Source organism: Bos javanicus, chromosome 13 (assembly GCF_032452875.1).
Source record: "Bos javanicus breed banteng chromosome 13, ARS-OSU_banteng_1.0, whole genome shotgun sequence".
In the NCBI taxonomy this organism is placed as follows: domain Eukaryota; kingdom Metazoa; phylum Chordata; class Mammalia; order Artiodactyla; family Bovidae; genus Bos; species Bos javanicus.
The window spans coordinates 81,266,271-81,338,140 of NC_083880.1; the positions used below are offsets into that span (position 1 = coordinate 81,266,271).

A 71,870-nucleotide genomic window follows, 5' to 3' on the forward strand; every position below is an offset into this window, starting at 1 on the left:
CTTTGTTTCTTCCCTGTTCAGCTGAAGGAAAACATACATTGGTGATTTTGGTTATTCCTTACTTTCAGTATAGATCAGACTTCCCTGGTGATCCAGTGGTTAAGACTGTGCTCCCATTGCAGGGGCCAGGGTCTGATCCCTGGTCAGGAAACTAGGAGCTTCCCGGTGGCTCAGTGGTAGAGAACTCTGCCTGCCAGTGCAGGCAACTTGTGTTCGATCTCTGGGTTGGGAAGATCCCCTGGATAAGGAAATGGCACTCCACTCCGGTGTTCTTGCTTGGAGAATCCCACGGACCAAGGAGCCTGGTGGGCTGTGGTCCATGGGGTCACAGAGTTGGACACGGCTGAGCACGGAGCACAGGGAAGTCCATCCCACACGCCGCAACTAAAGAGTTTGCGTGCTGCAGTGGCGATCGGCAGTCCTGTGTGCAGCAGCTAAGGCCTGGTGCGGCCACATAAATAAATAAAAATAAATGTTGTAGTAATAAATCTACTTGAAAGAGGCTTTGTTTTTAACCAGTGGACCGCAGTGCTATTTGTTAGTAGTAGGGATTTCCATGGTGGCTCAGTGGTAAAGAATCTGTCTGCAATGCAGGAGACCCGGGTTTGATGCCTGGGTCAGGAAGATCCCTTGGAGGAGGGTATGGCTACCCACTCCAGTGTTCTTGCCTGGAGAATCCCATGGACAGAGGGGCCTGGCGGGCCACAGTCTATGGGGTCACAAAGAGTTGGACATGGCTGAAGCGACTGAACACAAATAGTTAAAGTACTGGCATTGGTAGATGACATAGTCTTAAAAATATTGGTTAGAAAGTATTTAAGGTATTCTTATATCAGTCTCACTCACTTCTGCAGAAGCCAAGACTCTTGTTTGCAAATTATGGAAACGTCAAACTAGCATAAGCAAAAGTCCGAAAAGAAATCCCCTTACAAAACTGAAACTTAGAGGCTCATACAGCTCCAGAGCTTAAGAGCTGAAGAGGCAGGGCCTGATTCCAGCCAGGTCTTCAGGTGTCTCTCCCTCTTAGTTCTGCTTGCCTCTCCCCGTCTTCATTCTCAGTCTGCCGGGACCAAGTTTCTGTTGGCCTTCAGGTTTTGATCTCAGAGGGAAACAGAGAACATGTCCCCCAACACGACCCTGCTTGGTGTGGGGTCAGGAGGAGGTCAGGGCCCCAGGGCGATGGGACCAGAGCGGGATTTCTCGTCCCTGGCAGCACTGGAACCCTGGGCCCTACAGCTCTTTGCTGGGGGCTGTCCTGTGCATCGTCGGACCTCTAACAGTGCCCCTGGCCTCTATCTACTAGATGCCAGTGCTCAGGATCACCAAAAATAACTCCAGGTATTGCCAGACATCCCTCAGTGGGCAAAGTCACCCCTGTGACTTAGAACTGAGAACCAGTTCTATGGAGCGAGAGTAGTTTTCTACGGGAGGAGATGCCGGGCTGGGAGAATAGGCCTGTGACCCATCCCTGTGTGCTTTCTGAGCAGAATAGAAGGAGGTGGACCAGTTGTTGGGATCTACTAATGTACTGTGAGGCTTCTCTGGTGGCTCAGACAGTCAAGTGGCTGTCTACAATGCGGGTGACCTGGGTTCGATCCCTGGGTCAGGAAGATCCGCTGGAGAAGGAAATGGCAATCCACTCCAGTACTATTGCCTGGAAAATCCCATGGACAGAGGAGCCTGGTTGGCTACAGTCCATGGGGTCGCAAAGAGTTGGACACGACTGAGTGACTTCACAATTCAATTCAATCAGTACTGTGAACCACTGATAGGTGTGATTTAGTGCAGTGCTTTAACTTGGAAAATCATCTTGTGACAGGGTTTATAAAAACTCGGGACTATCTGTGAACATGTTTGAGATATATGAAAGCTACGGCAGGATCAGAAAAAAAACAGAAACTAAGGCTGAGACATGGAGCAAGGTCTAGTTTCTTTTATTGTATTTGTTTTTTGGCCCGTAGCTTATGGGATTTTAATTCTTCCACCAGTGATCAAACCCAGGCCCCAGGAAGTGGAAGTGCAGAGTCCTAACCACTGGACCACCAGAGGATTCCCATACCCAGGTCTGTTTTGACTCAGTCTTGTACTAGAGGCATGATCTTTCTTATTTATGTGAGCTCCCTTAATCCTGGACTTTCTCCAGTATAAAAGATAATTAATGATACCAGACGACAAAACAATTAATGATATTATATGAAGGGCCTGGATAAACTCTAAGCCGCATGCAAATTGGAGGTATTATTTAAATGTACTCTTCAACTAATTGAACACGGGAGCTACTTGGGTGACGAGTTTGCAGAACAGCGCGTCAGGTGTGTTTTCGTGGTTTGTCCTGTGACTGTGGAGCACTGTACTCTCTTTCTTATTCACTCTCACTTTTCCCTCCCGCTTGCCTTCTCTCCCTCCTCTCTCTCCTTTTTGGCTTCTTGGTTAATCTAGAGATGTCAATGTTATAAGGAAGGGGACAGTTATTTTTTTACTTTGTAGTATGTTCCAAGAGGCAAAGAATTGCTCACCTCAGAATTATGTCTATTCTGTACTTGCTGCTTAAAAAAAAGAAGAAGGAATAACATTTCCAGTTCACTGAGCTAACATTGAGCCCTTGGAATGATCCTAACCTTGTGAAGGCTGACTTTTATGTCCCCACCGTACACGGTGTGTGTGTTTTCAGCTTTCTGGCTCTGTTCCACCTTGGTAATAACCCAGCTGGTTAATTCAGTGGGATTTAAGCTTCTGGTCCTTGTCTGAAAAAATCAGAAATTGCCAGAAAACATTTGAACAAGTCACGGAACCCAGTTGTAGTCAAGGGCAGACTGTATCCCAGAGACAGACAAACGCCCTAACCCACGTCAGAGGCAGGGGCTCGATGATTCCTCTCTGAAAGGGCCCTCACAGTCACTATGTACTCCCCAAGTGAAAGAGAGAAAATTCACCTCGTGATCTAAACCAGTTGTAGGAAAATTTCAGAGTGTCATCTCTTGGAGCAAATATTGTCTGACTTCTGGATTAGATTCGTGATTTATTACACAAGACCGTCTTTTGAGTTTGGGTGAAGAATGTCGTGTTCGTTCCTCTTCTGTTTGTAGAGACAGGCTTTCGTGGATGGCGTCTCTTGTGATCACTATCAGTGGGTCATTTTTCATATTCTTGTTTCAAATCTAACAATTGCTGAAATGAACGCATACCTTTCTCAACCAGTAAAATATCTCCTGAAAGATGGCTTTCTTCTCAGAAGAAAGCTTTGGAATCTTGCAGAGAAAGTCACCATTCTTTAAGTCAGAGGCTACACTAATAATCACGATTTACATGTGAATAGTATAAACTACAGGAAATCAGAGAGAGAGGGAGGGAGGGAGGCAGAAGAAAATTTTATTATGTACTTGGCTAGGAGTCTTCGAGTGTTTATAGTCTGGGAACGGATACTGTGAAAGCCTTTCTGTCGTTAGGGAGAGCCCACGCTCCCACCGCACCCCCCATCCTCAGTCCTTGCTTTGGAGTCAATGCCCTTCCTATACTCAGTAGGGTTAGGGCAGATGCTGGTGTTGTTTTTCCCCTCCTCGGCATATTTCTACAGCTGGAAACTACGGAAGCAAAGAGGCTGATTAATTGCCTTCTACCTAAGTACATTAATACTATTCTCTTTGCATCTTCCAACAGTTTCTGTTTTAAGGACCTATTTCCTTTCTAATGAAATTTCAGTATGACCCTCTTGTGTGAATGCATCTTTCCGGGCCTTTTGGGGTTTCCTTTACCAGCGTTGTTACTTCGACCAGAGAGCTTATATCTGTGGACTGCTGCAGGCACGTGAACTGCGAGTAAGATAGAGATGAGATGTATGTGAAAAATACAAACACATGTCATCAAACACACTTAGTTTTCCATTCATGGGGTATAGACTTGGTCTTTCCAACTGCTTTTAAGTTTTGAAGGGCCAGTCAACAGAATAATAACCCAAATCATTCTTCTTATTTTAGGGATTCTGAGAATTCTGGCCACAACCTAATTTTTAAAAGCATAACGTATTAGTGATTAGAACAGATTTTTTCCCAGGACTTTTCGAGGTAACTCCTCCCTAAATGATGGCTCAGAAGTGTCAGTCAGTCTCAGGAGCTGACCATTAAGCCACTGGCCACGCTTCTGTTTTTAAGAATCACTAGGAAAAACTGGAAGCAATTTTACAAAATAAAGGAAATACTCTGTTCTTTTTTTTTCTTGTGGGGAATGAGAAGAGACAGAAACTTTGATTCATGTATAGCCAAGATCTGGGCATAAAACAAATACAGTAGAACTCTTTCCTAAGTGGTGGTCACAGTCTTAATTCCCAGAGTCTGGTCTCCATCAGGGTTTCAGTGTGTGGGGCTTGCTGTCAACCGCACGGCGTGGTCTGTGACGTATCCAGGGCTCCCTGAGTGTGAAAGCAGAAACCCTGAAACTGTTTCATTGATTGGAATCCACTAAACAGCTCCTGAGTCATGTATACAATTCCATTGTTCCAATAGCAAACATTGAGTCCTTTGTCAAGTTTAATCAAAATGCAGTGACCTGTGGCCACTGTGGATGATGGGACCCACCAACAAACCGCTCTGTGACTGTGCGCACCTGACATTCTAAGGGCTTCCTGATGATCAAAGTTCAGCTACTCTTTATAGCTTCAAGACTTGCACTGCTTCACGTGGTGTTTATTTTCATTTCCCCTGGGCAGAACTCTCTAGTCTGGGCTTAAGTTTTTATACCATACTTTTGAGAGGGCCTCAGATTACCGTATCACAGTGATAGCAGTACTCTTAACACGGAAGACTTTATAAGTCTCTCTGCCCCGTTGAACCACTACTGTGCATTTATTTTGTAGATGCAGAAAACACAATTATTGTTTGGAATAGAACTAGGCCTTGGGGACCCGAGGCTCTAATTGTCCTCACCCCCATCATCACCATCCATGGGTTTTATCAGAATTAAATAAAAATGAATGATGTGGTTGTCAGTAGGCACAGGGAAAGGAAACTCTCTCTGTAAGCTCTTTGCTACTTGTGCCTACACAAGAGTGTTCTCTGATTTGTGACTGTTTATAAGAGAAAATCATTATTCTTGGCTGCTAAGTCTCTGGAAGTCATTCGTTTGAGGAGGCACAAAATATTTCACCTGTTTTTATTCCCTCAGTTTTCCTATGAATATTCATTCAGTATTTTGGCTGATAACACAGTGAAAGAGCAGGTTCTATGCAGTTCTTTTTGGAATCAAGCTTTATCTACTTCTTTGGATAATTAAATATTCCTTCCTCAGAAAGGCCTACCACAAGCAGCCTAAAATACTGCCAGCGCCTCCCATCTCTCTCCATTTTCTTGCCCCGATTCACTTTTTCTTCAAAGCACTCATCAGTACAGGGTATTGTGCTAACACCTGTATTTATCTGTTAGCTTATAAATCCCTAGAACAGGGCCACCCAACGGAAGCCAATGCAAAGCACATAGGACATTGAAAATGTACCAGGAAACACACTCTGAAGCTAAAAAGAAACAGGTGAAATTAATTATAACAATGTTACAGACACAGGCCCCTGGACTCTTTAATTAAGAGAAACTGGGGGACTTCCCTGTGGCCTGGTGGCTGAGACGTGGCACTCCCAGTGCAGGGAGCCTGGGCTCGATTCCTGGTCAGGAACTAGATTGCACACGCCACGGAGAAGATCGAAGATCTGGTGGGTGCGACTGAGACCAGGTGCAGCCAGACACAATAAATAAATATTAAAAAGATAGAAAAGAAATCGAGAATTCCAGGCAAGGCTGTATCAGGGCTTGCGCCGCAGCACGAGGGAGTAAGAACAAAAAATAGGTGCCTCTGGAGAGGAGCTGCTTGGGCCCTTCCATGGGGGTAAGTGGGATAATGATGCGGTGGGCCCATCTGGAGAGGAGCTGCCTGGCCCCTTCCGTGGAGGTAAGTGGGGTAACGATGCGGTGGGCCCATCTGGAGAGGAGCTGCCTGGCCCCTTCCGTGGAGGTAAGTGGGGTAACGATGCGGTGGGCCCATCTGGAGAGGAGCTGCCTGGCCCCTTCCGTGGAGGTAAGTGGGGTAACGATGCGGTGGGCCCATCTGGAGAGGAGCTGCCTGGCCCCTTCTGTGGAGGTAAGTGGGGTGATGATGGGGTGGGCCCATGGGTGGGGCCGGAGGCGGAGTGCAGGTGATCTGCACACGCACGGTGGTGCCAGTGTGCCAGGGCCATGGGCAGCCCCTGCCTCTGCTGCTGGCGCCTCCGGAAGGCAGTGGGCTGTGGTCTTCTATATCCGGTTCTTCAGATTTGCTCCAGCAGCCCATGCACGCAGTTGTTTTCCATCCCTTTGTATTCTGTTGCCCAAGGAGATGTGAGCCCAAGACCCTACACTAGATGGTCCCAGTCTAGCTCAACAATATGTTTTATTAAATGCAATACATCTATAATATATGACATAATACATGATATAACATACGACAGAGGTCCCTATAGTTAAAGCTGTGGTTTTTCCAGTAGTCGTATACAGATGTGAGACTTGGATCATAAAGGATGGGCACTGAAGAATCGACGCTTTTGAACTGTGGTGTTGGAGAAGACTCTTGAGAGTCCCTTGGACTGCAGAGAGATCCATCCAGTCCATCCTAAAGGAAATCAACCCCAAATATTCATTGGAAGGACTGATTCTAAAGCTGAAGCTCCAAAACTTTGGCCACATGATGCAAAGAGCCAACTCACTGGAAAAGACCCTGATGCTGGGAAAGATTGAAGGCAGGAGGAGAAGGGGATGACAGAGGATGAGATGGTTAGATGGCATCACTGACCCAAAGGATATGAATTTGAGCAATCTCTGGGAGATAGTAAAGGACAGGGGAGCCCGGAGTGCTGCAGTCCATGGTGTCACAAAGAGTCAGACACAACTTAACAATAAACAAAGTCCATAGTATTACCGCCTCAATATTATATTGAACATCCAGTCACTTCAAATCAATATAAAGTGATTGCTAATGCTTCTGCTGCTAAGTCGCTTCAGTCGTGTCCAACTCTGTGTGACCCCACAGATGGCAGCCCACCAGGCTCCTATGTCCACGGGATTCTCCAGGCAAGAACACTGGAGTGGACTGCCATTTCCTTCTCCAGATTGCTAATGAGATACTTTAAATTCATTTTTTGGACCAAGTCTTCAGAATCTGGTGTCTGTCTTTTTGTTTTAACTGTTCATTTATTTTTAATGGATTGATGATTGCAGCATCTGTTTTATACTCTCAGGCCCTCTCAGTCCCAACTGCCACCTTTCACGTGCTCAAGGGCCGCGTGTGACTTGTGGCTGCCCTGCTGAACTGCCTGGGTCTGGGGTATAACCTCCAGATGGTTAGTGACTTTGCTTTGTTCACTAGAGAAAATAATTACTAAGCACACCCTAAGTGCATGGTAGATAGTCAGTGAGATGGCAAGTGAACACTAAATGCGTAAGGACCACGACTGCTCAGCCAAAGGTCTGAGTGTTAGAATGTCATCGGCATGCTGCAACACCCCTGGTTTTCTCTTTTTCCTCTCATTTCCCTCTTGCCTGCCTCTCCAAGAATATCAGAATGCAAGAAAAGTCACTGTGATCATTTATTCCACCCCTGACCTACTTTTGCTGGGAAAAGCCAAAGGCTCTATCCCATGACTCTTCCACCCGCCCACTCCTCAGAATGGGTCCATTCAAGTCCCTTTTCTGCCTGTTTCCTCTCCTCTTAGTTCTGTGTCCCCTCCCTTTAATTAGTTCTCAAGCTGCCTCATAAGCAGTGGTTCATAGCATTTTTAAAAAGAGCTGACTCATTGGAAAAGACCCTGATGCTGGGGAAGATTGAAGGTGAAAGTAGAAAGGGGCAGGAGAAGGTGAGATGGTTGGATGGCATCACTGACTCAGTGGACATGAATCTGAGCAAACTCTGGGAGAATGTGGAGGGCAGAGGAGCCCGGCGTGCTACAGTCCATGGGGTCGCAAAGAGTCAGACACAACTTAGAGTCGGAACAAAACAACCAATCCCTTGATATTTGGGCAACACCTCCTTCTTTCTGTTCCTCCTGTCAAGTCCAGTAAATAAAACACCCCTTGGGCGCCTTCTTTGGGCCAGATGCCCCAGAAGTAGGCCGCGCACGTTCACCTCAGGGCCGAGTGGACACTGGTCCTGCCGGAGTTCCTTTTGGTCCGGGGTGGGGGACGTCACACAGTCCCTACAGTGATGACACAGAGTGTCATTCGGGAGGCTGTGGAAAAAGACAGGGTTCAAATCCCGGTGCTGACACTACCAGGCATCTGGGCTTGAGCCGGTCACAGTACAGCTCTGTGCCTTAGTTTTCTCATCTGTAAAATGGCGCTGATAGAAGTATGTACCACAGAGTGTTGTTGGGGGGATTCAGTTATGTACAGGCAGGTGGGATTGAGAGAAAAAAATTATCCACAGGCCTGCCTGAACATGCGCTCAGTCATGTCCAGCTCTTTGCGACCCTGTGGACTGTAGCTCACCAGGCTCCTCTGTCCGTGGGGTTTCCCAGGTAAGAATACTAGAGTGGGTTGCCATTCCCTACTCCAGGGGATCTTCCCGGCCCAGGGATTGAACCTGGGTCGCCCGAGACTCCGTGCATGGGAAGGTGGATTCTTTACCAGAGCCGCCTGGGAAGCCCTGTGTACAGGCGTGCCGCGTTTTACTGTGCTTTGCTGTCTGTACTTTACAGATTTGCATGCTGTACAGATTGAGGCTTGAGGAAGGCCTGCGTCAGAGTGTGTTGCTGTTGCTTTTCCAGCAGCATCTGCTCACTTCACGTCTGTGTGTCATGTTTGGTAATCCTCACGCTATGTCAAACTTTCTCATCACCATATCTGACACAGTAACCAGTCATCTTTGACATTCCTACTATGATTTGCCGATGGCTCAGATAATGGTTAGATTTCATAGCAATCAAATATTTTTTAAGTATTTCAAAATTAGGGTATATACATTGTTTTTTAGACATATGGTATTGCACACTTGTGTAAACATAACTTCTACATGCGCTCGGAAACCAAAGGATTCACGTGACTCACTTATTGCCATGTTTGCCTTGTTCCAGTGATCTGGAGCTGAATTCGCAGCATTTCTGAGGCCCTGTGTGTGTCTTCGTTGCATGATTATACTCTTGTAAAGAGAGGACCTAGGATCATTGCCAACTGCGGTTAAGAGACAGGCAGAGCTGATTTACTAGACTTAATAGAAGGGTATCTGGCATTAGCACATTTCTAAGTGTTGGATAGTATTGTCGTTGCCAGCGCTGGAAGATGTCCCTTCGGGGCGGTGCAGGGAGCACAGCAGCACAGACGGCAGAGGGTCAGGGGTCGTTCCCGGGAGGATACGGCATCGAAGTGCGGCCTGGTGACGGATTAAGGGGGCGGGAGGGACCGCACTCGTGAAGACCTGGAAGTAAGCATTCTTACGGCAGTTTGAGGAACTGAAAAAGTTTGAAATGCCTACGCCGAAAGCCCAAAGGCCTCTGAGGGCCAGGTGGAACACGTTAGGGTGAGCCGTGAAACTGCTGGTGTCGGCTCTTGCCAAACTGAAAATGGCAGTTACTTACGGTTTAGCAGAACAGTACGGCTGCGGTGAAAAACGAGTCACTCAGTCGTGTCCAGCTCTTTGTGACCCCATGGACTCGACAGTCCGTGGAATTATCCAGGCCGGGGCAAGGTAGTCCGTCCCTTCTCCAGGGGACCTCCCCAACCCAGGGGTCGAACCCAGGTCTCCCACACTGCAGGGGGATTCTTTACCAGCTGAGCCACCAGGGAAGCCCAAGAATACTGGTGTGGGTAGCCTATCCCTTCTCCAGAGGATCTTCCCAACCCCGGAATTGAACCAGGGTCTCCTGTGTTGCAGGCAGATTCTTTACCAACTGAGCTGTGAGGGAAGCTGTGTATAAACAGCAGAAACAAACCAGGACTTGAGCGAGCTCCTGACACACGGCATGTCTTGGGACCCTGGGTCTCACCGGCACATGGTGCCCCTGGGCTGGGGGGCTCGTGGCGGGGCACCGGGGCCCGGGGCTGGGGCGTGGCTGCTGCAGCTGCCCTGCAGGGTGACCTGTGCTCCTCGGCCGCGCTAGAGTCCAAAGACGCAATTTTGACAGGTTGCCTTTCGACTTTGAAAATGGTAGCTCAGATTTTTTCTAAAGATTTTTTTGATGTGGACCAATTAAAAGTCTTTGTTGAATTTGTTACAGTCTTGCGTCTGTTTTATGGTTTGGTTTTTTTGGCTGAAAGGCATATGCGATCTTGGCTCCCAGACCAGGAATTGAACCTGCGCCCCCTGCATTTAAAGGAGGTCATAACCATTGGCCCACCAGGGAAGCCCCATTAGCTCCAACTCTGGGGAGGGACACAAGGTAGGGACCAAAGCATTTGTTGACTGAATGTGGCTCTGTAACTACTGCTGCTGATCTGTTGCCTGAGTTTAGACAGGGTGGGGGTGGGGCAGGAACGAGGCAGGACTTTTGAGCCCAAGATTTTCTTTTCAGTTTAGTCGCTCAGTCGAGTCCCACTCTTTGTAGCCCATGGACTGCAGCACGCCAGGCTTCCCTGTCCATCACCAGCTCCCAGAGTCTGCTCAAACCCATGTCCGTCGAGTCGGTGACACCATCCAACCATCTCATCCTCTGTCGTCCCTTCTCCTCCCACCTTCAATCTTTCCCAGCATCAGGGTCTTTTCAAATGCGTCAGTTCTTCGCATCAGGTGGCCAAAGTATTGGAGCTTCAGCTTCGACATCAGTCCTTGCAACAAATATTCAGGACTGATCTTTAGGACAGACTGGTTGGATCTCCTTGCAGTCCAAGGGACTCTCAAGAGTCTTCTCCAACACCACAGTTCAAAAGCACCAGTTCTTTGGCGCTCTGCCTTCTTTCTGGTCCAACTCTGACATCTATACATGACCACTGGAAAAACCATAGCTTTGACTAGAAGGACTTTGTTGGCAAAGTGATGTCTCTGCTTTTCTTTTAAGAAGTGAATTATTGAATGTTTCCCCCACTTTCTCTGGCCCTGCCTGCTGCCATCTCTATTCAAAATCGTTTCCTCTGAAGCCGTCCAGTGGCTTCCCCACTCTGTACTGAAAGTAAGGTCAGGGGTGCCAGGGCCAGCCACCTGAGGAACTAAAAGTAACACCTTTTTCCAGCTAAGAAACTTTGGCGAGCACAGCCGCGTCCCGCCGCGCTCAGCCAGCCTGAGTCCGGAGCTCAGTTTCTCTGCTGAGGGTGGTGCTCCCCAGGCTGTGTGCTGACCAGCTGTGCGGCTCTGTCCTGTGCCTCCTGCTTCCTTCAGGGGCTGCTCTAGAATTTGCGGTGCACACCTGTACACACATATTTTTACACACACGTTTATATTGATCCAAGTCCACTTGCCTTTCCTTTTTTTTGTGGACCATTTTAACAGTCTACATTGAACTTACTACAGTATTGCTTCTATTGTTTCTGTTCTGGATGTTTTTGGCCATGAGGCCCATGGGATCTTAGCCCCCTGACCAGGGGTCGAGCCAGCACCCCCTGCACTGGAAATCAAAGTCTTTCCTGGGAAGTCCCCAAGTCCACTTTCAAATAACAGTACGCCACTTCACAGGGAGTGCGGTACCTTTGCAGACGTAATCCAGATTCCTCCCTCATCTCTTGCGTCATCACTGGCATCCTGTTCGCTTATCCATAAGTATGCATACACACACACACACACGCAGGCGTATATAACTGAATACACGGCTGCTGTATATGACTGAATACATGGCTGCTGTTATTAGTTTAAATAAGCAGTTATCAGATCAGTAAAGAGTAAGAACAATAACATTCTTCTACCTTCACTTACCCCTCCTCTTTTGCGCTTCCTTCTTTATGTAGATCTGAGTTTCTGACCTGTTCTCCTTCTCCCCAGAGAAGCCGATTTTAACAGGTCTCGCAAGTCTGGTCTGCTGGCGACAAATCTCAATTTTTGTTTGTCTGAGAAAGTCTTCATTTTTCCTTCACTTTTGAAGGATCATTTTGCCCAGAACAGAATTCTCAGTTGGTCTTTTTTTCCTCTCTCTCTCAAGCTTTTAAGTATTTCCCTCCACTCTTTTTGAGTGTTGGTTTCTGAGAAGTCAGAGATCATTACAGTCTCTGCCCATCAGTAAAGTGATTTTCCTTCTAACCTCTTTCAGTATTTTTTCCTTTATTTTTGATATTCTACCATTTAAGTATGACATGCCTAGGGCTTCCCAGGTGGCTTAGTGGTGAAAGAATCTGCCTGCCAGTGCAAGAAGATTTAGGAGACCGGGGTTCGATCCCTGGGTCGGGAAGATCCTCAGGAGAAGGAAGTGGCCACCCACCCCAGTATTCTTGCCTGGAAAATCCCATGGACAGAGGAGCCTGGTGGGCTCCATGGGGTCGCAAAGAGTCGGGCATGATTGAGTACGTACATAAAGATGTAGTTATACTAAGTGAAGAAATAAGGTGTAGCCTGGACATAGGCATTTATCCTGCCCAATGTCTCTGAGCCTCCTGGATCTCTGCTTTAGTGTCTGACATTAATTTGGGGGAAATTCCCAGTTGTTTGTGCCTCAGGTATTTCTTCTGTCGCTTTCACTCTTTCTTCTCCTTCTGGGATTCCCCTTACACCTTGTCACACTTTTTCTAGTTCTCCCACAGCCGTTGGGCATTCCACTCTGGTTTTTAAATTATTTTTTGTTTTCAGTAACTGCTTTTTGGTTTATGAGTGTTCTGTTGATATATCCTCAAGGTTGGAGATGACTTTTCTCAGCCATGTCCAGTCTACTAGGATACCAATTAAAGACAGTCTTCCTTTCTGTTGCAGCATTTTCTGTCTCTAGCATTTCCTTTCATTCTTAGATTTTCTCTCTCTCTGCTCATATTTCCCATCTGTTCCTACATGCTGTCTCCCCAGGAGACTTCTCAGCGTCTTAATCCTTGTTGTTTTAAATTCCCGGTCTAAGAATTCCAACATCCCTGCCACATCTGAGTCTAGTTCTCATGCTTGCTCGCTCTCTCTCCAAACTGTGGGTTGTTTTTTTTTAATTTAGTATGCCTTGCGATTTTTTCTGATGGCCTGACGTGATGTACGCGGGAGAAGGAACTGCTGCAGGTTTGGCAGTGTGAAGGGAGGGGAGAGGAGCGCTGTATTCAGCTCCGAGCCTCTGGTGCCCCTGTGCGGTGAACCCCACAGTGCTTCTCACCTCATCATCCTTAGCTGCAGCAGGTGGCTCGAGTGGGCAGGAGCTGGGTATTTCCCTTCCTCCACGTGGAGAGCCACGGGGGCCTGGAGTTAGGTATTCTCCTTCTCCTAAGTCAGTGCAGTTCTCATAAAACCGCAGCGATGAAGTCCTGGTTGAGCAATCTCTCCTGAGGGTGGAGCGTGCTCTGAGGGACGGACGCTGTAGCCTGTTGCAGACTGCCTCTTCTTCCCCTCCCCTGCTTGGAGCACGAGGGGACTTTTCCCTGATACTCACTGTGAGAACCTGGTCAGGAAATCTCACAAGGTGGGGGCCCCCTCCCTGCGACTGGGTGTCCCTGGAGCTTTTCAATCTCAGATCTGCCCACAGGAGCCTCCAGCCATCATTCAGTTTCAGTCCTGGTTTCTCTAGCCCATCTCTGACTCCCACCAAGGCTGATGGTCCCCTAAGCACGGATTGTCTGTAAATGCTTGTCTCCCCAGTTTGGGGGCAGTGGTTTGCCCTGTGACCTCACTTTTCCTGTTGTTGCTCTTACTCAGTCACTCAATTGTGTCTGATTCTTTGTGACCCCATGGACTGCAGCAGGTCAGGCTTCCCTGTCTTCACTGTCTTCCGGCGCTTGCTCAAACTCATGTCCATTGAGTCAGTGATGTGATCCAACCATCTCGTCCTCTGTCATCCCCTTCTCCTGTCTTCAGTCTTTCCCAACATCAGGGTCTTTTCCAATAAGTTGGCTCTCTGAATCAGGTGGCTGAAGTATTGGAGCTTCAGCTTCAGTGTCAGTCCTTCCAAATGAATATTCGGGGTTAATTTCCTTTAGGATAGACTGGTTTGATCTCTCTTCACTTCTCTTACTGATCTAAGAAGAGCTGTTCATTTTTTCAGTTTGTTCAGCTTTTCGCCTGTTGCTGAGATGGAGTGGTGACTTCTAAGCTTCTTACATGATGGACCAGAAACCGGGAGTCTGTCCATGTTTTAAGAACCAAAAAGTGACTGAAAATATCAAGAACTGGGTGAAGGGGATTTGTCGGGTTAGAAGTGGAAATTTTAGGCTTCGACTACCTGCAAGGGAGAGTTTTGACACATGTGACGGCCACACGGGAAGCGGTAGCGCTGCACCAGTGCTGGGACCAGCGAAGGCGGAGCTTGAAATCTGCTGCTGTCAGAGCTCCACTGTGTGTCCCAGGCCAGCCACTTCCCTTTTCTGAGACTCCTTTTTTAAAACTGGGTGTTGGAACATTTACTGGAAGTTGTGGAAGGGATTAGAGCTAATTTGTATAAAGTGCATATCAGATGGTATATTCCAGTTCTTTTATACCTGATAGAATACACATTACAGATCATTATAGACATGATGTTTTTTCTTCCTTTTACTCTGGGGGAAAAAAAAAGGAATGAATATTGACTTAGTTCTCCAAGAACACAGGAAACGGTTCAAAGTTAACACAGTTCAAACCATGCTAAAGAATGATAGTTGGAAAAGCAAATTTGAGCAACGTAAAAAACACAGTTCATTATTCAGATCTGTCTGAAGATTCTGGAACATCTGGCAAAGTGTACGAGGGTGAGCTTTCCCCTCAGAGCCCTGTCTTCATTGTGAAGTCTCTCCCTTGAGGAAGTTTATAATACAGTAATTGAGTAGGAAGAGAGAAATCTCTTGCTGAAAGCAGTAAATGGCTGGGTAGCAAGTCTTAATCAGTTACCAGAAGTAAGTAAGTGTTATTTGCACAGTCGTGTCCGACTCTTTGCAACCCTATGGACTGTGGCCCACCAGGCTCCTCTGTGCATGGAATTCTCCAGGCAAGAACACTGGAGTGAGTTGCCACTCCCTTCTCCAGGGGATTTTCCCAACCCAGGGATTAAACCCTGGTCTCCTGCATTGCAGGCAGATTCTTTACCATCTGAGCCACCAGGGAAGCTTCCCCAATTATCAGAAGCATGACTTTAAAAAAAAAAGAAAAAGTCTATATACTACTCAGCACCAGCATGTTCTTTTGTGGCTGGGCAAGTAAACTTATATAAAGCACAAAGGTAGCCCCTCCCCCTTTGAAAAATCTCCAACTTCTGTTTCCTTCCCACTTTGAGGGAAGTGATACACTAAAATTAAGTGGTGGCTTCTCATCGTGGTTAGCAGCATGCACTTGGAGCCAGTCTGTCCTAGATTTGTAGCTGGGTTGGCCACTGCGTGTCCTCATGTGACCTGGGGTGAATTCACCGATTTCTCTGAGCCTCCATTCCCCACCTGTAAGATGGTGGTGGTTGCAAAAATGAAATTTTGATAATCCCTGAAAAGAACCTAGCTCCATGCTTGTGAAGATGAGGCATCATGATTTCCAGAAAAGGGCCAGTTTAGGACGTTTTCAGTCTAAATCCTTGTCTGCAAACAGTGACTCAGACCTTTGAAATGAAAGGAACAATTCACAACAAGTTTGAGAAGCTGGGAAAACATGGAATTGGGGGTGATCAAGAGCAATCTAACCGGAAGAGACACCAGTATCCCCCGTGGTTTTCTTTCCTAGAATCACTTCTGCTTCCCTCCTGGAAAGGACAGCGACTGAGAGAGACTGAGGAGGGGCAAAATGAAAGTAAAGAGTGCTGTTTTCAGGAGATTGGGCTTTCCTGGCAGCTCAGTCTCTTGCAGGATTCGTTGCAGGTGTAAAGAATCCACTTGCAATGCAGGAGACCCAGGTTCGATCCCTGGCTTGGGAAGATCCCCTGGAGAAGGAAATGGCAACCCACTCCAGTATTCTTGCCCAGAGAATCGCAGTGACAGAGGAGCCTGGCTGGTTACAGTCCATAGGGCTGCAGTAGTCAGACATGACTGAGCAACTCAACCACACCACACCACTGTTTTCAAGAAGAGGCTGCTGGAGTCAACGCAGCTTCCCAGCTCTGGGTGGAGCCCGGAACCTAGCATCTGAGCAGAGGGCTGGATGAGACGATGTCTGGGAAGCCCTTAACAGTGGTCTCGGGCACCAGCCCTGCCCGCTCTGCATGTACTGCGCTGCTGGCTCGCCGCCGCCCCTGACCCCCGTGTTCTGAGGGGCACAGAGCTGCTTGCCAGGGGCCCACACTGTTTATGTTTCTCAGAGCTCACCTGTCTCTAGATGAAGCCCACAGAGATGCACAGCACACGAATAGACGTGCCGTCCATCTGCGGTATTAACGTGGGGCAATTAGGAAAAAAGAGTCTAAAAATCTTCCTTATGCACATGCGCTCCACTGCTCAGCCGTGTCCGATTCTTTGAACTCATGGACTGTAGCTTGCTCGGATCCTCTGTCTGTGGGATTTCCCAGGCAAGGATTCTGGTTACCATTTCCTTCTCCAAAAAATATTTCTTATGGAAAGAAAGTGAAAGTCGCTCAGTCGTGTCCGACTCTTAGTGACCTCATGGACCATACAGTCCATGGAATTCTCCAGGCCAGAATATTGGAGTGGGGAGGCGTTCCCTTCTCCAGGGGATCCTCCCAAATTAGGGATCGAACGCAGGTCTCCTGCACTGCCGGTGGATTCTTTACCAGCTGAGCTACCAGGGAAGCCCATTCCTTATGGGGGGATGCAAATGAAAGCCATGTTGAATAACACTGGCTAACACTGATGAGATGCGGTGGGGGTCGTGGACGGGGCAGGTACCAACATAAACCTAAAAACGGAGGGCCCTCCGAAGGCAGGAAGGTGGTGGTGGAGGGTAGGGGAGGGACTCTGTGTGTGCAGGAGGCACGTTAAAGTGAGAAGTTCCCCCCTGAGGGAACGTCACCCACTTGGCTGCCCTGTTCCTTACCCAGTAGGGAAGGCTGTGTTGTGGAAGGATGAGAAAAGGAACATCTTGGGAATTCTGGCTCCGCTGTTTATTTGCTGTGTGGCCTAGGGGCAAATTGCTGGCCTCTCTGGGCTGTGCCTATAATCTGGGGCCAGCACCCTGAGAGCCCTGAGTGGAGTGCCTGAGGAACAGCAGAGGTTTAGTGGGTGTGGCGGCGTTTTTGCATCTTTCCCCATCTTGTAAAATGGCAGATGGCCCAGTAGTGAAATTTTCAGGAAGAGACATCAGTCTTTGAGGTAAAGTCCTGTCCATCGACATTTCATTCAAATTTTAGTCCCTCTCTCTTCTTACCCTCTCTTCCAAAGCTCTGGTTCTTAATTTTCTTTGGAAATTTCCCATACGGTGTGTATTCAGTTCAGTTCAGTCACTCAGTCGTGTCCGACTCTTTGCGACCCCATGAATCGCAGCACACCAGGCCTCCCTGTCCATCACCAACTCCTGGAGTTCACTCAGACTCACGTCCATCGAGTCAAGGATGCCATCCAGCCATCTCATCCTCTGTCGTCCCCTTCTCCTCCTGCTCCCAATCCCTCCCAGCATCAGGGTCTTTTCCAATGAGTCGGCTCTTCGAATGCGGTGACCAAAGTACTGGAGTTTCAGCTTCCCCATCAGTCCTTCCAAAGAAATCTCAGGGCTGATGTCCTTCAGAATGGACTGGTTGGATCTCCTTGCAGTCCAAGGGACTCTCAAGAGTCTTCTCCAACACCACAGTTCTTCGGCGCTCAGCCTTCTTCACAGTCCAACTCTCACATTCATACATGACCACAGGAAAAACTATAGCCTTGACTAGACGGACCTTTGTTGGCAAAGTAAGGTCTCTGCTTTTCAATATGCTATCTAGGTTGGTCATAACTTTTCCTTCCAAGGAGTAAGCATCTTTTAATTTCATGGCTGCAGTCACCATCTGCGGTGATTTTGGAGCCCCCAAAAATGAAATCTGACACTGTTTCCCCATCTATTTCCCATGAAGTGATGGGACTGGATGCCATGATCTTCGTTTTCTGAATGTTGAGCTTTAAGCCAGCTTTTTCACTCTCCTCTTTCACTTTCATCAAGAGGCTTTTTAGTTCCTCTTCACTTTCTTCCATAAGGGTGGTATCATCTGCATATCTGAGGTTATTGGTATTTCTCCCGGCAATCTTGACTCCAGCTTGTGTTTCTTCCAGTCCAGTGTTTCTCATGATGTACTCTGCATTTAAGTTAAGTAAGCAGGGTGACAATATACAGCCTTGATGTACTTTCCCAGTTTGGAACCAGTCCGTTGTTCCATGTCCAGTTCTATCTGTTGCTTCCTGACCTGCATACAGATTATTTGCCCAGGATCAAATACACAAAGTCCTATGAAGCTAGCACTTGATAGATCAGGGTTTTTAAAATTTAGCTCTTCTAATAGGTTCATCTTTTTTGGGGGTGGGGTGTTAGTTCTAGAAGGTCTTGTAGGTCTTCAGAGAACCGTTCAGCTTCTTCAGCATTACTGGTCAGGGCATAGACTTGGATTACTGTGATATTGAATGGTTTGCCTTGGAAATGAACAGAGATCATTCTGTCGTTTTTGAGCTTGCATCCAAGTACTGCATTTCAGATTCTCTTGTTGACTATGATGGCTACTCAATTTCTTCTAAGGGATTCTTGCCCACAGTAGTAGATATACTGGTCATCTGAGTTAAATTCACCCATTCCAGTCCATCTTAGTTCACTGATTCCTAGAATGTCGATGTTCACTCTTGTCATCTCCTGTTTGACCACTTCCAATTTGCCTTGATTCATGGACCTGACGTTCCAGGTTCCTAGTGGTCTCTCATCACTGTGACTAAAGACACTGAGCATTTTCTCATTTGCTTATTTGTCATCAATATATCTTCAAATCTTTTGCCACTTTAAAATATTGAGTGGTTTGTTTTCTTCTTCTTTGAAAACTTTCAAACACATATTCTGGATACAAATCCTTTGTCAGATATATGATTGCCCAACATTTTGCAAGGACGAAAAAACCTTCTTTTCTACACTGCCCTGCTTCCCCCCCACCCCTGGCACGCTCACCAGATTGTTTTCATTTTGTTCCCTGCCAGGCGGCACTAGTGGTAAAGAATCTGCCTGCCAGTGCAGGAGATGTAAGAGACACGGTTCAGTCCCTGGGTCAGGAAGATTGCCTGGAGGAGGGCATGGCTACCTACTCCAGTGTTCTTACCTGGAGAATCCTATGGACAGAAGAAGCTCATGGGCTACAGTCCACGGGGTCGCACAGAGTCCAACACGACTGAAGCGACTTAGCATACATGGATGGGCATGGAAAACATTGTTTTTAGCAAAGTCAGGTCTTCCTTTTGCAGAGACCATTTGCTCTCAGATTATTGCATATTCCTTCTAGTTTTGAGAGTGCTCTGCTGCTGCTGCTGCTGCTAAGTTGCTTCAGTTGTGTCCGACTCTGTGCGACCCCAGAGATGGCAGCCCACCAAGCTCCTCTGTCCCTGGGATTCTCCAGGCAAGAACACTGGAGTGGGTTGCCATTTCCTTCTCAGAGTTTGTCAAAGAGAAATATCCAGATCAGAACAGAACTGCCTCGTTTGCATCTGTAGGGAGGACATGTGGGACAGTAGTTAAATAACCGTGAACACTTGTCAAGGGCTGTTGGACAGTCTGGCTGGAACCTGGCAGCTTTGCCCACCTTGAGCCCTCAGGACTCTTCTGTGAGGCTGTCCTCTCCTTTTCACAGAGGAAGAAGTGGAAGCTGAGAGATTTCGAGATTCACTGAATGTTACAGCTAGATGGGGCTGAGCAGGAATTGACTGGTTTATTTCACTTCAGTATCCGCCACTAGACTCTTGCCCAAGCTTTATTCATTTATGGATGAACTGTCAGAGCTGCTGCCATACGGAAGATCAGCCATTCATTTGGATTGGCCAGAAAGTTCATTTAGGTTTTTCTGTAATATCTTACGGAAAAACCAAAAGGAAGTTTTTGGCCAGTCCAGTCCTAACACGCACGGGACACACTTTACTACTGTCCGTCTTAGTTGCAATGAAGCCAGCTCTGGGCTGTAGCAGAGCTGAGTTTAATCCTGCTCTTACCACCCTGCACAGGCCACCTGAACTCTGAGCTATGGTCTTCTTATCTGTAAAATGGGGAGCTCGGGCTCAGCTTGACTGACAGAGAAATAGATAATGGGAATAAATTAGAGGTACAAGGACTTCCTGGTGGTCTAGTGGTTAAGACTTCACTTTCAAATGCAGGGCATGTGGGTTCGATCCCTGCTGAGGGAGCTGAGATCGCACATGCCTTGTGGCCTAAAACCAAAACATAGAACAGAAATAATATTGTAACAAATTCAGTAGGACTTTAAAAGTGGCCCACATCCCCAAAAAAATCTTAAAAAAAAAATTAGGCACATTTGTAGCATATTTTCAACATTATCAATATTAAGGGATTCCTTGGCACTTTCCATATCCTCCTAGAAATTTACAGTTGAAATTGGAATGTAGACTTAGTGTCCTAGAGTTTGAGGCAATATGACATGGTCTTATTACTCTGTTTGGAGCAAACACATTTGCTATGTGTTTTTGCTTACTTGCAGAAATCATAATGACAGTGTAACGTCATACTTAATGGTACAGATTTTAAGGTCAGAAAGATCTGGTTTTCTTTCTGATCACTCCATTCACTGCTGTTGTGAGTTTGGTCATCTGATCATGCTCCACCTTGACTGCATTAAACCAGTTCGGGATGCTTTCAGCTGTAAGTAGCAACCACCATAGCAAAAAGCCAGCAGAGACTTAGGTTTTTTTCCTCTCACGTAAAAGGAAGTCCAGAGCCAGGAAGTTATTGTTTCAGAGGCCCTAGAATGTCGAAGCTCTGTGATTCTTCTTTGTGCTTGCAGGATGCCTGACTGCTTTCCTCTCAAGTCAGGGAAAAGGAAGACAAGTAGAACCAGGACCTCTTTTCCTTTTCAACACAACAGACCTGTCCAGGACTCTCCCAGAAACCTCCTGTTGCTGCTTCACTGGCCTGAACTATGTCACGTGGCCAGGGTGAAGGTGGGTAATTAAGTCAGATAATGCATATAACTGGATTTTTTTTTTTTTATTAACTACCTGACTTTTCCTACGATACATGCTTCCTATATATTTTGTCTACATATTCTTTTGTGTTCATTCAACCATGTCCAACTATTTGTGACCCCATGGACTGCAGCCTGCCCGGCTCCTATGTTTGTGGAATTTCTCCAGTAAGAATACTGGAGTAGGTTGCCATTTCCTCCTCCAGGGGATCTTCCTACTTTTCTTAGGTCTCCTGCATTGGCAGGCAGATTCTTTACTGCTAGCATCACCTAGGAAGCCCTGCATACTCTTGGACTACCTGTTAATATGATGATAATCTTGGATTATCATTTTCTAGAGAGAGACTTCTGAGAAGAAGACTTAATCCTTCTGCCATCAGGATTAATTAAAATTTATTTTTAAATAAATTATTGTCAATTTAGAAGAGTTTCTTTTGGCTTCACAACACATTATTGTGATACAAATCTTTAGGATTTTTGTGTCAAATTTGGGAAAATATCTGTCAAGTTTTTTATATATGATCTCTAATGTGTGTTTCCTAGGGCAGGGATGAATCTTCCCAAGTGGCTCAGTGCTAAAGAATCTGCCTTTCAATTCAGGGAGATGCAGAAGACTGCGGGTTCGCTCCCCAGGTTGGGAAGATCCCCTGGAGGAGGAAATGGCAACCCACCCCAGTGTTCTTGCCTGGAGAGTCCCGTGGACAGAGGAGCAGGTGGCGAAGAGTCATTCACGACTGAGCGTGCAGGCACACGTCCTGGTCACCATCCCTTTGCGGAGATGGAGCATTTCTTTTATGTTATCTCTGTCAGTGTCAGTGTTTCTTTTTCCTGGGTGGTCACATCATCTATTCCTCTTCAGCAGGTTGTGATGATGAATTTTGTGTGTCAGCAAGATCACGGGTTGCCCAGATACTGGTTCCATGCTGTTTCTGGGAATGGCTGTGAAGGTGTTTCCAGATGAGATTAGCATTGCACTGGTAGACTCAGGGAAGCAGCATGCCCTCCTCAGTCTGGGTGCACCTCATCCAGTCCCTTGAGTGACTGAACAGAACAGAACAGCAGAGGAGGAAGAGTTTGGCTCTTCCTGACTCCTGGCTTAAGCTGGGACATTGATCTTCCTGCCCTGAGTCCTCCTGTTTCTCAGGCCTTTGGACTCAGCCTGGAACCATACCCCTGGCTCTCCTGGGCTGCCAGTTTCTAGACAGAATCACGCAACCTTTCAGTCTCCATAACTGCCTGAGTCAATTTCCTCATAATAAATCTCTTCCTATACACCCATATCCTATTGATTCTATTTTCCTGGAGAACTGTGATTAATAGAATGATTAAAAAACCAATAGCCTAGTGAATACTTTTATTCAGAATTCTCTCTGGCTTTCTCTGGTACCCCACTTATACTTGGACAGAGCGTGCACCAGAATTCCAAGGTCAGGTTGCATCAAGTATAATAAGAGGTGAACTGATGAGTGGGAGACGCACCAACCGTTGCCCTCCTATGTGTCTTCACACACACGGTTGCTATTTGTCGAGTGTGGGGGTTTACTTCCTTCTCACGTGGTGCTGGTGGTACAGAATTCACTTGGCAATGCAGGAGACTTGAGACACAGGTTCGATCCCTGGGTCCGGAAGATGCCCTGGAGGAGGAAATGGCAACCAACTCCAGTATTCTTGCCTGGAGAATCCCCATGGACAGAGGAGCCTGGCGGGCTTCAGTCCTCGGGGTCGCAAAGCATTGGACACGACTGACGTGACTACATGCGTAGGACTGGTACCAGGGGGCCTGCTCTTCTGGTCCTGCAAGTGTGTGTGTGTGTCTAGCCTTTACGAGGGACCAGCCAGCGCTGACGAGCACTGTTTGTATCCCAGCGCCCAGTACATGAGTCGTTGGATTTGGTAAATGTACGGCAGTTGCATCAGGGCATAGTAGCTCTATTTGCTTTATAGAAATTCTGGAGCACTGTAGGTATTGCATATTTCTACATCAAAGCTCTCAAAGTAGTTAGGGGTGTGGAGGCGCACACAGCCTCTAACACCGCCGCGCGCACCTCGGAGGCCTCCGAGCAGGGCACTGCCTCTGGGCGTGCTGTGTGCTTGCCCCCCTGCGGTGGGAATGGAAGAGCTTTCTCATCTGATGTTGCTCAAGGGAGACGCACGCCTGGAAAGTGATCAGCAGAGAAGAGAGTGTAGACAAGTAAATGAACAGTTTAATGAATATAAGATAAAACGTGAACTCAAGCCAGCTTTCAGAACCTTACATTTTCCGTTCATCCTCTCTTTATTCAATAATTGCACAATTACAACTTGCATAACTGATTTTATGTACCTATTGGTCTATAAGTAGCTACAGTATATAATGTAGATAAGGAGGGCAGGGACAATCATGGTTAAACAAACATGTTCTGACATATTAATAGAAGTAACTTGGTAAATACAACCCAAATTCAGATTCTGCCGATGCTGGTTTTTCCTGACCCAGGCGAACTCAGGGCTGTGAATTTTAACAGCAACTACCTTTCACTGAGAGCCCAACACACCACACGTTGGGGTGAGGTGTCGCTGTGCTCCTTGTAACCCGCGTGACAGCACTGTACCGAAGGGAACACGGAGACGCAGGCAGGATCGCGAGCCTGTGTGTGAACTTAACATGCTTCACTAGAAGATCAAGCTGTTCTGAAAGTTGACTACCTACCTGTGTACACGGAGCGCCAGCCAAGGATGAGCAGGAGTGGCATACAGATATCCACGTGATGTCAAATCTTACTTCTTGCACCAGGATTAACATGCCAGAACACCAGTGTGGGAAGCCCCCCTGCAGATACTTGTGCGCTCCCTACCGTCCTGCCTCCCTTCGCTCACGCGGCGCGGAGCTTCTTTCATCAGTTGACTAGGACGGGTGGTGAGCGTTCGCCCGGGGCTGTCAGCTACCTCTGGTTTGGAAATGGCCTCTGTCAGAACCAGGAGTGAGACCCAGAGATGCCATCTTCCAAGCTGGTGATAAGGCCTTCAAGTAGCTTCCACGGCGAGAAGGCCTTCTTACGTGTGATTTTTTCAAGCAGTATCTGCAGATTCTGCAGATAAGTCGTCTCGTTTCTCTCTGCGGTGTGCCTTGTACGGGCACCTGATTGAATCATGACTGTTTGCTCCCCTTGGCTGTAAATCAGGGCACCAAGGGCCTCTAATCAAGTCCAGCCATTGTCCACACAGAGCTCATTAATGCTCTTTTGGTTGAAACTTGAAGGAAAGAACAACCATTAGGTAACTGCAATGTCAAGGGAGACATTTGTTTTGAAAAGTCTCGAAAACAGCCTTATTAAAAAAAAAGAAAAACCAAACCTTCTAGGGCAATTCTTTTTTGAAAAAAGTAAGTTGAGTGTCTTGGTTTAAAAAAAAAAAAAAGAGAGTTTCTGCCTTTCCAGTTAAGAGCAATCTTTAAAAGTCATCCAAAAAAAAAAAAAAGTTGGCTCTGTTTTCTGAATCGCTGGTTGGGAGAACAAAAGCAGCAAGGGAAAGTTTGACTTGACTTCCTCTACAATTTGTTTATATCATCGGAGCAGAAAGACTCTCAGAGCTCAGCTCGCCACTTCCTGAATCAAGAGAAAAAAATGCCCTGAGAGTTGGATTCATTGAGAAGTACAAAGAGATCAACAGAAATCCTGCCCGACTGGAGGGGCCCGGGGGGCACAGGAAGAACCTCTCTTGGTTCAGCGCTGGCCTGACAGGATAACTGCAGAGTCCCAAGTCACCACGCACCCCCCAGTCCCTCCCAGTGGCCGCACGGAGGCAGCTTGGTGGAAGGTGCAGGCTTCCTTGGCTGGTTGCTCTGGAGCCGGCTTCCTCCCAGACAGAACTGTCAGTCGATCCAGTTCAGAGACAGCAGTTGGCAGCAGTGGAAGAGCATTGAAATTAGAAATATTTAGTTGGGGAAAAAAAAATGTCCAAGTCAGATTACCTGAGAATGATAAGGTTCTGTTTACTTCTCCAGGTAGTAGCCGGGAAACAGTCAAACCAGTTAGGTAGGAGATTTTCTTTTTTTGGTCAGGTATGTACTGAATCCCTGGCAGCAAACTTCACACAGTGTCAGGAGAGAGGATTTCTTTCTCTCTAGGTTCTCCTGGGCAGAGTGCCTGTGTTACACACACACACACACACACACACACACACACACACTCACACTTAAAAGAACCAGTCGATTATGGCTGCGAGTTTCCTGCTGCCTTGTAGGCTGGAGTGAGGACTAAGGATTTAGATGAAAAACGTCAGGCTGCTCTCCTCTGGAAGAACTCTCCCCAGTGTGGTTTTCCAGCTGGCCTCTTCGTAACTGATTCGGTTGAGGTCTGCCATCGTTGGCCTCTTGAAAGAGAAATGTGAAATCAGTGGGTGAAAGGGCTGAGAAAGAGAAAAACACAGTTGAGCAGTGGATGTGCTTGGCTGAGTACCCCAACGGGAGACGATTGCGCTGGCCTTTGGAACACTGGAGGGGGTTGCAACACACGCAGACTGAGAGAGAGACACAGATAGAAGGGAGAGGCAGAATGGGAGGATAAAGAAGGCCTCCTGTCCCCTGAAAGGCTGGCTCAGCCGTCCTGAAGTGCATTTCTACAGGCAGCTCAGAAGCAGGAGAATATGCCAGGTAATGAGGCTGGAAGCCGTCTGAATAATGAATAGTAAAACGCGCAGTGATTTCAAACCTCACAGTTCGTTATTGGTAGTTTTTCTTCCCATTTGGAGGGCGGGTTTCAGTCAGTTCTCTTGTCTAATTCCTGCTTCCCGCCAAGCTGCTGCTGTTTAAAAAAAAAAAAAAAAAACTTGGGTCATCCTTTGAGAGCTTCAAAGACCTTAGGGTGCAGTTAGCTTCTTGAATTCCTCTGACGGTTGGTGAGCTGTTCGTCCAAGGCCCTTTCTGTAAGTAGGGCTGAGGGAACTAAATCTTCTGAGTGTTAAGAAACAGAAACCATGTTTTAACAGCACTGTTAACTAGAAAATTTGGGAGTTGCATTCTTCTAGTCTGTTCTGTTCAATTCTGTCTTATTGGCCTCTGAACATTTCAAAGTATAAAGGGCTATTATATAAAGAGGACACTTGGATAGTCTTCTTAAAGGTTCCCTTGTACTTTCATAGAATGTTTACAAGGTTACTAAGTATGCTTTCTCATCACTGAATTTTAAATGGCTTGACTATTACTCCCACATTCATTTGAGAATCATTGAAACTGCTTGAATGGAATGAGGATATCCTTTGTTCCCCATTGATTTGGAAACAAAGAGGCAGAAAGAAGTTTACTTTGCTGCTGAATGCCATATGCAGATGAATGTATCATCCATTAAATTAAACCAAGGATCTGAAGACTTTTTCAAGTCTTAGAAAGAATGCTCATACAGCTCTAGTACATGTTAGAATTTGCCCTCCAGTTTTCATTTATTCCATTGTGTTTGGGTCTAACATGGCGTTACTGAAGTCACACACCCAAGTCTTCAGGAATAAGAAAGCGTAATCAGAAGAAGAATAAGTTAGTAAGTGTGTTCAGTTGTGTCCAACTTTTTGTGACCCCATGGACTGTAACCTGCCAGGCTCCTGTGTCCATGGGATTTCCCAGGTAAGAATACTGGAGTGGGTGGCCATTTCCTGCTCCAGGGATCAGACTGGCATCTCTGGGTCTCCTGCTTTGGCTGGCGGATTCTGGACCACTAACACCAGCTGGGAAGCCCAATCAAGAGCGGAGAGTCAACATCAAAAAAACCAGAAGTTGCTGTGCTGTTTCTTAGGTGGGAAACACCAGACAGGCATAAGTAGGCAGTGACCTCTGCTCATTTTCTCCCGTCTCCCTCTTTCCCAGTCTCTCTAGACCCAAGGTTCCCGTCTTTGGCGCTGCTGATGTTTGGACTGGATCATTCTGTTTTGGGGGCCTGTCCTGTGCATTGTTGGGTATTTACCAGCTCCCCAGGTCTGGACCCACTAGATGCTGGCAGCACCCCCTCCACAGTCATGACAGGGAGCCCCGTCTCCTGTAACGGCCACATGCCCCCAAGAAGGACGGGGTGGGGGGTGGATTTGGATGCCTCTGGTTGAGAACCGCTGTTCTAGAGCAACCCGCCCACAGATCCTGTTTGGAAGAGGAAGAGAAGATTAACCTAGTGCTCAGCCAGGGAGAGTGAAAAATCACGGATGCCAAAGCGGTGATTTTCATCAGAATTCGTCGAATTAGAACTGAGAATGCGAGAGAAGGGGCAGGAGAAGGAATCAAAGGGCTTAGAGACAGCTTCACAGCAGCCCCTCACTTTAAGGGAAGGACCGCAGCAGGAAGTGCGTGCCAGCACACGCAGTCAGAGGCTGTGCTGAGACTCGTGACTGCCAGTTGTTCTCCTTGTTATTTTAAGTAGCTCAAGGACCCGCTGTCATTGTGCCCCTCCGACCGCTGAGCATCTCGCAGTAGACAGAAGACAGTGTGTCTCAGGGTCCTTTCACTTATGATCTTGAAGTAATTAATATTCACTAATTAATTTTCGGTGGCCAAAAATGGGCTTGTACTATTCCAGTCTGCTTTAGGTGCACACGAGTACTCTCTAACTGCACTGTACGAGATGCCTAGAACAGACAAATCCATAGAGTCAGAAAGCACACCGGTGGCGGCCAGGGGGCGGGCGTGGGGAGTTCGTGCTTAACGGGGACAGAGTTTCGTTTGGAAAGGTGGAGAATTCAAGAGATGGCTGACGGTAAGAGTTGTGCAGCGGTGAGAATATACTTGGTGCCCCAGAACTGTACAGTTAAATACGACCAAGATGCTGCTGTTTCCACTCAGTCGTGTCTGACTCTTCTGCAGCCCCGTGGACTGTAGCCCTCCAGGCCCCTCTGTCCATGGGATTTCTCGGGTGAGAACACTGGAGAGGGGCGCCATTCCCTCCTCCAGGGGCTCTTCCTCACTCCGGGATCCAGCCTGCATCTCCGGCACTGGCGGCGGGTTCTTCACCACTGAGCCTCCAGGGAAGCCCCACGGGTAAAAACTGTTTGTGTACATTACGCGCTTTTTACCACAATACAAGTTTTTTAAATTGTGTGTACTATAGTAATAAAGTACACATTTTATGAGGTACTGTAAGAATAATACAGATGTATCATAATGACATGAATATGACTGAAGAATCTTAAACCTTGTCTTAATAAAGATATATCTGTTTTTTCTAGGATGTGTAGTCCACACTGACTCTTTTTTGTTAACTATTGAAAAAAGAGAAGCAGTGTCCAGAACCACACAGTCTGAGTCCTGTGTACACAGTAATAAAGCTGTCAGTGTTCACCTGTAGCTTTTTTTAAATTGTGAAGTGTTTGGAACACTGTAACAAGTGTACGGAATAAACAGTACAATGGTCCTGTACTTACTGGTTTCCAGCTCTCCCATTTCAGACCCTTTACCGGTCCGTCCTTCTGGCAGAGAACACTCTTGCGTCATTTATCTGCACAGCTCATTCCTCCCTTCTCTCCATCCGGGCTGGAATGGCGTCTCCTCAGACAGGCTTCCCGACCTTTCTCTGCAGCGATGCAGCTACAGAATGGACTCTGAATGACGAGCGAAAAGCACCCTCGGTTTCCCCGGGACACTTGCCAGCCAGCCCTGCTGCCGTTTTTTTTCTAGCACTTAGTGTATGTAAATATGTATTCGGTTTACTTGTCTGTTTCCTCCAACTAGAATCTCAGGTAACTCCCTGAGGGCTTTGTTTTATCTACTGGTCAGTGCTCAGAACTGTGGCTCGTGCCCAATAAGCACTCAGTAAACAGCTGCTGAACCAAAGTGCCATCTGGGCAGACTGTGGGCACAAGCAGGCTGGTGATGATTTGGTGTGGGTTGATGAATTCTTGTACTCTGGTAAATGACCTTTGTCTTTTCAAGTGTAATATTTAATATTTAATTAGTTTGGCATGACAAGTATTTCAAGGCAGTTAATCATTTATTATTTAAAATAAAATGTTGTTTTTAGATAGAAGTCTAAGGAAGAAAATAAAAATGGACTCTCAGCCTATTGACCAAAGAAGCCTACTGATAGGCTTAATAAAGATATATCTATTTTTTTTCTAGGATAATAACAAATGATAAAAGTACATGCTTATAGTTAGAAACTTGAAGTTGTATAGAAAAGTAGAAGACATACAGAATAAAAAGTAGAAGACATTCCCCTCTGTACTTTGCTGGTTTCTGTCACAAAAAGAGACCCTTATAACCAATTTCTCATGAATTGTTTCAGAAAAATTTTCTGTGCCTATGAGTATACGTTTACTAGCAAAATATTCATTATCTTAAGTTGCTTTGGAGACACAGAAGGACACACCACAACAGCTTCTTCCCCAGCCCTTGCATGGTTTGTACTTAGGTATTTATTTGCTCAACTATACATTGGCTGTGTTTCTTCCATCCAGCTCTACCTGCCTAACCACCATTGACTCCCCAGGGCCTGGCACACAGCAAGCCTCATTATCAGTTTGCTGAGCCATTGGTTGAACAGGTGCACACTCTGCAACAGCAGGCAGTGTGCATTTTTTAATACACATTTGCCAAAATAGAGCTCTTATACCATTAGTGAAACCTTTTAAGATTTGTGTTCAGTGAACAGTAATAGATTTTTAAAAACTGGTAGCATTCTACATGTTTTCAAGTGAGTTATCTCACATGATCCTCAGGCAGATCTCCTAAAGTGATTATTGTCATTTCTGTTTCTCAAATAATAAAGACCCAGAGATGTCAAAACCCAAGGACAGATGAAGACTGTAACATTAGGGGAAAGTTCTAGGCCTCCATGCCCTACTTATACTTCTAGGCATCTTCCTTCTTCACCAGTCCCAACAGTCAGAATGCTGTGAACGTTTGAGCAGAGCGCTAAATACTGACTGTGTCTGAATAGTCTGTCTTGTCACAAAGGTACATTTCACGTCTCTCTAATCAGCCCAGCGGATGAAGCAAAGATCTGAAGACTCACTAAACACTAACAGAACAAAAAAGCAAGCAGAAAATTCCTCTACCACAAGAGAAACTTCTTGACAGTGTAAAAAAAAACCAAATCCACCTGGCTTCTAAGAAGCAGGGCTGCAGCTCGGAGTCAAAACACAGGAAGTGAGTTGTAACTGGCACAATGAATAAAACAACTATTTTGGGGGGTGAAACAATCTGGCCTCTGATCTTTAGACGTCACCTCTCAAAGTGAGGAGGGACTGTGGAGTCGAAACGCTCACCCAGTGTCTGCTTTTTCAAAAAGAAGCAGCCAGCATACACCTCAGTAAATAAACAAAAAAAAAAGATTGAATTACACACTTAAACGGGTAAATTTTATGGCATGTAAATTATATCTCAATTAAGGTGTTACAAAAAAAATAGAGCCAAAGTAACAGTGGAAAGTTGTTTTCTTTTGCCAGCAGTCAGCTAGTACAGATTCAGGGTGTGTGTGTGTTTGTGTCTGTCTGTCTGAAAACTGGTCTGTGAGTCCAGAGCACGCCAGGATGTGGAAGACTTAAAGGTTACTGTTTCATATTATGCAGAAAACATATGCAGAGCCAAGGAGGCGAAAACAGTCCTTTAATAAAAAGACATGGGACTGGGGGTCTCCCGAAAAGTAAAAGCAGTTGGAAAGATGAACCTTTTGTCCCGGAGGCGTTAACCTAGCCCTCCTACTGGGGCGAAACTGCAGAGGGTATAAGCTTGCTTCCCAGTTGCCTGTTGATTCTGTTCCCTTGTAATACAGGCTTGTTCCATGGGCCAGGATTCAGAGATTTATGAAGGCAGAGTGCACAGGGAATTATTTCCAAAAGAAATAATCCCAGGAATAGTGAGAGGGAAGGAGGAGGGGAGAGAGGGAGGGAAAGAGAAGCAGAAGAGAGATTAATCTCCAGGACAGAGGAAAATTGGCGGTAACGCCATTCAAGTATGAAACGCCGCAAGAACTAGGAACTGGCAAGGGCGCCTTAAGCAGAGCCTCTGTGGGGACTGGACGAGTGAAGTGAAACCCAGAGGGGAGGCTGGGCGGAGCAGGCCCACGACCCGCCAGCAGCAGCGCTCTGCGGTGGGACCTCGCGCTGGGAAAGGCCGCCGGCCACCAGCCCTCGCCGGCTCCGCGGCGCCCCCTAGGGGCGGGAGGGGAGACAGGCCCGCCTCCGAGTGAGAAGTGTGCTCGGCCTAAAAGACCGAGTGAGCCTGTTTTCGGAGAATTACATAAGCAAGTGCCCCACGCTTCCCTCGGATATCATCTGTGAATCATAGGTTTAAAGGCTGTCAATAAGACCTGTGTCAGGCGAGGACAGTGGTTGCCTTAGGGGAAGGATAGTGAGGAGTGAATGGAGCGGGCACAGGGGCTTTCGGAGCCTGATTGCCCGGATATGCTACTTTGGGGAAAGTCATCAGGCTAGATTATTTCTCATGTGTCTGCTACCCTGTATGTGGACTTGACTCACTTTAAAGACATGTGCCAGTCTGCTCCCCTGCTCCCCGGCCCTCGGTCATGTCCCACGTCAGGTGAGCAGAGAGAACCCGCACCCTTATCCTGCCGAGTTTCCCCCTGAGCTCCGGGGGCCCTCCAACAACCCATGCACCCCAAGACCTCAGCACCCCGGCCCTCTTCCTCTCATCCTGTCGTCTCCCCTCCAAGGCAGGTCCCGCGTCTGTCCGGTTCCCTCCGCCTCCACTGACCTGAGTCAGCGTCCTGTTTGGCTGGGTGATGCCTCAGTTCAGTTCAGTCGCTCAGTTGTGTCTGACTCTTTTCGACCCCATGAATCGCAGCACACCAGGCCTCCCTGTCCACCACCAACTCCCGGAATTCACTCAGACTCACATCCAGCGAGTCAGTGACGCCATACAGCCATCTCATCCTCTGTCCTCCCCTTCTCCTCCTGCCCCCAATCCCTCCCAGCATCAGGGTCTTTTCCAGTTAGTCAGCTCTTCACATGAGGTGGCCAAAGTACTGGAGTTTCAGCTTTAGCATCATTCCTTCCAATGAACACCCAGGACTGATCTCCTTCAGAATGGACTGGTTGGATCTCCCTGCAGTCCAAGGGACTCTCCAGAGTCTTCTCCAACACCACAGTTCAAAAGCATCAGTTCTTCGGGGCTCAGCCTTCTTCACAGTCCAACTCTCACATCCATACATGACCACTGGAAAAACTATAGCCTTGAGTAGACGGGCCTTTGTTGGCCAAGTAATGTCTCTGCTTTTGAATATGCTATCTAGGTTGGTCATAACTTTTCTTCCAAGGAGTAAGCGTCTTTTAATTTCATGGCTGCAGTCGCCATCTGCAGTGATTTTGGAGCTCCAAAAAACAAAGTCTGACACTGTTTCCACTGTTTCCCCATCTATTTCCCATGAAGTGGTGGGACCAGATGCCATGATCTTCGTTTTCTGAACGTTGAGCTTTAAGCCAACTTTTTCACTCTCCACTTTCATTTTCATCAAGAGGCTTTTGAGTTCCTCTTCACTTTCTGCCATAAGGGTGGTGTCATCTGCATATCTGAGGTTATTGATATTTGTCCTGGCAATCTTGATTCCAGCTTGTGTGAGTGATGCCTAATGGCCTGCTAATGGGGCTTCCTGCTCCCTCTTATGCGAATCCAGTCTCCAGCATTACCCTTGCTTTCATCTGGGGCTGTGCTGTGCAGGCTTTTTCCTCTAGTCACAGTTTCCTGGCTTCTCACTACCGTAGCTTCTCTTGTTTTGGAGCACAGGCTCTAGGCACATGGACGCCAATAGCTGCAGCACGCAGACTCAGTAGTTACAGCCCCGGGCTCCAGAGCACAGGCTCGGTAGTTACGGCGCACGGAGCTTTGTGGCCTCGTGGCATGTGGGATCTTCCCGGACTAGGGATCAAACCGTGTCTCCGCAGTGGCAGGTGGATTCTTTACCACTGAGCTACCAGGGAAGCCCTCCAAAGTTATTTTAAAAAATGGGAATCAGGTGTGACCGCATCCTTCCTGGAAGTCTCCCACCAGCTTCCCATTGTGTTTATTTATAATAATCTTTATGATTTTAGGGTCTTCTTTTTAAAAAAACAAACAAAAAATAACTCACTTGTTTGCATAGGGTCTTAGTTGCAGCATATGAACCCTTAAGTTGTGGCCTGTGGGATGTAGTTCTGCAACTCGGAATCGAGCCCAGGCCCCCTGCATTGGGAGTGTACAGTCTTAGCCGCCGGACCACCAGGGACGCCCTTTCCATCACGTTTTAAAGACAGACCCAGCTGTGGATAAGCCTCCTGGAGTTGCCTTTTTTCTGCTTCTCAAACGCACCAAGCTCATTCCTTCCCCCGGGACTTGGCTGGCGGCCCCTGCCCGGGTCTCAGCTCTCCTGGCACCTTCTCACCAACGCCGCCGCCAGCACCTACGATGCCAGCGCCCCCATCCGTCACATCACGTGATTGCCGCCACCACGTCGCCGTCATGGCGCCCGGCGCTAGTTCATGCGGTGGATCACCTGTTGGTTGCGCTGTTGACCAGGTTTCTCCCTCACTGAGAGAAAGGTTCCCAGAGAGGCAAGGACGGGGTCTGTCCTGTAACTGCCTCCCCTGGGATGCTATAAACAGTCGGAAACAGCACATGCCGGAAACCCAGCTCCCCCAATCCGCGTTCCCCACCATCACCATCTCCCCACGACCTGCTTTCCTCACAGTCCGATAGAAGGAGCTCTGTCATTCAGTGGCTTAGGCTAGAGATATTGGAGTCACCCTGGCACCCCTTTATTCCTTCACATCCCACAGTCAATCCTTCAGCACTCCTGGTGCCCTTACCTTCACAGAGCCCGACTACTCACCACCACATCCTGCCCAGCCCCCGGCCAGGGAGAAAAGGCCCTCCCAACTCCACGGGCCCCCTTCCACCTAGTCTCCAGAGTCAGACTATGTTATGCATATATATGTATGTATTCAAATTTCGGTCAATTGTCAAATACATATCAAATATGTATATTCAGATATTCAAATATATATGCAGTCAATAATATATATTCATATATATATGAATTCATATATATATACATATATATGTATGTATGTATATATACACACATATATATTCATATATATATATTTTTTTATATATTTACTTAGGCACTCCATATAGCCTGTAGGATTTTTAGTTCCCTGACCAGGGGTTGAACCCAGGCCCTCAGCAGTGAGAGCATAGAGTCCTAACCACTGGATTGTCAAGGAACTCCATCCAAAATAATCTGAAATCCCACTTCTCTTTCCAGATGTATCTTCCCAGCAACTCCCCCTGTCAGAGCAAAATCTAAAGTCTTTCAGGGCCCTGCCTGCGTCTGCTCCCGGGTGCCCCGTCCTCCTCCTGGCCCCCTCCCCGTCTCCCTCCAGCCACGCTGACCCAGGACACGCCCCTCACTGCAGCTCCCTCTCGACCTCTCCCAGTGAAGCCCCACACTGTATTCCTCACGTGTTGGGGTTTCAGCATCTCTCTTCAAAATTGCCCCCATCCTGACCCTCTCTATTTCTCTTCTCTACTTATTTTTCTCCAAAGCACTTAAGACTCCAGGGAGGTATGTCATCTTCGTGTGTTCACTGATGCTCTCCTCGTCCTAAATTCCACGAGGGTGCAGATCTTTGTCTCTTTGTCATGGCTGTGTCCTCACCGCTCACGTTTGTGTCTGGCAGATAGCAAACACTTTGGAGAAGACAGTGGCAGCCCACGCCAGTACTCTTGCCTGGAGTATCCCATGGACGGAAGAGCCTCCTGGGCTGCAGTCCATGGAGTCGCAAAGAGTCAGACAGGACTGAGCGACTTCCCTTTCACTTTTCACTTTCATACATTGGAGAAGGAAATGGCAATCCACTCCAGTGTTCTTGCCTGGAGAATCTCAGGGACGGCAGGGCCTGGTGGGCTGCCGTCTATGGGGTCGCACACAGTCAGACATGACAAGCGACTTAGCAGCAGCAGCATAGGTTATTAATAATTAATTGAATGAAAAGTACACGCTAAAGATGTAACTGCTCATCAGCTGAGTGAATGAATGATAATTAATAGAGCATTGCCAAGGTCATTAAATCAACAGAGACATACAGAGTTACTATTGTGGGTCTGAAACCAGTCTAACCTGATCTACAGTAGTGTATATACCAGATACCATCTCTGGTCACGTGGAACTTGCAGTCTACTTGGGAAAAGCAGCTGATCCAACAATCACAAAAAGTATCTCGTTACAAACTCTGGACTGCTAGGAAGAAAAGGAACACTCTGAGAGTGTAGCTCCCTTAGAGAGAAGTAGGAAGCCTTCTCGGAGGAGGTGGCATTTGCGCTGAGATGAGAAGCTTTGGGTGGACAGGGAAGGGGGAGCTTGGAGAAGCTTCCAAGGCAAAGCCCCACCCCCAAACTTCTAGTCCAGCGGGTGCGGATTAATCATTTATATCTGACTGCTCCAAGATCCTAGTGAACCTTGAACTTGATTTCTGATACTTACTGTTGAGCTCAGTTTTTGGCTGCCAGTTGCCGTGATGATTGACTCTTTTCCTGATGGAGATGGGAACCACCTCCAAACTCAGGAATCTGACTAAATATTGGAGACTTCGGAGTTTATGCAGTGTGTGGTTGGCTTTTTACATCCTCATCCTTTTTTTTTTTCTTCTTTCTGCAGTCTTTCAACGCTAGCCGGTCATTAAAATTTAGAGCTCACCCTGGGTTAAGTGGATGATTTCCTGGAAAACAGCTGGTTGAGCTTCCCCCTGCTTGCCTCTGAAATAAACATCCCTTTGGAGAAAGGCTTTCTTCAATGCCTTCCTGCTCAGCATCTTTTTTTTTTTTTTTCTATTTACATTCCTGTTTTGCTTGACTTCTTAGAAGAAATCTAGAGGAATAATCACTAAAATAACAGCCAAAGGTTATTATGCACTTCATAGCATTCCCAGCCCTGGGAGCTAGGTGCTATTCTTATCTTATATTAAGAGATGAGGACCTGAAGCTTGGAAAGCCATATGTCCCATATCAATTAATAACTACAAAATGGCAGAGGCGGGCTTTATGTCCAGACCAGTTGTCTCAAGAGCTTGTGCTTTTAATCATCAAGTCACAAGGCCTCCTTGACCCCAGATTTGAAAGTCTCCTCTTAACTTTAATTTCTCCAGCTGTTAGATGAGGGCGTGGAAACCAAGGTTCTAAATCTTTCAGTCCACGTTTAAACTGGAGGGGTTGGTATTTTCTCTTGCAAAGGCAAACAACTCTGACTCATTTGTGTTGAGCAGAGTTTAATGGGCTGATATTGAGTCACAAACAGGTGGGGAACTGAGAGCCAAGGGAGAAAGAAAGGAAAAGGGAGGGAGAGCTGGAGAGGGAAGGGGACAGAGAGGCCGAGAGCCAGAGCTGTCCCGGGCACCCGGGGAGCAGGCAGGCGCCTCGGAAATACTCTCCCAGAGTGGGGGGCTGCAGTGTGCTCTCCACCCTGCCTCACTCTGGTGGAGATGGACCGTCCCCGTGTCTGTCTTGGCTGTGGATTCATCCCTCAGCTAGGAAACGGCAGGGAGTCCTGACAGTCCCACTGACGTGACTACTCACGGTGGGCTGGGTAATTCCTCAAAGGACAATCAGGGCACTGTAACCCAAGCAGCGAGAAAGAGATGCTGGGCTCCTCCAAAACAGCTGACCCCCCTCTAACTTCTCAAAAGATTGGAAGTGAAAACTCTGTTTGGTCTCGATTAAGGCTTTTGCTAGGGCTTCCCTGATAGCTCAGTTGGCAAAGAATCTGCCTGCAACGCAGGAGACCCTGGTTTGAATCCTGGGTCGGGATGATCCCTTGGAGAAGAGATAGGCTACCCACTCCAGTGTTCTTGCTTGGAGAATTCCATGGAGGGAGGAGCCTGGTGAGCTACAGTCCATGGGGTCAAAAAGAGTCAGATACAAGTGAGTGACACTAATCCACTCGTGGGGGTCCTCCTTCATGACCTAATTACTTCCCAAAGGCCTGCATCTCCTAATACCGTGACAGTGGGGATCAGTTTTCAACACAGAAATTTGAGAAGGGGAGGAACACACAAACATCCGATCTATAGTGCAGGTGGGAGCCTAAACATCACCTCTATGGCTGATAAGTCTATGGTAGATTTATCACCTCTATGGCAGATATCTGGGGGCCACTGGGCTTCCCCACGTGGACCCCAGAATGAAATGAATCTTCCAATTCCAACACAGGAGCCGAGAACAACTCCCCCGTCCACGAGGAGACAGGGAGCAGAGGATGACTCGATTCTTCCCCAATTTACCTACTAGGTAATCCTCTCCTCCAGGAGAGCAGTCGGGGAAGGGCAGAAAAGGCCAGGAGTTTTAGGCGATGGGCTCTGTCCCCATGGATGGAAGCACCAGTAAGGGGAGAAGCCCCTTTTCCTTCCTGACCAGCGCCAGGGGGCCTGGGTCGTGTGTGGGGGTGTAGACCCCACGCTGACACCGTCAGAGAAGCGAGACTTCATGTTCTTTGCAGCGATCTATTGATTACATTTTCACAGCTGTGACTAGAAACATTGCCATCACTCAGACAGGACACCAAAACACCTGGTTTTGAAGAGTGGAAACTGTTGCCAAAGGACTGTGAGAGTTCTCTTAAAATAGAAACGTTAAAAGCCCCAGAAACAAAAGTATAATACTTATCAACCTGATGACAAGCAAAGCCGGTTGCCTGACACCGACTGGACTGACAGAACAGTGGCTGAACTTTGAGACTCCGCGTCTGGTTTTCTGCTCTGCTCCTTATTTAACCGTGTGAACTGAGGCTCGCTGATGTCTCTGGACCTCATTTCTGCAACTTCCATTCCGTAGGTTTTCTGGAGAAGATTCTGTAGAGATAAAGAATTTCAAACTCACAGACCACTTCCTGGCACAGTTCAGTTCAGTCGCTCAGTCGTGTCCGACTCTTTGTGACCAGGCCTCCCTGTCCATCACCAACTCCCGGAGTCTATTCAAACTCATATTCATCAAGTTGGTGATGCCATCCAGCCATCTCATCCTCTGTCGTCCCCTTCTCCTCCTGCCCCCAATCCCTCCCAGCATCAGGGTCTTTTCCAATGAGTCAACTCTTCGCATGAGGTGGCCAAAGTATTGGAGTTTCAGCTTTAGCATCAGTCCTTCCAAAGAACACCCAGGACTGATCTCCTTCAGAATGGACTGGTTGGATCTCCTTGCAGTCCAAGGGACTCTCAAGAGTCTTCTCCAGCACAACAGTTTAAAAGCATCCATTCTTCGGCTCTCAGCTTTCTTCACAGTCCAACTTTCACATCCATACATGACCACTGGAAAAACCACAGCTCTTAATAAATCCTAGCTTGTGCTCCTATTATGACTTTTTGTCATTGGTGATGATGGTTAGGGTCCCCGTGTTGCCATTCTTTCTGTTCACTTGCATGGTCCTCTTGTTTGTGCAGCACAGAAACCCGGGGACCCAAGTTCAAATCCAGGTTTCGGTACTTTCCAGCGACGTGGTAGTCGGCAAAATCACTGGACCTCTTTGAACCTTGGTTTTCTCATCAGTCATGGGTAACATAATCGGAAGGCTTAATTTTAACTCGGAACAGGGATTTTTCTTCCCTTGGGACCTTCTTTCCTTCATCCCTTTATTTGTTAACAAGTGTTCAGCCAGGATCTCAGCTCATTCTCCTGTCCTCAGGGATCCACCCCGCCCTCCCGATGCACAAATTTTAACAAGCAGCCATCCGGCAAACCGGGCTTTCCTGGTGGCTCAGTGGTAAACAATCCGCCTGCAACGCAGGAGATGCGGATTTGATCCCTGAGTCGGGAAGATCCCCTGGAGAAGGGAATGGCAACCGACTCCAGTATTCTTGCCTGGGAAACCCATGGACAGAGGAGCCTGGTGGGCTGCAGTCCATGGGATTGCAGAGAGTCCGACACGACTTAACTGAGCAGGCGCACACACCCTGAGTGGCAGACACTGTTCTCGAGGCAGAGTGATGAATTAGCAAGATGTGGCTTCAGACTTTCAGAATCAGAGCAAAAGGTCAAGGGACTCTTCTCCGTGTGGCGTCCCCCTGGGGTCAGCCCATTTCCCTAGCCAGGCTGGCTCTATGTTGTGGACACAGTCAACGTGATCGAGACCTAGGAACATACACACGCTCTCTGCCACCTTCTCCCCGGACCAGGGGCCTTGTGCATCTACTTGTCAGAGTCCAGCTGATGCTGTTCGTACATTGAACTTCCCCAAGACAGTTCTCCCAGCGTCAGGCCTGCTCTCCACCCCAGAGTGAGATTATTCAGATTGACCGACAAACCTCCTTGGCACAGCGCTGAGCCACGGAGCACCCACGTCCTGACTCAGACAAGACGCCTTGCCGTAGGCGGATGCATACAGAAGACAAGACAAAACCAGCCATGCTCCTTCTCACTGTTCCTGCTGGGACGCCCTTGACCGACTTCGCTGGGCAGGCAGGCTGCGGGCTGAGCTTGGCCAGCCGCATGTTGCCTCTCAGTAACAGTGCGGCCCTGGGCAAGCAGCTCACTCCCTTTAGGCCTCAGTTGCCTCATCTGTGAAATGGGGGTGTGGCATTTACATGCTAAGATCACTGTGAAGGTGAATGGAGACAAAGTATGAGAAGCCTGTAGGGTCATGCTTGGGGCACTGTTGCTCAGTAAACACGAGGTATGCTTATTCCTGTTGAGGACTCATGTCATCATCCTCACATAGGAAAAAGACCAGAGTGGTTTGATAAAGACCCACGACTCAGACAGCAGATGGCCCAGGGTGAAATCTTCTCCCCTGCCCCGCCTGCCTGAGCCCTGCTCATGTTTGAGGTCAAGGCTGTAATGCCATCTCAGTTATCTTCACCTTGGCTACACATTGGCAGGGCCTGCGGTGCTTGTACAGTTCGTGATGCCTGGTCCAGCCTCCAGAGGTTGATTCAAACAGGGGCTCCCTGGCCACAGGGACTTTTAAATGCATCCCAGGAAACGAGTTCAGCCAAAGCCCAGAGAATCACTGCTTTTAGAGGCAGTGGAGTGCGGTAGCTGAAAGCACAAACCTAGAGGCGGGCTGCTGGGGTTTGAACCCTGGTTCTGAGAGTCACTAGAGGTGCGGCTTTTTGTTGAGACTAACTCCTCAGTTTCCTCACCTATCACTTCAGTTCAGCTCAGTTGCTCAGTCGTGTCTGACTTTTGTGACCCCACAAACTGCAGCACGCCAGGCCTCCCTGTCCAATAAAATGGGTTTAATAATAATAGCAACACATAGTGTTGAGATCAAATGAATTAATATGTGACACTATTAGGTTTGATCCCTGGGTCAGGAAGATCCCCTGGAGAAGGAAATGGCAACTCACTCCAGTATTCTTGCCTGGAAAATCCTATGGACAGAGGTCGGCCATAGTCCATACTGTTGCAAAAGAGTCAGACAGGACCGAGCGACTGGACTGAACCGAACGCTTAGTACAGGGCACTGTAGTAAGACTTTTAGTCATAATTCCTTTAACTTTTCAACCTATGAGTATTTTGCCACAATACAAGATGACAGAATTTACCATTTAACAATGCTAGTGTACAATCCAGGGGCATTCAGTGTATTTTCACCGATGGATGTTATACAGCCATCACCACTGACAATTTTTGAAGCTCTTTTATCATCGCAAGTAGGAACTCTGTACTAATATAAATAACTCCCGCTTCCTCCCAGCTCCTGGTGATCTCACCTACACCTTCCTTCTCTCTGAATCCACCTGTTCTGTACTATATCACTTCAGGTTAGTGGCATCGTGCAACGTCTGTTCTTTCGTGTCTGGCTTATTTCACTTAGCATAATGTTTTCGAGTTTCATCCACGTTGCAGCACGTAGTAGAACCTCCCTGTCTTTATAGCTGAATAATATTCCATTGCAGTCTGTTCCTCTGTACTCACTCGGCTGTTATGAACGCGAGTCGCTTCCGGCTCTCGGTCACTGTGAGCAGTGTTGCTGTGGGCGCTGGTGGACAGGGATCTGAGTCTCTGCTTCCCATTCTTTGGGTATTTACCTGGGAGGGGAATTGCTGAATCATATGGTAATTCTATTTAACTTTTACGGACTTTCCACACGGGCTGCACCATTTTACATTCCCACCAGCAAGGCACCAATGTTCTAATTTTTCCACATCTTCACCAACACTTAAAAAAAACAAAGTAATAGCCATCCTACTGGGTGTGAAGTGGTATCTCATTGTGGTTTAGTTATAATTCCTTTTGATCTCGTCCGAAGTAGATTACCCGGGTCTGTTACGCACCCGCCCGCAGCACGCAGCTCTCCGCTCTCTCGCTGCTGTCACAGCATGTCCTCCTCTGTGCTGAACATCTGCCCTGCCGGTCGCCCAGGGCTTGGCCAGCTGCGGCCAGAGGCTGCAGGTCAAATCCTGCTGCTGTTTGTGGATAGTCCATAAGCTAAAAATGATTTAAAAACTTTTCTAACTGGTTAAAAAATAAAATAATATTTCATGAAATATAAGAATTATATGATATTCAAATTTCATTATCAATTGCCCATAAAGTTGCATTGGAACACAGCTGTGCCCTTGTGTTGACATGTTGTTTATAGCTGCTTTTGCACTACCAAGGCAGCGTTGAGAAATTGCAACGGGGACCATGCGGCCTGTAAAGCCAAAAATATTCACTATCTGGCTTGTTTCTGTATAAAGAAAAGGATTTGCTGAATGCGGCCCTAGACTCTGAACTTAGAACCGTCACCCTGATGTCTCCACAGCACTGGCCATGGAATTTGTTGATTTCATCTTTCACACTAACTGCAGACACAAAAATAAATTTGAGATGAATCAGAACTAAATGTAAATGCTAGGACTAGAAATCTTCTAGAAGATTAGAAAAGCTTCTTTGTAACTTGGGTTAGGCAAAGATTTCTTTGGACACAGAATCATAAAATAAATTGAACAATAAAACGTTTCTGCTTGTCCAAAGATTCTAGGAAGAAAATAGACAAGCTACAGACGGGGAGAAAATGTTTCTACCTGTATGGGATAAAGAACTTTCACCTAGAATACACAAAGAATTCCTACAACTGATACAAGACAAACGTACATATTAAATGAGCAGAAAACCTCAGACACTTCACAAAAGGTCTAGGCAGGCTTCTTTGTCAGCATATTTTTTGTAAAATAAATGATGACCCCCCCCCCATAACTTTTGTGAGTCTGTGAAGTTCCATATACTAAGGTACACTTGACAACACTTGGAGGAAATGTAAAAACTAAAGAATGAGACACATTTTATCCCTGGAAAATCAGCTGAGACAGTTTTTGAAGTTGAAATAAATGTTTAGGAATTTAGTAATTTTTGGAGTTAAAAGAGATGTTTCGGAATTTAGCATCCTCGTGGTCTGACTTGTAATGTGCTCAGCACTCTGCACGTGTGCAAAAGTGAGTACAAAAAAAGTGCAAAATTCATGAATAAATTCAAACTGGTGTTTATGGACTTTAACCTCCTATAGGACTTAACTCTAGTTTTCATGCCTATTTTTGCCTAAATCCAAATACACTTAATTATTTGAAGATCTTAGAAAAAGATATAAGCGTGGCCAATCAGCCCCTGAAAAAGTACTTACCATTAGTCATCAGGGAAATGCAATTTAAACCCACAAGGAGATACAATCAATTCACACATGTTAGAAAAGCAAAAAAGAAGAAGAAAACAAACCCTTTACAAAGAACAGTCAGTGTTGGTGAAGGAGCAGTGCCTCAAACATTTGCTTTGGTTCTGTTGTTTAATTCCTGACAGAAGTGCAGCAGTTCTGGAGAGCTGTCGGGCAGGTTCTTGCGATTCTGCTCCTCGGAACTACGCGAGAGAAATAAAAACAAGTGTCCACATGGCGGACTTATACGTGGAAGTCTACAACACTTGCATTCATCACAGCCACAAACCGGAAACGACCCAAATGGCATGAACAACAGAACAGGTTTTTAGAACTAAGGTGCATTCACTGGATGTACCTACTCAGTATTAAAATGAAAACAACTACTGATCACGGAATGACACAGATGAATCTCCCAATTATGCAAAGTGAAAAGACAGACCCACGGTGTATGCTGCTGTTTATGTGAAAGTCAAGAAAAACGAATCTAATTTATGGCAACCAAAGCGGATCAGCAGTTGCCTCTTGGGGGGTGGGGGTGGTAGTTGGTGTTGCCCAGAAAAGGACAGGAGGCAATGAATACAGTCTGTGACTTGTTTTGGGTGGATGTTAGTTATATACACCCAGCGGTGTGTATCATTGTCAAAACTCAGAACAGTTAAGATCTGTGCTCCGTGTACAGATCTTACAGGCACTCGGACAATGAGAGGGAACAACTGAACTTCAAACAGACCATCTCCCGTTACAGGTGGGCCAGTCTCTGAGGGCCAGCCTCTCCTGCCCGCAGTTAAGCTGGTCAGGTTTGCAAAGGAACAGGGGAAGCCACGGTGCCCTGATGTCTGTCAGCTGCCAATGGCCGGGCAACTCATTTCCTGTTCTAACCAAAGCTCTGGCGTGAAGGAAAATTACGTGATCACTCCTCCTCCGTGAGCCCCGGAGCTCGGACACTGCTGCTGCTGCTGCTGCTAAGTCGCTTCAGTCATGTACAACTCTGTGCGACCCCATAGACGGCAGCCCACCAGGCTCCCCGTCCCCGGGATTCTCCAGGCAAGAACACTGGAGTGGGTTGCCATTTCCTTCTCCAATGCATGAAAGTGAAAAGTGAAAGTGAAGTCGCTCAGTCGTGTCCGACCCCCAGCGACCCCATGGACTGCAGCCCACCAGGCTCCTCCATCCATGGGATTTTCCAGGCAAGAGTACTGGAGTGGGGTGCCATTGCCTTCTCCGGAGCTCGGACACTAGAAAGCCTATTTCCTGGTCTTGCAAAAAAAAAAAAAAAAACCCAAAACAAAACAGTTTCCTCCACTCAGCTAGAAACACCTTCCGCCTGCTCCCAGGTGGAAACTGCTGGTGGCTGCCCACCCCCCACCCCGCCCACATCCCGGGGTGCCCCTCCTCTGGCTGACAAGCCGGAAGCCCACCTCCCCCATTAGTCTGCATAGACCCCCGGGTGAGCCCTGGGGTTCCAGCATGCAGGCGGGCGGGAGACGCAGAATCAGTGGCTGTCTCTGCTTTTATTTTTAGATGGCGAGTGAAACCAAGCTGCCTCCCTGAGGCGAACTGCCCAGACCTCTCGATTCCTGTAAAGCTGAGGCCAGAGTCAGATCTTTCCTTCTGGATGCGTTTCCCAGGGCTGCTGTCACAGCAGCACCTCCAGCACGAGCCTTAGAACAGTACGAGCCTGGGGCCTCCCTGGCGCTCCTGTGGGTAGCCTTCACCTTCCAGCGCAGGGGTTGTGGGTTCAACGCCTGCTTGGTGAGCCAAGATCCCATGTGCCTTGTGGCCGAGAAACCAAAATGTAGAAAACAAAACAACACTGTTACAAGTTCAATTAAGACTTTAAAAAATGACCCACATCAAAAAAAAAAAAAAAACCACTTTAAAAAGTATACACTTATCTTACAGTTCTGGAGGTCAGATGTCCAACCTAGCCCTCTTTGGGCTAATGATCAAAGTGTGGGTGGGGCGCGCCCCTTCTGGAAGCCCCAGGGGAGAATCGGACTCCGGCCTCTCCCTGGAGCCTTCCTGCATCTTCAAAGCCGGAAACATGGATCCCGTCTTGACTTGCTTTGTAGGGCCGTGCGCTCCCGCTTTTAACACTTTCCAGGGCTGTGTGATTACACCGGCACCACCTGGAAAATTCAGACTTCCCCGCTGCCTTCCCTGTAGGCCGACTCCCTACCGTAGTCTACTGAGGAGCAAGCGTGGCTCCAACTGCAAACTCTATTCCCTGTTGCCAGTGAAGGTGACGTATTTCCAAGTTCTGGGGGGTTAGGATATGCCCCTTTCTGGGGTGCCATCAGTCTGCCAACTATTAATACAGTCCCTCCATTCAAGTTCGACTTCAACTCCCAACTTCCTCACACTCTTCAAATGGACCTGGGTTGATAGCTCAGTTCTGAGGTTTGCAAGTATGATCACTCCAACAAAGGAAACCATGACAAGGAACACACCCTGGAACAAGATGCAAAAACGGGCCCCCGGGACACACGGTCTCATCTGCTGCTCCCAGGACCCCTGTGGAGCGGATGGGCTTCCCTGGTGGCTCTGTCATAAAGAACCTGCCTGCAGTGTGGGAGCCCTGGGTTCAAAAGACCCCTGGAGGAGGGCATGGCAGCCCACTCCAGTACTCTTGCCTGGAGAATCTTGACAGAGAGGCCTGGTGGGCTGCAGTCCATGGGGTTGTGAAGAGTCAGACACGACTGAGTGACTAGACACGTGTCGCTATCATCACCCCATCACGGGTGGGGAAACTGAGGCCCAGGCAGTAGAAACAGCCAGCCCAGGTTTGCTTAGCTTTTAAGGGGCCAATCCAGGATTGGCCCCCAGTTTGTCTGACTTCAGGGTCTTTGGTCTCAGCAGCAGATGTCTTAATAGCAAACCTCTATGACGTCTCCATGTTACCCTTTATCTGAGCAGACATGTTATATGAGGATTAAACGTAATGTCTGCTGGGTGCTTAGCACGTATGTAGTAGAACCCATGACATGGATTCAGGGTTATTCCAAGATAGTCCTGTTGCCTCTTTATGCCTCTCCTGTTCCTTCCTTTCATCCGTCCGTCCGAGGCAACTTTTAAAGTGTATTCAATGTTCTATAACACTTAGGATCTAGGTTCCAAGTTCAGATGACCACTCGGGCTCAACTTCTGGTTCTAGCTGCTTCACCTTGGGCCCACAGCACCTCTTTAAGCCTCAAATTCTTCCCCAGTTATAAAAACTGGCATGTAATTATTTCTACCTCATCAAGTTATTGGGGGAATTAGGAACAGCCATGCATCCACATAACTCATGGTTAAGTCACCCGTGTGTCTACTACTGAAGTAGGTAATGTAAGGAAGAAAGTATGACCTGTGTTCACATGGATCCGCTCTCTCTTTAACACACACACACCAGCTAATGACATAAAATGGGAAATTAGGCAGGACTTAAAATGGGAGACCAAGACAGTTGATAACATGGTTCTAATTTGTGGTTAGGAAGTCTGTCAAGAATTTGATGTTCTCAAGGTCGACATGTTCTCAGAGAAAGGAGGGATTCAGTGAGAAGGAACGTGGAGTGTGGGGTGAATCACACAGGCTGTCGTTGCCTGCAGCCCTCTGGAGGCCCTTTGACCATCCTGCTGGGCTATTTTAATCACCAGATGTGGTCAACCACAGCCTCTCACACACAGCCATTCACACACAAACGTCATGATTTTTCACCATATCTGTCTCTGCCTTGTCTAATAGTCACTTAATCTTTTTCTTTAAATCTACTACTTACTATTACATTGCTAATATTAATATCAAGAAAATGATATTAATACATAGTATTTCTAACTACTTACCTACGTTTATGGGCTTCCCTGGTGGCCCAGTGGTAAAGAATTCGCCTGCCAGTGCAGGAGACGCAGGTTTCATCCCTGGTCCAGGAAGATCCACTGGAGAATGAAATGGTGACCCACTCCAGTATTTTTGCCTGGGAAATCCCATGGACAAAGCAGCCTGGTGGGCTACAGTCCTTGGGGTCACAAAGAGTTGGACACAGCTACTAAACAACAACAAACAAAAGCCAACAGTTACATTCATAGAAGGAAACTTTGCCACCTTAGTAAATGGGAGACTGATTCGCTGGCACAGGCAGAAACCAAGAGAATAACCCCACGACTGGGAAACGCAGTGCATGACTGTGTATCCCCGTCATTCTGTATCCCAACAGCAGTCAGTGTGACACCCCTGGGGAGGTCTCGTGCTTATGGAAAGGACTGAGGAGGATTCTGCATCTTTAGGGGTTTGTTTCCTGAACTTTCTGCTTCCCGGTTTCTTATCAGTAGGACAGGATGTCAATAGACACAGCCACCGCTACTGAGAAATGACTGAGCTGAGCGGGGCTCACCCCACAGCCCGTTCGTGTCTCTCAACGACTCCACAACGATGGTTGTTACTGAGATTGATCTATGAGGAAGCTGAGAGGCAGAGAACGAAAGCGGCTTTGCCCTGTCACACAGCGCGAGGCTGGATGTGCAGGAACGTGCCACCAAGCCCGTCCGCATACAGACTCTGGATTCTCATGCCTCTCTGCACTGTCTCACCGGGGCAGAGAGCAATCGGATCAGCCAGCACTTAGGAGGATGTCCTGGGGGGCGAGGACAGAGACTCTCTGGGCCCTTAGCACAGGACCCCTTTCTCAACACTCTCCCTGTGTGAGCACTCCCATCCTCACAGTGGACCTGTGACGGAGGTCCGCGTGTGGTTCGCATTTACAAATGAGGACATTTACAAATGAGGTTCTGTGGAGCCACAGAACCTTTAATGAACTTGCAAGTAGCCGATGGTGAAGCCGGTTGGAACCCAAGCACTCTTTCTCCAGAACCTCTGTCCCCACGATTTCATCAAGGCATCCTACAGACGGCAGGGTGTTAATGTCACCGCCGTGATGGTTTCTGCGTGGCAGCTGAACATCTATCAGTCAGCCGCGGATCTTATCTAGCTGCTGCTAAGCCCCACCTTGCTTAATGTCCTTTTAAAGGTAGAATTCTGATGACTTTGGTCTTTTAAGAGATTAATTTCATACTAGGAAGAGGCTGACCCTGCCCGGCGCTGTGCTGTGTCTCAGAATCAAGAGAGGGCTCAGAGAGGAGCCGATCACACACACCACATCCTCACGCGCACCAGCATTTCCAGCTTCGGGCCTGCATGTCTCCTCACCTGTACAGGAGGCTGACTACAACGCCCACCACTTCATGGGAAATTGATGCGGAAACAGTGGAAACAGTGTCAGACTTTATCTTCGGGGGCTCCAAAATCACTGCAGATGATGATTGCAGCCATGAAATTAAAAGACGCTTACTCCTTGGAAGGAAAGTTATGACCAACCTAGATAGCATATTCAAAAGCAGGGACATTACTTTGCCGACAAAGGTTCGTCTAGTCAAGGCTATGGTTTTTCCTGTGGTCATGTATGGATGTGAGAGTTGGACTGTGAAGAAGGCTGAGTGCTGAAGAACTGATGCTTTTGAACTGTGGTGTTGGAGAAGACTCTTGAGAGTCCCTTGGACTGCAAGGAGATCCAACCAGTCCATTCTGAAGATCAGCCCTGGGATTTCTTTGGAAGGAATGATGCTAAAGCTGAAGCTCCAGTACTTTGGCCACCTCATGCGAAGAGCTGACTCATTGGAAAAGACTCTGATGGTGGGAGGGATTGGGGGCAGGAGGAGAAGGGGAGGACAGAGGATGAGATGGCTGGATGGCATCACCAACTCGATGGATGTGAGTCTGAGTGAACTCCGGGAGTTGGTGATGGACAGGGAGGCCCGGCGTGCTGTGGTTCATGGGGTTGCAAAGAGTTGGACACGACTGAGCAACTGAAATGGACTGAATTCGCTTTTTGGAGAGAAGTTTTTGGCTGAGTGTTTACATAATAATTCCTCCTCAATTTGCTCTACTCTGTTGAGTCAACGAGTATCACGATGCTTTTCATGCTTTCGTTTGTTTGTTTTGCTGATTGTAGAAGTAATACAGCCCCACACCTGGGAGCTGGGTGTGCTGTGTACACCAGGTCTTTCCAGATTTTTAGATATGTTTTGTTTACACTGAATATGAAATAACACATGAACACTTCTTTGAAGAAATGTATGAATATTCATGCCACCTGGGTTCATGAAAGCCCTCAGGTAAATTCAGAGGAATCCAGATTTGCTGTCAAACAAGTTTTGTGGGTTTTGGATTTTGCAATTGTGATTGAGGGGTTATGAGTAGGACCTGGTATGGTGGAAAATTTGGGAAAAAATAATGATGGATTAAAATGAAATAATCATATTGATAAGAGGTCACTACTGACATTTCTACGCATCTTTTCTAATTCATCCAATTATTAAACAGCATTATTATTATTTTTATATAATTTTTACTTCTTTATTTCAACTGCACTAGGTCTTCACCGCTTTGCTCAGGCGGTCTCTAGCTGCAGCGAGCAGGGGCTATGCTTGGTCTCCTTGCGTGGCCTTTTCACTGCGTGGCTTCTCTCGTTGCGGAGCACAGGCTCGCGGTGTGTGAGCTTCAGCAGGTGCGGTGCATGGGCCCAGTAGCTGTGGCTCTCCAGCTCCAGGGCTGAGCTCAGTAACTGTGGTGCATGGGCTTCGTTGCTCCGTGGCATGTGGACTCTTCCCGAACCAGGATCGAACTCATGTTCCCTGCACTGGCCGGCGGAGTCTTATCCCCTGCGCCATCAGGGAAGTCCTGTCAGTGTTACTTGATATGTCCGGTGGTTCTCCACCGGGGCTGACTTTTGTCTGCAAAGGACATTCGACAGCATCTGGAGGCTTGTTGGTGATTGCAGCTGCCTGGGTGGCGGGCAACACTGACCCCTAGAGGGTAGAGGCCAAGGTGCTACTGACCCCACCACGCACAGGGTGGCCCCGCGACAGAGGACGGGCCAGCCCGAGTGTCGGAGGTGCCGTGCCTGAGAGGCCTCATCTAGGTTCTGGGCCTACACGACAAACAAAACAGCAAAAACACTCCTCTGTTTACTGTGTGTTTGCAAAGTATATACATACAGGCCCAGACGAGTGTAAGTGTTTTACAGATTTGGAATTCTTCAGTATATGTTGTTGTTGTTTAATTGGTAAGTTGGTCTGACTCTTTGAGACACTGGACTGCAGCCCGCCAGGCTCCTCTGTCCATGGGATTTCCCAGGCAAGAATGCTGGAGTGGGTGGGCATTTGCTTCTCCTGGGGATCTTCTCAGCCCAAGGATGGAACCTGCATCTGCTGCCTTGGCAGGCAGGTTCTTTACTGCTAAGACACCAGGGAAGCCCCTCTACAATACATAGGTTTTTTGTTTTTTTGGCCACTCTGGGCCACTTGTAGGATCTTAGTTCCCTGGCCAGGGATCAAACCTTCATCCTCTGTAGTACTAGTGCAGAGTTTTAGCTGCTGGGCTTCCAGGGAAGTCCTCAGTGTATCGTTTTTAACTTACTATTTCATGAACATGTTACAATATTATCAAAACTCCTTTAAACATATGATCTTCATGCCTGTAAAATGTTCCTTCACAAAGATGTGAAATTTATTTTTTTGGCCATTCCTTTATATTAAAATTGGTGTTTTCATTGTTCCTATTATTTAAAATAGCACCATGATAAGTATCTCTACGTCTACGTCATTGGTGTCATCTGTGATTATTTCATTAGATTCTGAGGCTTGGGATGGATTCTAGAAGGGAGGTGATTGAGTTGAAGGGTATAAACTTAAAATATCCCTGATGTACATGATGAAATTGCTTTGTAGAAAGCTTGTCCCACAATTTACTTTGCATAGGAGCTTACAGAGTGAACTAACTCAGGACGAGAAAAACAAATATTGTACATTAGTGCATGCATATGGGATCTAGAAAAATGGTATTGATGAGCCTATTTGCAGGGCAGGAATAGAGATGCAGGCATAGGCAGTTGTGGACACGGGGCGGGGGCACAGACCGAGAGACTAGCATCGACATATACACCACGTGTGTAACACAGACGCTAGCAGAAGGCGGCTGTGTAGCACAGGGAGCTCAGCTCAGCGCTCCACGTCGACCTAGAGGTGTGGGGTGGGGGATGGCAGGGAGGCTCGAGAGGAGGGGACAGACGTGTCCACAGAGCTGACTCACACTGTTGTACAGCAGAAACCAACACAACAGTGGAAAGCAATCATACTCTAAATTAAAAAAAAATTTTAAGTAAAAAATGTTAGAAGTCTTAGGTGTTAAATAACAAAGCTAATTCAAGCTCCCAACAGCAAAACTAGAAAATTCTGGTGACTGGAAAAGGCCTTCAGAGAGAGGGAAGCAGTATGCTGGGTTCAAGTGCAACTTCCCATTTGAACCTGAGTGAATTAGGTTTGTTTCCTCTCAGTCAGTTCCGGGCACTTGTTGTATTTTGATCATCCCAGCATGCGGGCCAGTTGGTTACAGTTCAAAGACTGGGCAGCACAACATAATTAAGAAGCGACTGACTTCTGGGAAAAGATGAAAAGAGCTCAGAGTCTGAGAGCTGTGTGGCAGAAAACCCTGGAAGGAGGTGATCACCATTTCTAAGAATTGAAATTCAGTAACTAAAAGGCTAGAAGAGGACCTTCTTGGGGAGCTGGGAGTGGTTCAAAAGGTATGGGATATATTTGAACAGTGAGAATTCCAGAGTGAGATCTCAAGAGGAAACTTCCTTGTGGGTGTCTGCAGGCTTAATCTATGGAGGAAATGATAGAATTCCTTCCCAAGAGTTAGTAGGTGAAACAGGAAGAGAAATGCAAGCCAAACAGATGATGTGATTTTGTTCTTCAGTGAGTGTTGCATGAGAACTTAATAGAGTGGGTCAGCTTCTCCCTGCCCTGGGCTGAGAAAGTGTCTGCTCTAAACCACACTGTAGGGGGGACCTTGATTTGAAGGGAAGGGAATTCACATTGTATCTGAGGCTAACCAACAACACCGACATCATGTAGAGTAAGGGTTGGCAAATTTTCCACAAAGAGACCGATTGTAAATATTCTGGGGCGTGTTGGTCTGTGTCAACTGCTGAACTCTGCCTTGGTAGGTTGGAGGCAGTCACAGACAATGTGTAAATAATGTGCATGGCTGTGTTTCAATAAAACTTTATTTATATAAACAGAGCCCAGGAAGCCTGGGAGAGTCTGAGAGGTCTGAGCTGGCTGTGTGACCCCAGACCAGTTAATTAACCCTTCTGAACATCACTTTTCTTGACTCTGAAAGAGGAGTACTGGAGTGCCCACCATGTGAGTCTGCACTCTGAATCAAATAGAACCATGCCTGAGTAGCGTTCAGCGTAGGACTCAGCACATGTAAGTACTGTAATAGAAGAAAGGCGGTAAAAAGGAAGGCAGGTGTTGTTACAATTCTTATCTCATTGTGTGTGGGTTTATGTAACTCCAGTTTCCTCCAGTTTCTTTCTCCTCAAGTTCAAGGACCTGCTGCTTTGGCACATAGTGGGTCTCTAGAAGCAGAAGTAGGGAGGTAGATTTGGATGCCCGGGATTTAGCCGGGCGAGGTGGGGCAGGGCAGCCGGACAGGACAGGGAGGGGTTTAAGCCGAGGTTGTCTTAGCTGCAGTCCACCTTCCTCCCTATCCCGCTGGAACCTCGGAGCCACCCATGGCACCACAGTGTCACCTGGAGGCAGAGGGGCTGTCCCTTCACACCCTGAGCTGCTCAGTTGGTTACTGGCTGTGAGCGGTCCCATTGTGGGGGGACAGTCCCCCAGATGAGCTAGCACCTTTCGCGCTGATGGCAGCTCCAAGGAGGAGCAGCTGAAGCTGCCATGAGCAACACAGCGGCTGGGCAGGTGCTCTGCCTGTTGGGAGCTGGGAGGCGACAGCTCCAGCCTTGTACACCGTGCCTGGCGATGCTCTGAGGTTGTGCCCTAACCACCCACGAGACTAGGCTGCTTACAGGAACAGGGAGAGGCGCAGAGCCGAGGTGACTAACTTGTCATCTGTCAGTTCAAGGATAAGTCATTTAGCTTAGAGGCTGGACCCAGGGATGGCGAGGACCTTGACGGGGCTGTTTTCGTTCTGCAGGGACAGGAAGTGGCTTCTTTCCCAGTGACTCGTGGCATTTCCTTTGCCCAGAGGAGTGACTGGCATCACCCCGACGACCTAATCCTGAGCGTGGCACAAGCGCCGATGACACCACCGTTAGCACCTGCCCGGGCTTCTGGGGTCTAGTGGGTCCTAGCCTGGTCCCTGGGGCCAGGCCACCGTGAGCCGGTCGCTTGGTGTTCCTAAGCCTCAGTTTCCTCATCTGTAAATTGGGGATAAAAAATATTTCTTAATTCATAGGGTTTTTGTGAGTATTAGAGTTAATGCTCATAAGATATTTTACAAATATCAAGTGTCTGGCTCCCTTTAAGGAAAGTTGAATGTATGGTAAATTTTTTTCTTTTTTACTTTCTTCATGGTGGTGGTATGTTCTGTTTTGTTTTCATTTTGAGAAGTGGTGTTGTCCGGTTCACCATTTCTCCATTGTCATTTGCATATTACTTTGGATTTTTGTCATACCTCTCACCACCTAATATTCGTTAACTGACTCTTTAAAAACAGCCTTAAACACTGTAGACTCGCAGGTCAGACCAGTACAAGAACGGTACAGATGAACCAGTGCCTGGCACAGGGCGAGTCTGCCATGGTGAGAGTCATGGTCATCATCAACATTGACATTAAATGGCGTGTTTTGCCCCATCTCAGACCTTTCTTTTAGAATCAGCTCTCTTGCATTCCTTCCACTGAATGAGGTCACATCTTTGCTCCTGCATGAGCTCACGGATACGTTCTTATAGTGACTGGCCGAGCTAGGAATTCTGTGCATAGTATCAGGGGATTTTCTCTTCCTGTTAAATGACTTGGACTCTGACAGATTCTAAGGAAGTGGTTACTCAGGGCAGAGTGCTCATGGCTGATTAGAGGGAGGAGTGGAAATTCCCCTTCTTTGCCTAAAATAGCTGGAACTGGACCATGACAATATGAGCTTTGTCCAGGCTTGAGATGGTATCCTTTCCAAGTGAACTTGGTACGGAAATACTTACCAATATATGCTGATGGTTCTCACTGGCAGGCTAGAAAAAGGTTAGTCCTTCTGTGTTTGCAGTTAAAAAGGGCCATTGTTAGGAGCAACGAGTCCCAGAGGAGAGAACTAGAAGTAGGTGGACCTGGTAATATTGGATTCACCTGACTTCTCTCTGCTCCTTATCCCCTTGGGTTTCTTTCCTAGCATACAAAAACTCAAATTCCGGAAATAGACCTGCTCTCCATTTATTTGATTATTTTTATGACAAGTTTGTTTGTGACAACCTTCTCCCGGACACTCCCAAGCAGATTCTGAGGAAATGAGAGAAGGAAATGCCCAGATTGTTCGAGTGGAGCAGAGTTCAGACTCCAAAGCAGCTTTAATCCTATGCCTGGAGCTGGGTCAGAAAGTTCATAATTAGAACAAGGGCAGGGGTTCAGCCTGGGTCTGACCTAGGATGAAAAGAGCTGAGATTTGGTTTGGATGAATATCCTAACCCTCAACTGTGATTCTGACTACTGTAAACTTAAAAAAAGAAAAAAAAAGGACTGGGCAGGATCTCCAGGAGGGCTTCACTCTCTGTTTTTTAAAAAATTTTATCATCATTTACAAAAATGTATTAAAGGCTAAGAGGAGGGGGGGGTGCAGGAATGAAAGTGGGAATTCATACATCAAAGTTTTTTGGGGGCTCCAAGAAATTCTGTTATTGCTGGTCAAGTTAGCCAGTGCTAAGATTTTCTCAAGGCCTGAAGTCTACTGCATATGACTCATTAAGATGAAGCACCCACGTCAGGGACAGTTTCCTTCTAAAGGAAGGAGGCAGAGTAGAAACGTCATTTTGACTCTTTTTCCTGGCCCAGTGCTGGACCTGTTGGCTCCCTGGACTCAGGACTGCCAGCAGGATCCCCTGGCCTCCAGCTTCAGGAACCAAGTGCTCAGGGCAAGGATTGGTTTTACCCACAAAAGGAGGCTCTGTGTTGCTGGCATGGAGCAGAGTTGTTGCTGCTGCTGCTAAGTCTCGTCAGTTGTGTCCGACTCTGTGCGACCCCATAGATGGCAGCCCACCAGGCTCCTCTGTCGCTGGGTTTCTCCAGGCAAGAACACTGGAGTGGGTTGCCATTTCCTTCTCCAATGCATGAAAGTGAAAAGTGAAAGTGAAGTCACTCAGTTGTGTCTGACTCCTAGTGACCCCATGGACTGCAGCCCAGCAGGCTCCATGGGATTTTCCAGGCAAGAGTACTGGAGTGGGGTGCCATTGCCTTCTCCTGGAGCAGAGTGGCAGGTAGAAATTCAGAGTTCACTCAAGCCTTTTCCCCTCTCTTACTTCTCTCACAGTCTTCTCCTCAATGTAGAGGCGTTGCATCATTCTGCTCATTGAACACATCCGTTACTCAAACTCTGACCCCAGCTTGGCCAGGGATAGTCACAGGGGGAGCAAATGACAGTGTGTGTGATGCTGGAGATGGTGGTTCCAGCTCAAGGGAACTTGCGCTGGGAGGACATGCCTGTTCTTCCCAGAGGAAGGGAGAGCCCCCTGGCTCCTTGGGGTATAAACACGGTCTACAGATTCATAGTGTTTTCTTAGACGGTGGCTCCTAGAGATAAGCCAACTATAGTGCATCTGGTGTTCAAAGACATAGTCACCTCTCTACTCCAGAGTAACCTTACATGAATGTCTAAGGAGACCTAGAAAAGAACTGACTTGTCAATCTGCTTTAAAAAGGGCTTCCCTGGTGACTCAGTCATAAAGAATCTGCCTGCAGTGCAGGAGACCTGGGTTCGCTCTCTGGGTGGGGAAGATCCCCTGGAGAAGGGAATGGCTACCCACTCCGGTACTCTAGCCTGGAGAATCCCATGAACAGAGGAGCCTGGTGGGCTACAGTCCATGGGGTCATAAAGAGTTGGACACTACTGAGCAGCTAACACTCACATTTTTTTTCCTGGTTTGTAATGCTAAACAACTGGATATGCATGGAATGGCCAGCTAAGAAAGCATGCGTTCTGGATTGTGTATGTGCGTCAAGCATGTGGTCGGTCAGATTCGCACCTGGGACTTTTGTTAGAGGTCTTAGGACAGGTGCGTGTTCACACGTGTTTACTTTGGACTCGCCAGCCATGAGGATCGTTTAGGCCTGAAGCTAGAGATGACCACTGTCCAGTCCAATGGAAGGAGTCTACCTGAAGATGACAACAACATAGAGGAAAAGAGAGCCGAGAAATGCAGAATGGCGTGCGCCTGCTGACCACACCGGATGCCTGGACCCAGCTGTGCCCGAAGTCAGAAGTCAATCTGGATGTGTCAGTGACGACAACGATGAATTCCTTTTTGTTCCTACAGCAGATTGGCAGGTGCTGCTGTTGCGGCTGCAGTGGTCTTCTATTACACCCTCCTCCATCTGATCTGAACTCCAAGCGGAGAGGTAAATGCTTATCTTGGTTAATAACCAAATTCTGCAACAGAGGAAATCCACAAGAATTAAGTGCTAAGGACAGACTTTCATTCTAAGAAACTGGGCTGCTTCAGCCATATTTTGTTCAAGGGGAAACGGAGCGGTATTCTGACTGCTACTGACAGTCATTTTTGGCGTAAGTTGGGACCAGTCAGTGCTGTCAAACACTGATATCTGTGATGACTACAAAGACTTTCTTAAACAATCAGTTTTCATCCCAGAAATACACACTCACCCTTTGAGTCACTGGTTGGCTAATCATTCTTTCTGCCACTTTGGGCTGGCTCTTCACCCAGATTTTGAGTTTATGACAAACACACACTCCCAAATATCTATCCCCAGTGGGCCTCTACGTAATGCTCTGACATGTGGGATGTTGCCTTGTAATCTCGAGGCCTGAGCATAACCGGCACCCACTTCCCACAGCTGCCCACTGAGGGAGTGCTGGTTTCGTCACCAGGGGAACAGGCCTTGTTTTTCTTGTAAAGATAATGCTTCATGCCAAGTCATCCACAGCACACAACCAGGGACGAGGCTGAGATGTCTAGAGATGCAAAAGGGAAATTGTGTAAGCCAGTTGCATAACCATCACCTCCTGTTAGAGCTTGTGCCTGAGAAGACTGTCTGTCTTTTGAAGCCTTCCAGAGAGCTGTGTGTCCCCCAGGAGTGAGTTTGATGGGAATCTATCTTGAAAAATGTGGACACTAAAGAGGTATGGGACTTGGGACCACAGAGAGTCTGGGAGAGGCCCAGCCCGTGCCTGTTTGATGAGACTTCCAGCATCTCAAGAAATAAAAATGAAGAACTGACAAAGGCCACCAAAAATTAGGGAATATTTTCAATGTCTACAGTGAATGAAATAAGAACTTGAATACTAATTATGTATTAGTATTAGTAACAAACACACTAATTACTGTCCACCACAGTGACGTTGCGTTGTGTACAGCATTACAGGGTTTGTAAGACACCATATCTTAGAATGAACTACAGCCAGCATGGTCTCTGGATGGGGCACAGGTGGTGGTGTTCAAATGTCCCTTAGACACCTCGCTCCAGCCCTCCATCTCACTCTCATAGTTTTTAAATTATTAAAATAATTTTAAAAACTAAGATTAAGAATGACTCAGTTGTGTCTTGTGCCTCTTGCCTTCTTAGGCCTGGAGGTGAGAGCAGGGAGGAGCAGCCGAACCGCCACTCGATGGGAGCCCAGAGGAACCCAACGCTTGCTCTGTGGCTTTGTTCCAACCAGCTGTGTGGTCTTGGGGAAGTCATTTAACCTCTCTGGATTTCCCCATCTATGAAAAAGCACTGGATGAGGGCCTTACAAGTTCCTTCTAAAGTTTTATGATTACACCAGTTTCTTGTGAAGAATCTAAGTACTAGGGGCAGGAGAAAAAAAAAAAAACAACATTCCACACAGATTCAGCCTTTGCCAGCGGGGTGGGTGATAAGGATCAGGAAGTGTGTGTGTGTGTGTGTGTGTGTTGACAGCCTGCAAAAAAGATACTATGCAAAACTGACACTATACTGAGAGGGTAAATGCGATGACGAAACACAGCAGTGAAAGGACATGGAGAGAGGTCCGGGAAGGCTCTTTGAATGACCACTGCTTCCCAGCTAATTTGATGTTCTTTTAGCAAGACACTAAGAAAGGATGTGCCATAGAGGTGGGCAGAGGACTCAGTGGGCAGAGGGGTCATTGGAGGATCTAATGATACAGGACTCCTTGGTGAGTCAAGAACAGAAACTAAAGAAGAGAAAGAGAGCAGCGATGATCAGAACTGGATTCCTGCAGAACTTCTGAGCGTGCCATCAGGCAGGTCTGGATTTGAATCCCAACTCTAATCACTTATCAGCTGTGTAACCTTTTATCCCCTCTCTGCTCTGATCTTCCATCTGATCTGTAAGAGGAAACTCAGAAGAAGCCCTGCCCTGTGAGGGTGAAATGGAATCATGTCTCCAAAGAGCTTAAGTCCAGGACCGGGCACATTAATATTAATATGTGCCCAGCCTATAATTAGTACAGTGCTTGCTAATATTTGCTGAGCATCAACCAAGTCATACTTAATACGATGACTTCCTCCCACCTTCCTCCAAACAAGCCGATGGGGCAGGCACTGCAACGATCCCATTTTACGGATGAGGAGGCCAGCCTCAGCGCCTGGGTCACCACGGGAACATTAGTCATCGTTATTATCTGTCCTCTGGCAACACCAGAGGAGGTTATGGTGACCCAGCAGCTCCACAAGAATGTGGACGCAGACAGGCAGCGGCTGCTGAGGCTGGCACTTTCTGGAGGTGGAAAGTGAAGAAATACCACACTTGATAGTAATACGTTGCTTTCTTCATCCAGCATGCTTGTGTTTTACTGGGGCATCATACACAGAATGCAATGCACCTGTGTTAATCATTGATTTGAATTCTGACCAAGACATACGACCCTCTAATCACCACTACAGCCTTTAGCCAGCACTGATCTGCTTTCTGTTTCCAAAGCTTTGCCTTCCCCTAGAATTTCACATAAACGAATTACACACTTTCACTGAACACGTTTTTGAGATTCACCCTTGTTCTTGAGTGTATTAGTAATCCCTCCCTTACTCTGCTGTGTAATATTCCATTATAGGGAGGTACGACGATTTGTTTATTCACTCATCAGTAAATGGACACTGGGTTATTTCCACTTCGGGGCTATTATAAAGAGAACGGCTATGAAAGATTGAGCACACGTTTTTGTATAGACGCATGATTTTATTTCTCCTTGGTAACACCTTGGAGTGGGATTGCTGGGTCCCAAGCTAAGAGTACGTTTCACTTTAAAGAATCAGTAAACCATTAGACGATGTGGCCGCACCATTTTGCATTCCTATCGGCCCTGTAGGGAATGTCCAACTGCTCTGCATCTTTGCCGACCACTGGATTATCAATCTTTAACTTTTAACCATTATAGCAGGTGTGTGGTAATGTGCATTGTGGTTTCAATGTGTATTTCCCAATGACGAATGATGCTTAGTATCTGTACATGTGCTTCTTTGATGTTGTTATTCCTTCTTTGGTGAAGCGTCTGCTTAAACATTTTTCCCATTGGGGAAAAAATGTGTTCTTACTACTCTTATATCTAGAATACAGGCATTCTTTATGTGTTCTACATTCAAGTCTTTCCTCAGATATATGTTTTGCAAATATTTTCCCCACGTGTGGCTTGTTTTTCATTTTCTTAATAGGGTCTTTTTCTGCTTTATGCCAAAGCCTTTGTGTGCATCACAATAAACTGTGGAAAATTCTGAAAGAGATGGGCATACCACACCACCTAACCTGCCTCTTGACAAACCTGTATGCAGGTCAGGAAGCAACAGTTAGAACTGGACATGGAACAACAGACTGGTTCCAAATAGGAAAAGCAGTACGTCAAGGCTGTATATTGTCACCCTGCTTATTTAACTTATATGCAGAGTACATCATGAGAAACGCTGGGCTGGAGGAAGCACAAGCTGGAATCGAGATTGCTGGGCCAAATATCAATAACCTCAGATATGCAGATGATACCACCCTTATGGCAGAAAGTGAAGAAGAACTTAAGAGCCTGTTTATGAAAGTGAAAGAGGAGAGTGAAAAAGTTGGCTTAAAGCTCAACATTCAGAAAACGAAAATCATGGCATCTGGTGCCATCACTTCATGGCAGATAGATGGGGAAACAGTGGAAACAGTGACTGACTTTATTTTTCTGGGCTCCAAAATCACTGTGGATGGTGATTGCAGCCATGAAATTAAAAGACACTTACTCCTTGGAAGGAAAGTTATGACCAACCTAGATAGCATATTCAAAAGCAGAGACATTACTTTGCCAACAAAGGTCCGACTAGTCAAGGCTATGGTTTTTCCAGTGGTCATATATGGATGTGAGAGTTGGACTATAAAGAAAGCTGAGTGCCAAAGAATTGATGCTTTTGAAGTGTGGTGTTGGAGAAGACTCTTGAGAGTCCCTTGGACTGCAAGGAGATCCAACCAGTCCATTCTGAAGGAGATCAGCCCTGGGATTTCTTTGGAAGGAATGATGCTGAAGCTGAAACTCCAATACTTTGGCTACCTGATGCAGAGAGCTGACTCATTGGAAAAGACCCTGATTCTGGGAAAGATTGAGGGCAGGAGAAGGGGACGACAGAGGATGAAATGGCTGGATGGCATCACTGACTCAATGGACATGGGTTTGGGTGGACTCTGGGAGTTGGTGATGGACAGGGAGGCCTGGCGTGCTGTGGTTCATGGGGTCACAAAGAGTAGGACACGACTGAGTGACTGAACTGAACTGAATAGGGTCTTTTGAAGATCAAGTTTTTAATTTTTATGATGATTAATTTATCAATTTTTTTCTTTTATATGAAAGATTTTGTACCTCAAGGAATATTTGCCAAATTAAAAGACGCTTACTCCTTGGAAGGAAAGTTATGACCAATCTACATAGCATATTCAAAAGCAGAGACACTACTTTGGCAACAAAGGTTCATCTAGTCAAGGCTATGGTTTTTCCTGTGATCATGTATGGATGTGAGAGTTGGACTGTGAAGAAGGCTGAGCACCGAAGAATTGATGCTTTTGAACTGTGGTGTTGGAGAAGACTCTTGAGAGTCCCTTGGACTGCAAGGAGATCCAACCAGTCCATTCTGAAGGAGATCAGCCCTGGGATTTCTTTGGAAGGAAGGATGCTAAAGCTGAAACTCCAGTACTTTGGCCACCTCATGCGAAGAGTTGACTCATTGGAAAAGACTCTGATGCTGGGAGGGATTGGGGGCAAGAGGAGAAGGGGAGGACAGAAGATGAGATGGCTGGATGGCATCACCGACTCGATGGACGTGAGTCTGGGTAAACTCCGGGAGTTGGTGATGGACAGGGAGGCCTGGCGTGCTGCGATTCATGGGGTCGCAAAGAATTGGACATGACTGAGCGACTGAACTGAACTGAACTGAAGGGGTTGTAAAGACTTTTCTCCTAAAAGTTTTATAAATTTCTCTCTCATGCTCTTTGGTCCATTAGCTCTTTGGTCCATTTTAAATTAATTTTTCATGTATACTCTGAGGAAAGGTCAAGGTTCATTGTTATTTCATGTGGATATCCAATAGCATCGTTTGTCAAAAAGCCTATCACCTCTCCATTAAATTAAGTTGATGCCTTTTTATAAATCAACTGACCATATTTTTGTGGGCATTTCTCTGGATGTTCCATTAATCTACAAATCTCTTCTTACATCAATAAAAATCTTGTCTTGGTTACTGTAGCTTTAATATTAAGTCTTGAATTCAGGCACTTGGAGTCTTCCACTTTTCTTCTTCTTTTCTACATTCACTTATTTTTTTTCCTACTTTTTTTTTTCTACATTCACTTATGGAGTGCCAGCTCTGTATCCAGTCCTGCTCGTTTGTTCACCGATTTATTCAAGAAAAATTTTAGAGTGACCATTATACCAGGCTTGCTTTAGCTCCTGGGATTTAGTGGTGACAAAAAACACACAAAGTTTCTGCCCTCATGGAGTTTACAGTCCATTGGAGGCTTGGGGTTGGCAAGTTGTACTGATAAGCAGAAAAATATGTAGATTATATTTGTCAGATATATACGCTGTGTGTGTGGTCAGACAGTAATAAATGCTATGAAGAAAAATAAAGCAGGATGAACTTGTGCACATGGTGGGCGAGGGGAGAAGAGGGCGGGAGGAATTGAAAGAGCAGGACTGACATGAACACTATCATAATCCGTCTGCAGCGCAGGAGGCCCAGGTTCGATCCCTGGGTCGGGAAGATCCTCTGGAGAAGGGAAAGGCTGCCCACTCCAAGATTCTGGCCTGGAGAAGTCCACGGAGTGAGTCGGACAGGACTGAGCAGCTTTCACTTTCACTTCAGTTCATGATAACTAGACAGGTAGTGGGACGCTGCTCTATAACACAGGGAGCTCGGCTCTGTGCTCTGTGATGACGCGGAGGGGTGGGATCGGCGGAATAATGGAAGGGAGGCTCAAGAGGGAGCAGATATGTGTACCTAGAGCTGATTCATGTTGTTGCCCAGCAGAAATTAACACAACACTGTAAAGCAATTATACTCCAATTAAATAAATCATAAATATTTAAAATAGAGAAAAACATAAAGCAAAGGAAAGAACAGTGATGGAAGAACTCTCTGAGGAGGTGATAACCCCAAAGAAGTGAGGGGTTGAGTCATTTAACACGGTCTCTTTGGGGCAGAAGAGAAAAGAAGTGCCCAGAGACTGAGCAGAGTGGGGAATGTTTGGGTGAGTTTTCTCTAGTATGTTTGTAAGGATTTTAAAGTCAACCCACTTAGTGGTCATTTCCATGGTAAATAGAGAGAGCTGGGCGACAGCTGAGTTGAGACTGAAACGGTCTTAGAAGATGGATGCTGTTCTGTGAAGAACTGGATAAGAGTTTTCTAGGAACAGGAACAGCGGATGCAATGGCCCTGAGGTCAGAAAGCCCTCAGCACGTTCTAGAAATCAGGTTAATATGGGGGAGTCTTTGAGATGAAGCCTGACAAATAAAAGAGACCAGGGATTCAGACCCTGGTGATTCAGTGGTTAAGACTCCACATTTCCACTGCTGGGGGCCTGTGTTTCATCCCTGGTTGGGGAACTAAGATTCTGGAAGCTGAGTGGTACCACCAAAAAAATAAATAAAGACAAGATACCTATAGGTGTAGGTGTAGGTGCCTGTGTGTGTGCACTAAGCTGCTGCAGTCGTGTCCGACTTTTTGCTTCTCTGTGGGCTGTAGCCCACCAGGCTCCTCTGTCCATGGGATTCTCCAGGCAAGAACACTGGGGTCAGGTGCCGTTCCCTCCTCCCAGAATCAAATCCACGTCTCTCTCGTCTCCTGCATTGGGAGGAGGATTCTTTCTGCTAGCGCCACCTGGGAAGCCCGTAGGGCTTCATGAGCCAGAGGTTAAGAGTTTGGATTTTACTCTGTAGGGCAGTGAATACCATTGGGGAGCTTTAAATAGAAGGAGTATTTCTGTATGTCATTCAGTGTAACTTCAGTTCAGTTCAGTTCAGTCGCTCAGTCGTGTCTGACTCTTTGCAACCCCATGAATCGCAGCACGCCAGGCCTCCCTGTCCATCACCAACTCCCGGAGTTCACTCAGACTCACGTCCATTGAGTCAGTGATGCCATCCAGCCATCTCATCCTCTGTTGTCCCCTTCTCCTCCTGCCCCCAATCCTTCCCAGCATCAGAGTCTTTTCCAATGAGTCAACTCTTCACATGAGATGACCAAAGTACTGGAGTTTCAGCTTTAGCATCATTCCTTCCAAAGAACACCCAGGGCTGATCTTTACAATGGACTGGTTGGATCTCCTTGCAGTCCAAGGGACTTTCAAGAGTCTGTATTTCAGAAACTTCAAGTCCTGAGAAACCGTTGGGGTGTGGCTGTACCATCTGGCAGCTTCCGGTAAACCCCGTAATCTAGGAGTTTATGAAAATGTTTAGGAAGGAACCTCACATTTTGACTATCGAATTATCATGGGTGCACGCAGGGACGCTTCTATTTTATTAGTACGAGGTGTGAGCTTTGATATATGGGGTGTGCATGTGTGTGTTCGTGTGTGCGTGTGTTTGGAATTCTTAATCTTCATGAGTCATGAAGTGTATTTCCACATTTCAACTAAATGAATGCTGTTTATTTTTATAGTTTTTCTCTGTCTCCAGCTTTTAAACTACCTTTAATTTGAAAATAATTTAAATTTATTCACCAAGTTGCAAATAGAGAAATAATGTAGATTACCTTTTTCCCTTTATGTATTTACCTATTAACATTATTAACATTTTACTCTATTTGCTTGTTTGGTCTCTCTCCACACACACATACACACACAATTTCTTCCTAAGCCATTCGTGACTGTTACACTCATCATGGCCCTTGACTCTCAAATACTCCGTGTATGTATTTGCTAAGAATGGGGATTCTCTCTTACGTAGCCACAATAGATTTCAAAACTCAATACATTTATCCTGATGTAACAGTTTAACTTACCATCCAGATTCCAGTTTTTATCAGTCAGCCTTATACTGTTCCTTTTGACATTCCCCCTCCAGCACAGGCTCCTGTCTAGGGCCAGGGTGTGCACTTAATTGTCATGTTTGTTTAGCTTCCTTGGACCTGGAACATTTCCACAGCTTCTCTTTGTCTTTTGTGAGATTAGCCTTTTTGAAGACCGCAGTCCTTCCCCTGCCCTCTGCCCCACTGTAACAGAATGTTCCTCTGATTGTGATTGTCCAATTAGGTGTAAGTTGTGCATTCTTGGCTGCAGTGAGGCACGGAGAGGACACTGTATCCTTCTCAGGATACTGTCCCTGGAGACAGAGGACGTCCACCCATCTGTCTTGGTGATGTCAAATACCCACAACTTTTCATCCGGTGTTTACATGAAGTAGGGGAGAGGGGAAGAAAGTTGAAATAACAAAGAGGCAGATGACTCAGCATTTGTTAAGTTCCTATCTGTGTTGCTGATTTAACCACCCAAAGCAAGGCTTTGTATAATCACAAAGGACACACACACACACTCACACATTCACACACTCACACACACACTCACACACCGAAGTCATGATCCACTTTGCATTTTTTTAGCTGCCACCAAAGTCCTGTTTCAGCAGATGGGGCATTGGAAGAAATAATGTGAAGGTATTTTCAAATTCTGCATTGAAGAGTCACATATAATCATTACTTATATATATAAAATTATATAACAATTCCTTGGGTCTTAAACCAAGGAGGTGGTGCCATGGTTATGAGCTTTGTGGGCACCAGCCAAGCATATGGATTAGCTTAAAGCAGCAGTTTTCAGCCCCATACATTAAGTTCTCCTGGGTGCGTTTAACACCCAGTGCTGGGCACACCCCCACTCCAATCAACTGAATCAGAAGTTCTAAAAGTGTGGTTCATGGATGGAAGAATTTTAAGATAAAGAACCACCAGCTTAACGGTATGATTCTGGAGCTTCAATAATCCCCAAAGGTCTCTAACTTTTGGTCAAGGGCTCCCTTTAATAGCTGAAGTATATTGAGCACCTACTGTGTGTCACAGACAGCCACAGATTTTGTTTACAGAGCATCCACCTTCCTTCTATGGGAAAAAGCCCCCTGGTTCTCCTTTGGCCAATACCACCGCCACTGGCAGCTCACGTCGTTTCGGGGTTATCGTTGTTTAGTCGCTCGGTCATGTCTGACTCTTTGAGACTTCATGGACTGCAGCATGCCAGGCTTCCTTCCCCGTCTTTCACCATCTCCTGGAGTTTGCTCAAACTCATGTCTGTTGGTTGGTGATGGCATCCAACCACCTCATCCTCTGTCATCCCCTTCTCCTCCTGCCCTCAATCTTTCCCAGCAACAAGGTCTTTTCCAATGAGGCAGTTCTACACATCAGGTGGCCAAAGTATTGGAGTTTCAGCTTCAGCATCAGTCCTTCCAATGAACACCCAGGACTGATCTCCTTTAGGATGGACTGGTTGGATCTCCTTGCAGTCCAAGGGACTCTCAAGAGTCTTCTCCAACACCATAGTTCAAAAGCATCAATTCTTTGGCACTCAGCTTTCTTTATAGTCCAACTCTGACATCCATACATGACCACTGGGAAAACCATAGCCTTGACTAGACGGAGCTTTATAGGCAAAGTAATGTCTCTGCTTTTCAATATGCTATCTAGGTTGGTCATAACTTTTCTTCCAGGGAGCAAGCATCTTTTAATTTCATGGCTTCAGTCACTATTCACAGTGATCTTGGAGCCCCCCAAAATAGTGTCTCACTATTTCCACTGTTTCCCCATCTATTTGCCATGAAGTGATGGGATCAGATGCTATGATCTTAGTTTTTTGAATGAATTTTAAGCCCGCTTTTTCACTCTCCTCTTTCACTTTCATCAAGAGGCTCTTTAATTCCTCTTCACTTTCTGCCATAAGGTTGGTGTCATCTGCGTATTTGAGGTTATAGCTATTTCTCTTGGTAATCTTGATTCCAGCTTGTGCTTCATTCAGCCCGACATTTCACATGATGTACTCTGCACAGAAATTAAATAAGCAGGGTGACAATATACAGCCTTGACGTACTCCTTTCCCAATTTGGAATCAGTCCATTGTTCCATGTCCAGTTCTAACTGTTGCTTCCTGACCTGCATACAGATTTCTCAGGAGGCAGGTCAGGTAGTCTGGTATTCCTGTCTCTTGAAGAATTGTCCACAGTTTATTGTGATCCACACAGTCAAAGGTTTTTGCATAGTCAATAAAGCAGTAGATGTTTTTCTGGAACTCTCTTACTTTTTCTGTGATCCAATAGATGTTGGCAACTTGATCTCTGGTTCCTCTGCCTTTTCTAAATCCAGCTTGAAAGTCCGGAAGTTCTTGGTTCACATAGTGTTGAAGCCTGGCTTGGAGAATTTTGAGCATTACTTTACTAGCATGTGGGATGAGTGCAATTGTGCAGTAATTTGAACATTATTTAGCACTGCCCTTCTTTGGGTTTGGAGTAAAATCCGACCTTTTTCAGTCCTGTGGCCACTGCTGTTTTCCAAATTTGCTGGCATACTGAGTGCAGCACTTTCACAGCATCATCTTTTAGGACTTGAAATAGCTTACCTGGAATTCCATCACCTCCACTAGTTTTGTTCATAGTGATGCTTCCTGAGGCCCACTTGACTTCAGTCTCTAGGATGTCTGGCTCTAGGTAAGCAATCACAGCATCGTGGTTATCTGGGTCATGGAGATCTTTTTTGCATAGTTCTTTTGTGTATTCTTGCCACCTCTTCTTAATATCTTTTGCTTCTGTTAGGTCCATTCCATTTCTGTCCTTTATTGAGCCCATCCTTGCATGAAATGTTCCCTTGGTATCTCTAATTTTCTTGAAAAGATCTCTAGTTTTTCCATCCTATTGTTTTGGGGGGCTGACCCTGAATCCTGACTTAATGGATGGACATTATTTCCTAGGTTTGGCCACTTGATCTGTTCATGAATGGTCTAAGTTGGTCAGATAAGACCTGAGTTAAGACTTTTGTTGGAATCATTGGCAAAAAGGTGCTTTAATTCCACTAGGGCTTAAAACTAAGAGAATGTTAATGTGAAGTTACCAGGGACTACTACAGAAAGGGTACCTGTCTAAGAGTGAAGCCAACATAAAGTAAAGCAGAAAAAGAGATGAACTTGGTGGATAATAGTTTGAGCCCCTGTCCCAGATCCAGCCATGCGTGAACTCCTAGATTTTTTTAACTATCGGTTCAGTTGCTCAGTCATGTCCGACTCTTCGCGACCCCATGAATCACAGCACGCCAGGCCTCCCTGTCCATCACCAACTCCCAGAGTTCACTCAGACTCACGTCCATCGAGTCAGTGATGCCATCCAGCCATCTCATCCTCTGTCGTCCCCTTCTCCTCCTGCCCCCACTCCCTCCCAGCATCAGAGTCTTTTCCAATGAGTCAAGTCTTCGCATGAGGTGGCCAAAGTACTGGAGTTTCAGCTTTAGCATCAGTCCTTCCAAAGAAATCCCAGGGCTGATCTCCTTCAGAATGGACTGGTTGGATCTCCTTGCAGTCCAAGGGACTCTGAAGAGTCTTCTCCAACACCACAGTTTATGAGCCAATAAATTCCTACTTTGCTTAAGTCAGTTTGAGTTCAGGTTCAAGAAGCAGGCAAGACAAATCTCAGCCATAAGGACCTGATAATTTGACCTAAGGTGAAAAGTAATCAGATGTAGAAAGGCCTTAGAGAAGGAGGGACGTTCAAACGCTGGTCCTCTGGCCTGTGGCTGTGGATGTCACGATCACCCAGCCTCCCTGGACTCCAGCTTCCTCTCCAGTGTAGCAGGGGTGGGCTAATAAAATTCAAGAATGCATTTGTGGAGTTGGTAGAGCCAAACCCTCCTGCACAACTGCTTGGTTCAGATAATGCAAAGCTTCCTCCATCAAGCATGTGTGCTCAGAAGCCAAGCTCCTGAGTCCTGGAGGGAGCTCGTGGCAAAGAAAGGATAAACCAGTACTCGCTAGTATTTACTGAATCCATGCCACGTGCCTTCTGAAGCCCTTTACCTGCAGTGTCTTGCTTATTCCTTACAGAAGGGGCAGATACTATAGAGAAGGAAACTGAGGATACAGCCGACCAATCACTGGCTGTTACAAGAGCCCAGGAGTCCAGCCGCAGGCTTGTCTTTTTCCCAATAGATGCAACAAACTGGTCCTAGGGGTTTGCCACCAAGAAACCCCTTCCAAAATGTTTCCGGGAATTTTACAAAGAGTAGTGGACATCCATTTGGACAGGAGTTTTTTAACCTCATAAATATGTTCAGGGCACCAGAAGAGGCAAAAATAAGCCAAACACAAACTTTCCTCAGCATCTTTCCCTTAGATACAGAAAAACAAATCATAAACTATGCTCAGTAATGAATTGGTAGCCTTGAGGGGTCCCAGAGCAGACCTCCAATCAGCTGGGATTTCAGTCCCCGTCCGTGGTGGGGAGGGGAAGACTCCTGCAGAGAATGTGCCGGAAGAATGAGGAAGAGAGAGATGGGGGGCGAGGCGAGAGATGAGGGGGCAAGGGGAGAGATGGGGGGGTAGAGAAAGGCTGAGAGATGCTGGACGGACAGGTAGATGCCGCGCTGTAGGCGGGCGGTCTGGGAGGGCCGCTAAGCACTGCCCGGCCCTGGTCCCTGCAGCCGCCCCTGGCGTCCCCACCATTTTGTTCCCCGGCAGGTGTGTGAGACCAAGGCTGGGCTCAGGGCGCCTCCAAAGAGCGGACCCGGTGTTGGGGGAGAGCTCCCGGGGGCGGCCCGCTGGCCCCAGGCCGGCTCGCTCGGCGGCGCGGACGCAGGGAGCAGGGCTCGGGCCTCCCTCCTCAGTTCTGCAAAATGGTGTCCGCTCGCGGGCCCCGGAGGCTGAGGCGCTGCGCGCCGCGGGGGTGCGGCTCCCCGCACGCCCCCCGCGCCCCGCGGCTCTCGTCTCCACGCTCGGACGCCGTGTCCTCAGAGCGACCTGTGCTATCTGGGGCCTCGGACTGCGGCTCACAAAGAAGTCGCACTGAAAGGAAGAGTGTCCCCCACGCTTGTGTAGCCTTTACGGAGAAGAGGAAACGCAGGTGCCCTCTGCTGGGCGGGACTGGCGGGGCCGAGGCGGGGAGTGGAGGGGGCTGAGGGCGGGGCCTGGGCGCCGCTCCACGAGATGGAGGCGGGGCCTGGGAGGGATGGGCGGGGAGGGGGGAGGCTGGGGGCGGGGCCCGGGCGCCGGTCCCGAGATGGAGGCGGGGCCTGGACGCGACGGGCGGGGCCTGGACGCCTCTCTCCCCGAGATAGAGGCGGAGCCTGAGCGCTGAAGTCCCTGAAATAGAGGCGGGGCCTGGGCCCAGTGGGCGGGGCCTTGGCGTCAGTCGCCGAGTTAAAGGCGGGACCTGGGCCTCGGTCCCCGAGATAGAGGCGGGGCCTGTGCGCGATGAGCGGGGCCTCTCCACCCCTCACCTTCTTGTGTGACCGGCTCCCACCCTTCAGGGCAAAGGGAGTCAAGCTGAGTTCTTTCTGCAAGGGGAACTAAAAACCAAAACTGAAACTGCTTTACAAGTAAATCATTCACTTTGAGAGAACTGAAATTTCTTTACTGGGATTTTTTTTTTTTCCTGTCAATAAATGTTGAATTTCACAGGTGCCAGAGAAACAGGGAGAAGGCAGGGGTCTTGCGGGACACTGCCAACTTGTTCATCAAAGAGAAGGGTTTGGGGTCTCAGGGACGGCCTGGCAAAGACTGTGGCTGCGCCAGGCTGGCGGGGGCAGGGGCTTCAAGGAGATGGTGGCCAATTTCCTGTCCATTCATAAATTAGTATTGACACTTTGAGAGTAAAAGAGGTGCTGTTAATGATTACAACACATCAGTACAAGTAATTCTGGAGTGTGCCAGGCAAGGCAGACTCTTTAGCTCAGCAGTGTCCAAAAACAACTTTCCACGATGATAAAAATGTTCTAGATCTGTGCTGTCCAATAGGGTAACACCAGCCCTACGTGGCTACTGACCATTTGAAGTGTGGCAGATGCAACCTAGGAGATTACTTTGTCCTTCAGTTTTTGTTAATTTAAATTTATTTATTTACTTTTTAGCCCCACTTCAGGGCATACAGGACCTTAGTTCCCCCACCAGGGATCCTACCAGGGGCCCCCGGTAGTAGAAGGGGGGGGTCTTAACCACTGGACTGCCAGGGAAAGTTATTTAAACTTAAACATGGTTGCACATGCCTAGTGGTGGTGCTATGGTAAAGAACCCATCTCCCAATGCAGGAGACATGGGAGACAAGTTCAATCCCTAGGTTGGGAAGATCTCCTGGAGGAAGGCATGGCAACCCACTCCAATATTCTTGCCTGGAGAATCTCTTGGACAGAGGAGCCTGGAAGGCTACAGTCCATAGGGTCGAAAAGAGTTGGACATGACTAAAGTGACTTAGCACACACTCACAGTGCCTAATGGTTTTCCTGGGAGCTCAGCCGGTGAAGAATCCGCCTGCCAATGCAGGAGGCCCAGGTTCTGTCCCTGGGTCATTAAGATCCCCTGGATGAAGGAAATGGCAATCCACTCCAGTATTCTTGCCTGGGAAATCCATGGACAGAGGAGCCTGGTGGGCTACAGTCCATGGGGCCATAAGAGTCAGACATGACTTGGCAGCTACACCACCCCCACCAGTGGCTACCATACTAGACAGCAGAGCTCTGGTCATGCTACTCGTAGCCGAAGACCAGACCCTGGTGACAGCAGCCAAGTCCTCGGCACAAGACTTGTAAGACAGGCTCTCTGTAAGAACTGGTTGAATTAATAGGTGGCGCTGCCTCCCAATGCAGGAGGCATAAGCGATGCAGGTTCGATCCCTGGGTTGGGAAGATCCCCTGGAGGAGAGCATGGCAACCCACTCCAGTATTCTTGCCTGGATAAATCCCATGGACAGAGGAGCCTGGTGGGCTACAGTTCATGGGATCACAAAGAGTCAGACATGACTGAAGTGACTTAGCATAATAAGAATTGGCTGAACAAATAAAAGCTCAATAATCAAGTCACTGTGCCCCATGTCTGCAGTGGCATAAACTCAGAACATTTCTCAGAGACTTCCAGGAACTTGGAGAAACAGCTTCGCCTGGGAGAGCCGAGATCCCAGTGACATTTCCTGTGCAGTGTCCAAGGCTAACCCCAGGTCTTGAGAGTCCGCCTTGGCATATGGCACTACCATCAGCACTTGGAAGGGTTGCTGCCTGTTCCAACACTTTCCTGGTAGCGTCCTAAAAGCTGGCAGAGTGTCCATGTGATCAGAAAAGACCTTTTACCTTTGAGGTTTCACCAACAGCTTTTAAAATCTCTCCAGTTGTCTCCTGGTGTTACAGATTTGGAAAGCAACATTGTTGTTTCTAATTATAAATTCCTAGGTGATGTCATTCAGTCCCCAAACACCCACGGGGGCAAGGCTCGATAGAAAAAGACAGTATGCTAACAAGTTATCTGGAGGTGTCAGAAAGAAATGAGGAAAAACAGTACAGTTTAGGGAAATGTTTTCCAGGCTGCTTTCTGGTTTTAGCAACTGCATTGGAAGAGATAAGATACACATGGCCTTTATAAGGAGGCAGCGGGATCCCCAGGGGACATGAGGCAGGAAAAAAGAATCAGGCTGAAAGCATCCGATCATCACATATTCACTGAGAAACAGATTACAATATAGCAAAAGAAGCTTTTCAAGGAAGGGCTCCTATGGGGAC

At 47.2% G+C, this 71,870-nt stretch overlaps 1 long non-coding RNA gene across 3 annotated transcripts; it reads right to left on the minus strand.

Moving 5' to 3' along the window:
• Positions 1 to 21,302: 21,302 nt before the first annotated feature.
• LOC133259920 (uncharacterized) lies at positions 21,303 to 43,521 on the minus strand. Of its 3 annotated transcripts, none has more exons than XR_009740590.1 (3): positions 42,711 to 43,521; positions 23,772 to 37,870; positions 21,303 to 22,716 (listed from the first exon to the last, which is right to left on the minus strand). It is a non-coding gene; the product is annotated as an uncharacterized LOC133259920 (long non-coding RNA). The 3 variants fall into 3 exon arrangements; XR_009740589.1 differs by lacking the exon at positions 21,303 to 22,716 and adding an exon at positions 40,932 to 41,044 and having other exon boundaries at positions 23,267 to 37,870; XR_009740588.1 differs by lacking the exon at positions 21,303 to 22,716 and having other exon boundaries at positions 23,267 to 37,870.
• Positions 43,522 to 71,870: the final 28,349 nt, after the last annotated feature.